At 36.5% G+C, this 72,089-nt stretch overlaps 2 protein-coding genes across 7 annotated transcripts; one reads left to right on the plus strand and one right to left on the minus strand.

The window, feature by feature from the left end:
* Window positions 1–10,723: 10,723 nt before the first annotated feature.
* On the minus strand, window positions 10,724–37,214 carry KBTBD3 (kelch repeat and BTB domain containing 3). 6 transcript variants are annotated; one of them, XM_055272963.1, is made up of 5 exons: window positions 36,963–37,214; window positions 36,191–36,391; window positions 31,445–31,528; window positions 18,507–18,751; window positions 10,724–14,105 (listed from the first exon to the last, which is right to left on the minus strand). In XM_055272963.1, the coding sequence occupies exons 4-5, from the start codon at window positions 18,737–18,739 to the stop codon at window positions 12,500–12,502; spliced, it is 1,839 nt and encodes a 612-aa protein (XP_055128938.1). In that variant the 5' UTR covers window positions 18,740–18,751; window positions 31,445–31,528; window positions 36,191–36,391; window positions 36,963–37,214; the 3' UTR covers window positions 10,724–12,499. The 6 variants fall into 6 exon arrangements, with proteins under 6 accessions (XP_055128938.1, XP_063491208.1, XP_055128939.1 ...); XM_063635138.1 differs by having other exon boundaries at window positions 36,188–36,391; XM_055272964.1 differs by lacking the exon at window positions 31,445–31,528.
* Window positions 37,140–59,624, plus strand: AASDHPPT (aminoadipate-semialdehyde dehydrogenase-phosphopantetheinyl transferase). Its single transcript, XM_055272967.2, has 6 exons — window positions 37,140–37,544; window positions 39,108–39,333; window positions 51,145–51,266; window positions 51,906–52,067; window positions 55,519–55,590; window positions 57,677–59,624. Exons 1-6 carry the CDS (start codon window positions 37,362–37,364, stop codon window positions 57,839–57,841), a joined length of 930 nt encoding a protein of 309 aa, XP_055128942.1. The 5' UTR covers window positions 37,140–37,361; the 3' UTR covers window positions 57,842–59,624.
* The last annotated feature ends 12,465 nt before the right edge of the window (window positions 59,625–72,089 follow it).

The raw sequence follows: 72,089 nt of genomic DNA on the forward strand, positions 1-72,089 counted from the left end.
TGGTACATATACACCATGGAATACTATAAAACCATAAAAAAGAACGAGATCATGTCCTCTGCAGGGACATGGATGGAGCCGGAGGCTATTATCCTTAGCAAACTGAATCAGGAACAGAAAACAAAATACAGCATGTTCTCACTTATAAGTGGGAGCTAAATGATAAGAACACGTGGACACATAGAAGGGAACAACACACACTGGGGCCTATCAGAGGGTGTAGGAGGAGGGAGAGGATCAGAAAAAATAACTAATGGGTACTAGGCTTAATACCTGGGTGATAAAATAATCTGTATCACAAACCCCCATGACACACATTTACCTATGTAACAAATCAGCACATCTTACACATGTACCTCTGAACTTAAAAATTTAAAAAAAGAACTATGCAAAGAGAAAAAACAATGTTATATGAGTCTATCAATTCCATAAGAAATGTATAAAACCAATGAAGTTCAAATTTTAAAAATGGCAGCCAGTGAATTGTATCTCTCTTGTTTCTTCACCTTTTACAATGTCTTTACTGTTTGCTATGGAGTTTGTTGAAATCTGTGCTGTTTTGTGAATTGCTTGAACCAATAGAATGCAATTGTAGTGGTATCTGGGACTTCCAGGGCCAGGCCTTGAGACCCTATAGCTCTGTTTTCAGTTAGAGGGAAACCAACCACCATGGAAAGAAGTCCAGGCCATCCTGCTGAGGAGAGGGGCCCTAGAACAGTGCTTTCCAATAGATTTCTGTTATAATGGAAGTACTCTACATTGTCCAATGTGGTAGCCACTAGCCACATGTGGCTATTGAGCACTCCAAACATAACTTATAACTGAGAAACTAAATGTTAAACTTTATTTAATTTTGATTAATGTAATTTTCTATGTAAAAGACATACGTGGCTAGTACTTACCAAATTGGTAAGTGCACCCCAAAGGAAAGAGGTCACATGAGGAAAGAGGCCACATGAAGAACTAATGTGTCCAAAATGACTGCCAGCAACAAGGCACTAGATGTGAGAGGCCTTCAACCCTAGTTAAATCTCCTAGCTGACACCAAATGGAACAAAGACAAGCTGTTGCTGCTGAGCCCTGCCCAAATCCCTAACCTAGAGAATCATGAGCAATAAGATTGTTTTCAGCCATTGAATTTGAGGTATTTTGTAATTCAGCAATAGGTGACTGATGTAGACATGGTGACTGCAACAAGGTCCTGCCATCCTAATGAGGACCTGTCTGGTGGAGCCTACTGCCCTTTTCCAGGTGATATCTTATGTGTCCATTCAAAATATGATGCTGTTATTCCACAGAAATGTTGACTGCATGTAGGCCCCAGCTTAAGAAATTAAGGAGCTTGAAATAAAAGATGCAAGAAATCAAACCCATTTCCTCTTATTAAGCATCAGGACCTTCATATGCAGTTTCAAAGAGAGGTCATTATCATGGGAATGGAAATTTATAACAACAAAGTCTGGACTCCAGCCACTGGATTTGAGTGTTTCTTCTTTGTTCTCAACAGAACCTGTAAGTCTGGATCCCTCCTACTCTCCATAAGATAGCCTTCCACCTTTTTCTTCTCAAAGACACAGATTGTCATAACTCTGGGCATATGTAAGTGTAGCATATGTAAGGCCAGAGATGTTAGCTGAGCAGACCAGGGCTGAGGAGTGACAGTTTACAGAAACTATTGATATGACTCCTCTTGTAGAATCACTAATTTCTCTCCTTCAGCTGTCACCTTTTTTAATGAATTCCTGACTCTGCATTGTATAAATGTCCTCAATATTCCTGGTCACATGGCATTTTTACTACTTGACTCCTTGCCTCTGCTTTCTTTTACTCGCCTGGTGATACATTAATTACATTTTCAGGATCAAGGAGAAATATTGAATAATTAATGAGAGGGATCTTTGTATACAACTGGACTTTTTAATGATTGACTATCCTTGTTTTATAAATATTAATAAGCTGACCTCTGCACATTTTCAAGTCTGATATTATTTTGGTGAGGATATATGATGGTGAAACAAATGAGAAACAGTATTCTCATTTAGCTTATCAGGTGAAAAAATATTAAAGTAATACCCTGTATGATATATGACTGCTTGCCAACATAAAACATTATGTATGGCTGGATGCATGTACCAGGGTAGGAGATTATTGAGAAAAAAACTTTTGGATTTTGTTCATTCAAAAATGTATACATCTTCTGCATTGCACTTTGTGAAAATAAGTTATTTAATATATTAAAAATTCCTTGTAGGCTGCTAAGATCTCTCACCCATTTAATGACCACTCTAGGCTCTGTAAACTGATTTTCTAATTCCCCTACTCATGGGTGAGAAGGAGAGCTGAGCTTCATGCTTTGGCTGTTGTCAGTCACAGGAGCCCCTGTTGATCTTGAGAGCTGTGGGTCAAGGAGCAAAGGGGAATGTTCATCTGGGCAGAGCAGACGTGGAAGCTAAGGACCTTTTGAAGTTTTAAGGTCCTGGGAGAGCATGGAGAACAAAAATGTGGCCAAATTGAAAGTGTTAGCAATAGAAGCCAGTCAAAATCAAGAGATTCACAGAAACAGCAGGATGCTCAGTGAGTCAAAAATAGGAAACATGCTGGTTTTCTTGCCATAATAATCCCAAGCCTAGTATAGTGACAAATACAGTAAAAGGTCAGGAAATGGTTGTTGAATGAATTAATTAATAAGCGAGAAACTCATGGTTGAGACTAAGAGGGAATGTTTAGAACCAAGTCAAAACTAAACTGTGCATTAGGCAACGTTTTACTTTGTCACACCAATTTCTTTACCAAGGCAGACTTGAGTGATTTTCAGATTTAAAATTTCATCCCTAATTGAAGAATGAAAGACTGTAGTAGCATTTGGGACAGTTAGGGGAAGATGGCTTCTGTTGAAATCAAGGAAAAAGAGACGAGGGAGACAAAATATTTATTGAACACTTTCCATTTGCTAAGCATGTCACATGCATTATTTTATTTAATTCTCACAACACCATTTTGTGGGTGCTTCAATTCTCTTACCCAGTTTTATTGATAAAGAAACTAGGGCACAGGATGTTTAAGTAACTTGCTCAAACTGAATCTATGGTGGAACTGAGATTCACATCCAGGCTTGTCTGATTCAGAGCTAGTTTCTCAACCATTAGCCCAGTGTGTTGCCCAACTTGCCCACCAAAAAGAATTATTTGCAGTGCTTATTAAAAATTTGGATTCCCAGGACCTAAATCTAGAACTTACTAAATCAAAATATCCAAGAGTGAGGCTCTGCATTTGGTACTTTTAGCAGGCACACCCCAAATGATTGATTGATTGATTGACTTAAAATTTTTGTAGAGAAAGGGTCTCACTGTGATGCCCAGGCTGATCTCAAATTCTTGGGCTCAAGCTATACTCCCACCTCAGCCTCCAAAGTGCTGAGATTACAGGTGTGAGCCACCCACTGCACTGGGTCATTATTTTTATTTTAATTTTGAGACCTGGTCTCACTGTGTCACCCAGGCTGGTGTGCAGTGGCACAATCATAGCTCTCTATAACGTTGAACCCCTGCCTCCTGAGTAGCTAGTACTACAGGTGTCAACCACGATGCCCAGCTAATTTTTTTTAAACATTTTGTTTCTGTAGAAATGGGGTCTTGCTATGTTGCCCAGGCTAGTCTCGAATGCCTGGCCTCAAGCAATCATCCCACGTTGGCCTCTCAAAGAATTGAGATTACAGATGTGAGTCACCAGGCCTGTCCTAGATGATTTATTTTTGAAGCAAGTCTGAGGAGCATTGCCTAACACTGCATGCATGGTAGACATTCACAAAAGTATTGGTTGGAGCTTCAATATTTCATTTATCAATGAAAGAAATGTAGATGCTTTATTTTAAACTATTGAATAGTTTTCTTTGTAAAAATTCTTAGAAACGGGTGCATATTAATTTGTTCTTGTAAAAGAAACTGAATGGAAGAATACTGTGGTAATATTTTACTCCTTCAGGAATACTGAATTCAAAAGGTGAATATTGTTTGTAAAAGAAACACAAAATTTACTGATTTGTTAAAACGTTGTTTTAAAAGGAGCTATAAATAGTTTGAATTCCAATTAATGTTTCATAACATAAAAGGGTGGTTAATCTCTAAAAGGAAAAACATTAAAGGCTAATTGGATTTTTAAATCTGAAAAGCCCACAGGGAAAGGCTTTTCTTGATTAAAAAATTTAAACTCATTTTACAGCACATATTTTGGTCAGGGTTAGGAAAGGGTAATTAACTTCCCATGGAAGATTCACTAATTACCATCAGAGCAAAATCAAGTTAAACAAGCCCTAAACTTAGAAGAAATGCAAAAATATTTATTATCAGGTGCAGCAAAATCTAACACTGTAAATACTAGGATAATGTATTTAATATTTATGCCTCAATTATATTTTAAGATAGCTCCCACAAATTTCTTAAGTTTTTCATGAATATTATTAAGTTGGCTATCTTAGGTTTAGGCTCATTAAGCTTTATAAAAGTCTTTAAAATTATAAAATTTAATAAGCACAAAATCACTATAGCACAGGTTTTATAAAAAGCTGTAATAAAATATTCAGTTTTAAATAATTCATGTTCATTATGTAGACTGGTCTAGTTCCACATTGCCTCAAAATTCAATATTCTGAATTAGTTTCAAAAATCTCGGCTGGGCGTGGTGGCTCACGCCTGTAATCCCAGCATTTTGGGAGGCTGAGGCAGGTGGATCACGAGGTCAGGAAATCGAGACCATCCTGGCTAGCACGGTGAAACCCCGTCTCTACTAAAAATACAAAAAATTAGCCGGGCGTGGTGGCGGGCACCTGTAGTCCCAGCCACTCGGGAGGCTGAGGCAGCAGAATGGCGTGAACCAGGGAGGCAGAGCTTGCAGTGAGCGGAGATCGTGCCACTGCATTCCAGCCTGGGTGACAGAGCGAGATTCTGTCTCAAAAAAAAAAAAAAAAAAAAAAAAAAAAAAAATCTCAAAACACTTTATAAACATTTTGAAACTTTTTACATCCATAATGGAAAGAATATTACATTTTTAGAGTTATTTTCACTGGAAAATATACATAGAAATCAATTAAAATCTGTATATTAGCTAAATAATTACAAATAGTTTTCAACAAAACATATTTTGTTACTTACATTCTAAATAGATAAGAGCCTGTATAGCCCAATATTACCTAACTCTTGTTGATTGGAAAGGGGACAAACTGCTCTTTTAAATGCTTTTCACAATTTTTTGTAAGAATGGAGACTGAGATTTGTCATTGAGGGGCTTCTGTCCTTTTTTCTGCCGAGTGGGAGGAAAGGGACTAATTCAGATGGGTTCAGATTTTCGGGAAAGTACTTCAAATGCCAATGCATCAGACTGCAATGATTAATCATAATGTTTAATGACTTAAAAGGAAAGCTTCAGTCACGGCCTGTGAGTATTAAAATGTTAACTGAGAGAGGAGACCTTGATTTGAGAACATCTCCAGCAAACTGGCAGGCCAATTCCCTATGATATTCTTAAGCTTTAAAATAAACTCTGTTAAAGGCTTCTGTCTGGGGGATTGAAAAGAAGGAATGGGTCTATGTTTGAAAGCAAAGTGACCTGCAGAAAGTTGGAGGCACATTGAAGATTCGAGGTATTAAGGAAAGAAGTCTGGAGTGATACAATTGGAACAATAACTAACAAGTAAGCACCAGACCTCTTCGGAAATTTGGAGAAGGCAAGTGGCCTTATGCAGTTATGTGAGATGGGGACAGAGTTCACTTTTCAAGGGTTGAGTTCCCAAGGGGGAAATCTGTTGCAACCTGGGCCCTAGTCTGTAGGAAGGACTTGGGAGCCAATATCACTTAGAAATCATAGCTCTTCGCGGAGGAAAACCAAACACATGATAGAAAATGGCCCTGTCCAGAAATAAGAAAAAATTACAGGAACTGGAATTAAGAGAGCATCTGTCCAATGCAAATGCATTAAAAGCCTTTTTGAGGTACTACTTAGTCTCTCAGACTTTGGCTCCTACCCTAGCTCCTCCCATGAACATCTGGGTATATGAAGTAGATCAGTTCATACCCTGGCAGCTGACTGGTCCTGTTATGCCTAGTGTCCAGTGAGGCAGGGTTGGGAATTTCCTGGCCCTGCAGATTTGGCTAACTACTGCTACTGTCGTTTGCAGCCCATGGACATTTGGTCTGTTCTTCTTAGCTCAGTCAGGACCTGGAGATCTCTTTCCACCTGTGACTCACCTGAAGACTGGTTGTCACTATATTCATTTCAGATCTAGTTTTCCACCTTGAAATCTATGTTGCTGGACATACCCCAGCTACAGAAGCCCGTTTTGATAATCCTCCACCTTCACCACCACACTTTTAGTACTCCTGAGACCATTAAAGCCACTCAGAAACCCAGAACACCTGGGAAAGGAGAGGCAAGAAAATGAGAATCCTGGCCTTCACCTTTCTCCACTTCTTTTATTTGTAATAACAATAAATACAGACAATATATATTTTTTCTGAGGTACATTTTAATAAATTAATTATTTTATAGAATTGAAATGTTTTACTACATGTTAATATGGTTAACATGGACCTCAAAATGCTAATTTTAGTTCTCATAGCATATGCAAAACCCCACATTCCACTAACAGAGAAATGAAGTAAGTTGCGTGTGCAATGTAGATAGCTTTGGGCATTATTCCCCTGCCTGAGTAGGAAAAAGGTCATTGACACTATTATGCTCTTGTAGGAGAAATGGGAAATTTGCAGTCATTGTTTTATCCATTATTGCCTTTGAAAAGAAACAGAAAATTAAATATTATAATGAAAATTCACTGAAAACAAATACTCCCAAGTATTAAAAAATTAAGTGGATAAATGATTTTGAATCTATAATCTCACTTTCAAGACCCAACAATACATACATAACTATACAGTCAACTATAATATATACATGCTCTCCATAGATAGGCAATGCACTTGCATAGTGCAATTTCACTCTAAAAAATGCCTTTGATTAACTTTTCCATTTATTGTACTACGAAAACTAAAGTTGCATAAACTACCTAAATCAATTTTCTCAGAGACTTTGAACATAAGCAAGATTAATATTACAAAAAAGTTAACATGTACATTAATAAAGTACAATGTGGTAGCATTCTAAAATGTAAAATTCTAACATAAAATAATTTTCTTTTCATATGAAAATAAGTAAAAAAATACAGATATACCAAACTGATTCAGAAACAACTAAAATATATCTTGCTTCACATATTGGCTCAATATAATATCAGTTTATTGGGTGCTTTATTATATGACAGGCACTCTGTCAACTGCTGGGCCCAGAAATGCTGAAGATGTGTCCCTATCCCTAAGAGTTTCCAGTTAAATGAGGAAGACAGACATATAAAGAAATATTTATACCACGATATGATACTCATTAACAGAAGACTGTACTCTGAGTTATTTCAGCAATCTTGTTACTCTGGACACCATCAGCACAACTTGTTGAGCTAGTTAGACTTTTGTGGTTGGGAATGTCAAAGTTAGTGAAATGAACAAAACTATCTGACTCATAGATTTATTTAATTATGGCCTTGTTTTATGAAAATATCATGCTCTATCCAAATGGACTAGCTGCACAAATAATCTCCAAATTTAGATTGTTATTATCATAAGGCTGGTCAGTATTGATTTGTGAGCCTATTGTCCTCTCATTCACCATCAAGGGTGTGACTGCTTTGGTTTCTATTTTTTGTATAGTTTCTGGAGTTTTCTTTAGTGTTTTTAAAAGTCTTCAAACCATATCTAATGACAAATTGACTTATTAAAATTTGGCTTCATAATTCCTCTCCCAGAAAATATGGTTGTGATTATGTTGACGGGCATGAGTAGGAAAAGGGAGACACAGCAGGACTCTAGTCCAAATGGGATATATAAGATTTAAAGAGCTAAATGAGGGAATGACATGTCTGAATTATCAAGCACAGAGAATAGACAGGGAGGCAAGGTCCATACAAGAAACAGATTCTGCAACACTGGTAAGCCTCAATCCACCATAAAAGCTATAGAGCTAGTAGGACAGATTGTCTGAGATAACTGTACAAGGGGATACATAAGACCAGCTATTGTGGGAGATGTTAAAGTGCCAAGCATTTGAACAAGAATAAAGATGAGGCCTTGATTTTGGAGGAATGGAAGACATGGTACTGGTTCAAACACTTAAATGCCTGGCATGTGAAGATAGCAACCTAGGACCAAGTCCTGGAAGTTATTACAGGGAGGCAGACTTGTTTTCAGTGTTAGGAAGAATTTTCTATTAGAACCATTCAAACGTGGAGATAGTGATTCTTCACCACTGAAAACACCAATTTAGAAATTGAAAAAAAATTGCATGTCAGGATGTTTTAGAATTTAAAGGAAATTTCTATAGCAGGTTTGGAAGCTGCATTAGCTTCCAAGGTTATTTTCAAATTTGAATGAGTCTATGATTTAGAAGAGCTATCTTTTGGTAAATGTATAATAGTATTTCCCTGTGATTGAATTCCCCATTTTGATATTAAATTTGATCAAGCATCAGTCATTGAATATATTTTATAAACACATCTAGATGTGTAAGACATATTCTTTCAAATTATATATTTAACTAAAATTACTACCTTTGCCAATATAAATACTATGCAGAAAAATAATAATTAGGAGAAAATTGTAGGTACTGATCTTTCAGTTTCTACTCATTATAAAATGAACATACCTCTATGGCAAATCAAAGGAAAAATCCCAACTAGCAGCTCACTTTAAATGTCAGCACCATTTACAAACTTTTCCTAATTAAAAAATATTATCTTGAATAAATATATAGTTTCAAAAATGGTGTAGTTTTAAGACTCAATTTCTATTGAAAAATCTTGAGTATCAAGAACCACTGAATCAAGTTATTCACAATGCCTAAAATGCTAAATAAGTTGGAGGAGAAAACATATATCAGAAATGATGGAGATTGAGATGTGTAAATAGAATGTAGAAATCTTTGGTCATGCTCTTTCATATAGGAAATTATTGAGCTAATTATCTTCCATATGCCACACTTTTGGGTAACTGGTCTCCTTCTAAAGTATGACTTTATAAAGTTGTTTCTTACACTGGACAGAAATATGCTTCCTATAATTTTCAGCCTTTGTGTTTAGGTTGCCATTCAGAGCTGCCCCCTCAGAGAACATTTTTGAGATTTATACTTTCAATTCTAAATAAGAGTTTCCACAACACTAGATCCAATTAAACTGAGCATGATGATCTTAAAGTAACATTATATATTCAACTACTTAATCATTACATTATATTTATTGCATTCAAGTCTCAAAATGTAAATAGATGTATCCCTCTGTGCTTAATTCTGATTTTCAAATGGTATACCTTGAGCTAATAAGCACACTGAACATATATTCAATTGCTCTTCTTGGTATCTGAGAAATACAAAATCATATTGCAGCATGTGATCGCTCTTGAATATTAATCTAGCTTTCAAGGGTAGCACGTAATGAATATTGCTGTGATAATGACCTCCTTCACTCCTCAGACCAGAGCTGATTATGGGAAAGTAGTTAGCTTTGATTATGCAAATATTCCTCATACTACTTAGTTTCAAAGGATGTAGATGAACAAAAGTTGCTCCACATTTTAGGAACGTCCATTAACTTTGAATTGATCTCATGTGTTAAATATACTCTTTCATATTTAATAATGCCATATACCTACTTTCAATTTTAGAAGACATTACAATGTTAAAATATTTTTGGCATGCATAATGCAAATGTAGTGGAGCAAGACAAACGATAATGGATTTAGAAATGTTAAATAGAATTTTTCCACAGGAATGATAGCAATCTGAATAATGAGCATAATTATTTTGTCTGTTGCACTGTAGCATTGGCTGAAGGATATAATGAAAGGAAAACAGACTTTTAAAGAGACTAAGGGAAGAGCCCATAAAAGGATGTTATTTTCTCTTACCTAACCTCACAGACAGAAAAAACAGCTCCTTCTGGAGGTACTGAGAATAGACTTGAGGGATCGCTGAGATTTGCAGATCAGAAATCCAGAAAGGAGGGTGAGGCCAGAATAATACATATGGTTCTTAGACAGTGAAACCAGTCATTAACAAGACCAGAGGATATAATCAGAGTTTAGTCATTGCTCCTGTGTGGTTGAGTTCCTTGAGGCCTTTGAAGACACAAAACCATTTTCCAATAAGGCAGATGGATCAAATGAAAGTGCTATCTTTATAAGGAGAGGCAAAATATGAAAGGAGAGGAGTTAGTGGAGCAGAGTCTAGCATAGATTGCTATGGTGATCAGGAAAAAAAAACAGTAAATAAAGAGTTGGTGGTTCTTGATTAGACAGAGTATTTTCCTTGCAGTGATAATTGGTAGAGAGAACAAAAGTACAGATGTAAAGGGATGGCAATCAGTGAAAATGATTAAAAAGTAACCCACAGTAATTATTAAAAAAAAAAAACTAGGGCAGAAAACCTTCTGCATTAGAAAATGTATTAAATCAAATGCAGAGGGAGCCACCTAGGCTTTGATAACAAGAATGTTTCTGGAAACATTAGCATAAAGCAAAGGCCAATCAGAACAGTAATGGAAATCAAGAAGATGATACAACAATGAGGTAATATCAAAAAGGGATTTGATTTTGGGTTTCTCCTTTCTGAAATAGATGAACAATTCCTAAAGTCAGTGGTGAAAACAATATTTATTTTAAACATACTCTATTAATATATATCCTTAAATTAACAGTTCAGTAAAATCCACATATAGGCTACTCACTGTGTTATGGTCTTTCTCAAATAATTAGTTTTCAAAGCCACACACACACAAACAAAAGCCTCCACTGAATTTTCCTTTTTTAAATACACAAAGTGCAGAGCCAACTACTCATGTGCTTAGATAAGAAGGCCACCAATTTTACAGAATACTCTTTATAAATATGTCATCTAATCAGGAACAGTCCTTGATTTTTAAACTTCATGAAAATGTACTCTGATATTCCATTCCATTTTGAAAAATACATTTGGAACTTATGGTTGCATGAATTTATATGATAAAATAAGAGAATCTTCATTTAGGTATATTTCTACTTAGGAACACACTTTTAAAGAATGTGCACATCTGAGAAATATTAACATTTACAACTGGGTGTAGAAAACTACATTTGGTTCCAGAGAAATACAATCTACACATTACCTGAGATGTAAAGCAGGGGTCTTAAAACCCAAAATGCCTTTATCTTTTAAACTGATTAAAGAAACATATACTCTTGGAAGGCAGAATCACCTACCTGAGAAAAAGGACCACAGTACTCTTACACTGTGTGGGTTAAAGATCAAACATCTTAACAGATGCAGGTTGTGAATACTATTATCAATACCAAAAGCCAAGTCATTTTTTTAATTTAGAAAATAATTCACTAAGAATAATTTACTGAAGTAGTAAACCAATATAGTGCTTTATAGTTGGTATACATCATCACAGAAAATTGATATGGTACTAATTTAAATCCTGAAATGTTTTATGTAGCTCAAATTTGGACAAAGCTTAAGAAATGCCATAATAATGATCCACTTAATTAGAGGTCAATTTTCTATGTCCTCAATTAGGCTGGAACCTAGCAATGATACATAAAAATACATAAAAAGTATTTTAGTACTACCATCCCAGAATCCAAAAATTTCCAATTGAGGGTTACATGTTAACATAAACTCAGGCCAGGTGTAACTTAGAACTACTAATTAAATCCAGAATGTTAATTTACTAAGATTGAACCAGAAAATGAGGGGGAGGGGGAGAGAGAGAGAGAGCTAGAAATTGAAACCAACTGACATTGAAAACTAATAGAATCAGCAATTTTTAAAGCATTTAAGTAATTGCTAATGGCATTATAACATGGTACATTATGCTGTTAATGAAAAAATGAGTCATTAAAAAAAGTTAAACTATGTTTAGTGTACTATTTATAAAGCTGGGAGAATTATTTCTGAACTAACTAAAAAAGGGTAAAAAGGGTACTTAAGTTAACCAGTCACAAATGATAGGAATTCAACAACTCATACCCACAGTAACAATATTCTCACCTCTGATTTATTTTTTACTTCATATAAGATACAGTGTAATTCATTTTTACTTTCTCAAGAGATTTCTCCCATCTAAATAGTACAAATCTTTTATGGACAGAGTACTTTAAAAATCAAAGTGTCAGAGTATATGATTTGTAGTTTCATGTGAAAATACTAAGTACTCTGGATACCCCAAGGTTAAATTATATTCAGTATAATTTTTGGTAAAATATATTGTGTATTTTAAGTTTTTGGAAACTGTTTATTCATATATGGTGTACATACATAACTAAAAGCAGGAACGTTTTATTTCATTAAGATGTATAGATCTTTTTACCTATCATTTTGGTTAACAAATTTACTTTAGGTTACTAGAACTGGACTCGTTTTAGAATGTTCAAGCACATAGATCAGAAAACCATGGGTCTCTGTATTTATTAAACTGAATCACCTGGCAGTAAAATTCTGTTAAGGCTCTAGGCATTGGTGAAACTTCTTCCCATTCAGACCTGTTGCTGTGGTAGACCTGCACTTCATCTGTGATTTCATCTGGTGCATAATCACCACCTAATATATAAATTTTATCTTCAATTCCAATTGCACCTGCATTAAAGCCTGCACACTCAAAAGATCCTTCGCCTTTCCAAACACAAGTGTCTGGACAAAAACTATAAACCTTATAGGTGGAAAGGTCACATATATACAGTGTACAGTTTACTGGTACAGCTTTAATTAATGTTGCATGAAAAAATTGCCCAAACTCTGCTACTAGTTCAGACCACTGATCAGTTGTAGCATTGTATTTAAAAAAGCAATCAAGTGATGGGTTAAAAGCATCTGTAATCTCTACCTCTGATCCAAGAACATAAATTACATTTTGGCATGTGCTTGCTTCTGGATAGTATATGCCTCTGGGTAATGGGCTAACAGATATCCATTCTTTGGAAAGAGGATTGTAAGATTCAACATCTAAGAGACTTTTAATGTCCCGGGATCCTCTAGTTTTTCCACCTATGACAAATAATCTATCGAGAGCCATAACTGATGTATGCATGGTTCTTGGTGTTTTCATAGTTGATACCAAGAAGAAATCATTTTTGACTGGACAGTAGCACCAGGTTTGATCAGTGGCATCATGATATGACTCAGCAATATGCAGTCGAACCGTTCGACAACATTTCCCTTTGCAACCACCTGTCAAGAATATTTTCTCTCCGTAACTCGAAAGACTAGATCCTGGCAAATCAATCAGGTGTGATTGCGGCAGTATTTTCCATGAATCAGTTTTAATGTTATAGCAAAATGTATATTGATTTTCTCCATTTTCCTCAGTTTTGTGAATGAATATGTATTTCTCAGTTGTGGATGGTCGAGCATCAGGGAAGAGTCCACCAGAACCTTGCACACACTTAATTGCATCCATGATTATGTCAAAACAGTTTGTGCTTTTGAGTAAACTCTCTTCATTGAACAGACAGTCCTGAAGTGTCTCCTCAGATAACTGATGTAATCTCACTTTTTCAATCAAATGAGGCAGATACTTTTGCCTTGATTCTAAGTTATGTTTAGTCCAACTAAGGACAACTTTCAGTACCATTTCTTCTTCAGGAACATTTAATTCATCTGATTCCAGACATTTTTGTAGTACTCCAAAATTCATCTCTAAGAAATCACTGGATTTAAATAATAAAGAAAAGTGATGTTGTACAAAGTGTAATGCATGATCAAACAAACTGGTGGAGCCATAGCTATCTGATATAGATAATAACTGTAAACAATTGACAAGATTAATACTTTTTATTAAAAAGTCACTGCAAGCTTTGGATAGGAAGGAAACTTGAAGAAATGATGACAACTGGAAGAACATTTCCACATTATCATCTGTTATTTTTGTTTTTCCAGTATAGGCATAATCGAGAAATGCTTTTACTGCTTTGGAGGACAAATTAGTAATGGTAACACTTCCATCATCTCTTTCTTTCATGTTTACTTCAAACATAGCCCTGCAAAAATAAAGAACACAGAAAAACAGCAGGAATATTTTATTCCATAATTATTTTCAATATTACCTTAAAGAGGATTCCTTACTCTTGACTTAAAATATATTTATAAAAGCATATTTTAATTGCCTCCTAATTAATATCTAGAATTATATAACATTATTTATCTGCCAACAAACATATTACAAAATGCCTATATTACAAAATATGTACACTACAGCTGAGCTATAGCAACTAATAAAAAAAGACTAAAAAGATTCAAATTTTGTATACTTATTTATTATTAACGCTATTGGGGCAAAACCTTGCTGATGGCCAAATTTCTTTATTTATGGATTAATTAGTAACAACTGTGCTGGTGATAACTAAAATTACTTAAAATATAATTATTTAGGGCTTAGGATTTAAAAGTCTCTTTCAAATTCATCTTTGATTTCACATTAATGAAACAGAAAAGAGTACAGTGAGATACCTGATGTCTCCAATGACTCTATTGTGTGGGGAAAATTCACCAAATAAGATACATGTCTAAAAAGATATTTTATATAGTTCTTTAGGAGAGGGGGAATGTGATTTCCTAAAACTAAACAATAACAGTGTACCACATCAAGCAAAAAGGTGAAAAAAAAAAGGAGTTTGGTAATAGGCACTGAGAGATGGAGATAGGTCCCCAAATTTGAATAATTAGACCAGCTTGAAAGTTCTTCATAATAAGTTTTGTTTTATTGCTACATGGTAAAGCTGACAGAATCTAAGGAACTGGGAATTTCTTTGGCTTAGTTTAGGTAAAAACATAAATTATTTGGAAATGTATGGGCATGGAACAAAATGTATTTTACTATAGGTTCTGGTTTAATAATGATTTGTATTTGTGCCAGTATTGTCTAGGATGTCTTTCTGAGCAGTGTTCCTAGTTGCCCAAAGTATTCTAGGGGAAAACCAATTTACTTATCAGAGTCTACTCCAGAAGGTAATGAAATCTATTTAAAAAGTACAACATCCAACTGAAAAATATGAGTGGACTTGCAAAATGTTACACATTATGCAGGGTTTTTAAATAATGTATATCAATAGAAATATTAACCTGTGATAAAAATTATATAGATTATTAAGACATCTACAGCAGTTTAGGATAATATTGAGAGTCCATATAGCCCAGCTGGCTATATGGTCCATAGGGCCCAGCTGCCAGCGTATGTAGCCACTGCCACTTATTAGCTGTGTGGCCTTGGGGAGGTGACTTCTTTATTGTGCTTTGAATTCTTCATCTGAAAATGCAGGTACTGGTAGTATCTATGTCATTGGGTGCTGAGAAGAATAAATGGGTTAATTGATGCAAAGTATTAGCTTTTATTGCTATTATTATTTTAAAAAATGTTTTCTATCAGATTTGATGTATTTATAATTTACTATCGGCTTCCACATTTTCTTTGAGAAGACACATGTAAGATTATATTTCTGTACTTCATCCTATTCATCTTAAAGTATCCAGTTAACATCTATCTCCAATTTACCATCTTATCATGAAGTATGTATAAAACGTGTGTGATTCCTTTTCAGTTTCTTGTCTCCAATGACATGCCATCTCAATAATAATTTTTGTTTTCCAAAAACACTGTAAGAGGGATATTTTCATGCACTGTGCACTTTTCTGACATTTTTATTTTACATTTTCAGTATCCCATTAAGTGAGTTTGATCATATTATGAATTAGCAGCATTATAGGAGAGTGTAAATTGTCAAATGTCTATTACATATGTACATATTTTAATGTGAATTATGTACTCATTTCATAAAGTACTATATGTAATAAAGAATCTGATATTTTTGTTATTTAAACCAGGTAGAAAACTTTAAAAATACATTGTTCTAACAGTAATTTTAAAAACTAAAAGCAGGCCTATAAAAAACTAGCAGTAAGCTGAACAAAGAAATATGTGCAAAAATTATGTGTAAATTGAATAAAAAATAGCATCAAGAAGAGTGCAGGTCTATAAATTGAAATGCCTACATAAGAGTATTTTATTAGCATGAAAACATCACAGGGAAATCAAGCTGTGTGTTCATACCAGATTATTTACATTTTTGCTAGGTTTAGAAATAATAATCATAGCAGCTAATATTAACTGAATGAAGTAGGTACAGTGCTAATTATTACTTACATGTTATTTCATTTAAGCAATATAATAATTCTATGAGTTAAGTCCTATTTTTATAATCCTACTTTTTTACAAATGAGGAAACTGAGGCCTGAAGGGGTTAAGTGACTTGCCTAATAAAACATGTCTAGTAAATGGTAGAGCTTGGACTTAGACTTAGGGCATATGTATTAAGAGGCCAACTACTTAACCATTGTACCACACAGCTTCCTGTGATGAAGAGGGGACCTGAAGGATAGGGGGGCAGAAAAGAGTTACATGGAAGAAAAGTTAGGTTATAAGAGAGGAGGGAAGACACTGGTGGAAATAAGAATGGCACAGTATAAGACAGTAAGGGCCCCAGTGAAGTTCAAAGAACAACTTTGATTACCTGAGAGAAGAAATAAAAAGAATAGATGAAGACATATAGTCAAATTAGGCAAACAGCTAGTTCAAGACCGTTGTAGCCTCCATGGCCCCAGTAAACTGTGCTGCAGTACTAAGCCATTGCTCCCAATTACAAAGCAAGAGCCCCTACAGGAACAGGTGTTTAGCAGGAAGTATGTATCAGTATATGTTTGTTGAATGAAATCTAGCTTGTAAGGTTTACTCTAAAGGCAATAAGGATGAGATCTAATTAGATGGCGGTAAAAAAATTGGGGTTAAATTGAGGATTCAAAACAGTATAAATTAACTTGCATATAAAATATGCATCTTAGTATTTCTACATCTTAAACCTTATTTTTTAATCAAGTTTATTAGAGATTTAAACCCTGCTTAATTCAAATTAAAATTGCTTCCACAAATGAACATAATGCAAAATATTACAATTAGGATTTAAGTTTATTGTGGTATAACTAGGAAGGCTGAAGATCAGGGTTTCACCAAAAGGGGCTTGTCTATTGACCAAGAAGCCTCACAGGATAGTACTACCTTGATACAATTAACACAGTAATTGCAAGGTCATGTGTCTGACCCTTAACCTCGCAGAATTGGAAACCTGCTGTCATCATAGTGATTACTGCAGTGTTATGAATAGGATATTCTCTTTAGGGTGATCTACATGGGAAACCAAATTCTATTCAGAAGGTTGCTTAGAATTAGAACAAGCTGAGTGCTTTCAAGAAATGCCTTATAGCTAAGAAGTACTTTTCCCTAATATAAGAAGAGGATGAATTTGCTAAGGAGAGGATACATTTTTAAATCGGTTAGAGCCTCCTCTCCCCATAATACATGAATACAACATAGGACGGAAATTTACTTTTCTCTCAGAGTTATTTTCTTCAAATTTTGCTTCCATTTTTGTTCAACCTGTCGTCTTCTTTTTCTAAAATAATACAACACAGGGATCCCCCAAATAAAGCTGACACCATCAAAAAAATTTCTTCTGTCCCAGAGCATTTCAAGGGATTAATGTTCCAGAGAACTTTGGGAAATGCTGACCTGGGAAGTCCTATATTTTAAAAAAAAAGGTAGTCTTAAATTCTCTCCTACTAAAAAATCATGGCCTGGAGCAGTGGCTCACGCCTGTAATCCTAGCACTTTGAGAGGCCAAGGCGGGCTGATCACGAGGTCAGGAAATCGAGACCATCCTGGCTAACACGGTGAAACCCTGTCTCTACTAAAAATACAAAACATTAGCCGGGTGTGGTGGCGGGCGCCTGTAGTCCCAGCTACTCAGGAGGCTGAGGCAGGAGAACGGCTTGAAGCTGGGAGGCGGAGCTTGCAGTGAGCCGAGATCACACCACTGCACTCCAGCCTGGGCGACAGAGCAAGACTCCATCTAAAAAAAAAAAATCATTAGTTAATCTTGGTTCTAATTAGGTTTTTTGTTTTTGTTTTTTTGAAATGGAGTCTCGCTCCGTTGCCCAGGCTGGAGTGCAGTGGTGTGTGGTGTGATCTCAGCTCACCCAACCTCAGCCTCCTGGGTTCAAGGGATTCTTGTGCCTCAGCCTCCTGTATAGCTGGGATTACAGGCGCACGCCATTGCGCCTGGCTAATTTTTGTATTTTTAGTAGAGACGGAGTTTCACCATGTTGGCCAGGCTGGTCTTGAAGTCCTGACCTCAGGTGATCTGCCTGCCTTGGCCTCTCAGGGTGCTGGGATTACAGGTGTGAGCCACCGTGCCCAGCCTAATTAGGTTTTTTTTTTTTTAAGAATTAAAAATTACTGTTGCATGTTCTTGTGGGGGAAAACTTGAGTGCAGTATAAAATAGAACTTAATTATCCAAATCATAAAATCTGAGGCATAGACAATGTAAAGTACCTGAAAAAGTCACTGCATGCTGCTAACACACAACGATGACACGGGATTATTTCATCTTTCATAATTATTTTGAAATCATAAAAGACATTTTGTTCTCTAAAATTCTGTAGTACACTTAAGATTTTTTGTCCATGATCTTCTGATACAAGGAAGTTGTTTTTCTTCTCAGATGGAATTCCATTACAGGTGCTTCGTTGATTGAAAGCATATGAATTATCCATAGCCAATTCCATATGTCCTTAGAACTAGAATAAACAAAAAAAAGTCACTGATGTAGTAGAGACCTAATGCAAGTTTCAGACTCCAAAATTTGCCCTCTTGATGGCAAATACACAAAAATAACCACTAAGAAAAATAATAAGACAGTAAAACTTGTTTTAAACATTTGTTTTCCTGACATTTAATATTAAATTCCTTTTGAATTTTCATAAATGTTGAGCTCATTGGAATAAAAGTATATTTTTCATAAGGGCTAACATTCAAGGCTATATAATTATGTTAAATAGCAAAATGTACAAGTTGTATAAATAGCTTATATAGGATTTCACTACATGATTAATATTATTACTATACATAAGAGGTGTTATTTCTAACATAGTTATTGAGTATATGCCCAACGCAATCCCCCTCCTTGCCAATCCTTTCTCTTCTGATAACAAAGTAGCTGTTAAAATGCTGATCTTGGACCATAAACTATATGCCTTCTGAGATTAGACTTTTACAAGATAATTGGTTGAAAAAGATCAGTATTAGATTGCATTAATTAGTTATGGCTTTAGTAAAAAAGAAAAAGGCAAGAACTTTTCCAAGTTGGGCTATTTAAAAGTAGAAAGGAAAACCGCATATATCTTAATTAAGAAAGATTTTTTAAACATGAGGTCAGAAAACCAAGATAGGTAAAGATCAGATAATTGTGAATATCATGAATTGCAAATTCAGCTCTAAACATAAAAGTTGCATCATCAAAAGCAAGTGGGAAACAGAAAGGAAAAGAGGATTGGGAACTTGGAAAACCAGACAAATAGAAAACCTTGATTCTACATTTCTGTTCCAGTTATCACCCTAAAACTTAGTGGCTTAAGACAACAATTTATAATCTCTAATGGTCCTGTGAGTTTAGGTGATGATTCTTGCTTGGGAGCTTTCATACAACTACAGGCAAATGGCAGCTGTGGCTGAAGCCATCTGAAGGTCTGACTGGGTTACATGTCCAGTATGGTTTCCTCATTCACATTTCTTATGATTCAGCTGGGATGGCTAGAAGAGATAGGGATCTTTCTTCTTTTTCTTATTTTTTTTTCTGAGAACAATTAGATATTTATTGATTCATTTAAAAATAACAAAAAATTTTATATAACTATATTCGATATATCTATTTAATATACATATTCATATATATCCATTTTATATACATACCTATGTATATAACTATATATAACTACAAAAATATATAAATGGATAACTGTAAAATAACTATTTTCCAAAACAAAAAAAAAAGTTTCTTGAGAAGGGTTACATTGTTTTATATTTTTGCAAATCTCTTTAACATCTGGCTTAATGGAAGACAACTAGATTCTCATATCTGCTTCTTTATTCAATCTTTTGTGAAATCGTATACCATGTAGGCACACATCCACAACCATCTGATCTTCAACAAACCTGACAAAAACAAGCAATGGGGAAAGGATTCCCTATTTAATAAATGGTCCTGGGAAAACTGGCTAGCCATATGCAGAAAACTGAAACTGGACCCCTTCCTTACACCTTATACAAAAATTAACTCAAAATGGATTAGAGACTTAAGTGTAAAACCCAAAACCATAAAAACCCTAGAAGAAAACCTAGGCAATACCATTCAGGACATAGGCATGGGCAAAGACTCCATGACTAAAACACCAAAAGCAATTGCAACAAAAGCCAAAATTGACAAATGGGATCTAATTAAACTAAAGAGCTTCTGCATAGCAAAAGAAACTAGTATCAGAGTGAACAGGCAACCTACAGAACGGGAGAAAATTTTTGCAATCTACCCATCTGAAAAAGGTCTAATATCCAGAATCTACAAGGAACTTAAACAAATTTGCAAGAAAAAAATAACCCCATCAAAAAGTGGGCAAAGGATATGACACCTCTCAAAAGGATATGACACTTCTCAAAAGAAGACAGTTACGCGGCCAATAAACATATGAAAAAAGGCTCATCCTCACTGATCATTAGGGTTTTCTCTTTCTTAACACACCCTCTCCAAGTAGCTAGCTGGTGCTTCTTCACAGCATGACAGTCTCAGAGTGGCTGGGCTTCTTGCATGAAGCTTGGTTCTCCCAGAGCTGGTGTTCCAAGAGGCCTAGATGGAAGCTAGATACTGGAGAAGTAGTCCAAATTGTCCTACAGCATCAATTAAAGCTCCATTCCAGGACCAAGACAATCTACTGCTGTGCTATGCAAGACAGTAACCATGAGCCATGTGTAGCTATTTAAATTACTTGTAAGTAAATACAACTAAAAATCCAGGTCCCTCATTGCTCTAGCCACATTTAAGTGGTCAGTCATATGTGGCGTGATGAGTGACAATTTGTTTAGGACACAGAGTGTCCACATTTTTGGTTAAACATTACTTCTGGGTATGTCTGTGAGGGTGTTCCAGATGAGATTAACATTTGAACTGGTACACTGAGTAAAGCAGATTGTCCTCCCCACTGTAGATGTGCCTCATCCTGTCTGTTGAAGGTCTGAATAGAACAAAAGGCTGAATAAGAAAGAACTCTTTCTTTCTGCCTGACTTCAAGCTGGAACTCAAACTGGAACTATACCATCAGCTCTCCTAAGTCTCCCGCTTGGTGACTACAAATCTTGGGTCTTCTCAGCCTCCATAATCACATGAGCTAATTCCTTATAGTTTTTCTGTCTGTCTGCCTCCATATATATACATTACAAACACATATACATATATATAGTAAAAATACCTATACATATGTACAGTAGAAATACAAATACGTGTGTGTGTGTGTGTGTGTATGTATATATATCCCTTTGGTTCTGTTTTTCTGAATAAGTCAGACTAATACATCTGCCTAGTGACTACTATATTATACAAAGCAAATATAAAACATTCTCATCATCACAGAAATTTCCACTGGATAGCCATTATACTGTGTGGAAAAATAGTGTGCCTGTGTGAATGTGTGTGGCTGTGGAGGTGTGTATGTGCCTGTGTGTGCAGGAGACAGTAATAGGTTGTAATTGGCAGTACTGCTGGAAATCTAAGTGACTTGTAGAAATCATTCTGTGTGTAGTGTTCTGAGTAACTATGAATAGGGAGACATATTAAAAATGAGAGTGGGTATCATGGAGGAAGAGAGATAATGAAAGGCTTGGAGGCTATTTCTGAGGAAAAGGAACGAGAGAACGAAACCAATATGATGGATGAAGATGAGGGCAGAGAGAGAGAGCAAGAGAGAGAGACAGTACAAAATTGATTTATTATAAGCTCACGTGATAATAGAGGCTAAGAAGTCCCAAGATCTACAACTAGTTAGCTGGATACCCAGGAGAGCTGACAGTACAGTTTCAGTACAAGTCCAAAGGCCTGAGAACCACAACAGCCAATGGTGTAAGTTTCAGTCCAAAAGCTGGCAAGCTTAAGACCCAAGAGGAGTCAATTTTTCAATTTGAGTCCAGTGGCAGGAAAAGACTGATATATGTCCCAACTCAAATAGGCAGGATAAATCTCCTATTACTCAGTCTTTTATTCTATTCAATTCTTCATTTGATTGGATAAGGCCCACCACACAGGAAAATCTGCTTTACTTGGTCCCCTCATTCACATGTTAATCTCATCCAGAAATATCCTTACAGACACATTCAGAATGTCTGACCAAATATCTGGGCACCAGATGGCCCAGGCAAGTTTATAAATGAAATTAACTGTCACGACACTTCAAATCTTGACTTAACAATGTTGATAACACATGACCTAGGATAGAAAAAGAGTATTTCAAATTAGAGTGAGGCATAAAGACAATTATATATGGCTAATGTCCCAGGACTAATTCTTTACCTCACAAGGCATCTTCATAAGTCACTTGTAAGACTGTTTTTAAAATTATGCATGTTTCCTCTTCTTTTCTAATATTTATAAAATACACAGATGTGAAATATTAGCTTGTGTAAAAATCATATATCTTCCCAAGAGTATGATATAATGTTGTTAAATAAGATGGCTACTAGCCTGAGGTTACGCTCTGTAACCAGCCCTCTTATGTTAAGAGAACTGAAACTTAACTTGGAAACATTTATTGTAACTGACTTAAAAACCAAAAACCAAAAACAAGCCTTAGCCAATCACAAACAGCCAACCAACCTACTGGTGACAAACAGGGAACTTCCATCAGACAATATCCAAATAAGGCAAATGCCTAGCTGTAGTCAATCAGGTAATTTCTCTACTTTGTTTCCATGTTCAACCTATAAAAGCTTGCTGGTCACACTGCTGGAGTGGAGCTCTCTGAACCTCTTTCAGTTTTGAATGCTACCTGATTCATGAATTGTTCTTTGCTCAAACTCTGTTAAATTTTATTTGCCTAAAGCTTTTCTTTTAACAATGCGAAATGAAAGAAAAAGTAGGGCATTAGAATCAGGCTGGAGTTCCAATGCTGGTTCAGCATTTACTTGTGATATATTTGAGGTAAATAACTTCTAATTTTTTATTATTATTTTCATCATCTGTAAAATGCAGATAAACTATATCTATCTAGTTGTGTTGTTGAGAATATTTAAAAAAAATACATAATTGGCTGGGCGCAGTGGCTCATGCCTGTAATCCCAGCACTTTGAGAGGCCGAGGTGGGCGGATCACATGGTCAAGAGTTTGACACTATCCTGGCCAACATGGTGAAACCCTGTCTCTAATAAAAATGTAAAATTTAGATGGGCGTGGTGGCTCATGCCTGTAGTCCCAGCTACTCAGGAGGCTAAGGCAGGAGAATCACTTGAACCCAGGAGGTGGAGGTTGCAGTGAGCTGAGATCCCAACACTGCACTCCAGCCTGGTGACAGAGAGAGACTCTGTCTCAAAAAGAAACGTAATTTAGCATATAATGTGTGTAAAATAAGTAGAAGTTAAGGCTTATTTTCTAAGAAATTTAACAGAAATGACGAGCAAATCATTTAATTGACATTAATCAATAAGTTTATACTTATAAAATCGTGGAGGAAGGGACAAGAGAAGCAGCTCTCTAATAATTCCTAGGGCATAAGAGTGAAGTTGAACACAAGAGCTCTCATTGCAAAGTTGTCTAATCTGGAGTGTCAGAATCAAAGGAAATAATAGAGAATTGGCAGGAGATTTGTGCAAGCCTCCCTAACTCCAAGATGATGAAAACAAATGTTTAAAAGAAATAGCCAGGGACTGGGAGTGGTGGCTTACCCTTGTAATCCCAGCACTTTAGGAGGTGGAGGCGGGGGGATCACCTGAGGTCAGGAGTTCAAGACTAGCCTGGCCAAAATGGTGAAACCCTGTCTCTATGAAAATACAAAAATTAGCCAGGCATGATGGCAGGTGCCTGTAATCCCAGCTACTTGAGAGGCTCACCGAGAGAATCGCTGGAGCCCGGGAGGCAGAGGTTGCAGTGGGCCGAGATTGCACCATTGTACTCCAGCCTGGGTGACAGAGTGAGGCTCTGTTTCTAAATAACTAACTAACTAACTAAATAAATAAATACAAATAAAAGGAATAGCCAGGAAGTATTTATACTATGCAAAAGGGCACCCAAAGCAGATACACAGACAATATGATTGAAAACAGTCTATACTAGTTTGACAGATATGTGTTGAAGCTGTGCAAAGGATCAAGGTGTCTTCTCAGTGTCACAATGTAGCCAAGATGTTACTCCTGGTCTCATTCTCCAGTCTAGTGATGAGCTGGGGCATCAATAACCTATAACAGCAATGTAGGGCATCTCTATGGCCTGTCTAAAATAACTACAGAATCGGGTGACTCAGTCCAGATTGCCTGGATGCCCCTTGGAATCGCTCTATGTTTTCATCCACTAAAAGATATGTATTTTAATCCCTCTGTGTGTTAGAGGAAGTTGACACTGAGGATCAAAAGACACATTATCTCCTACAACCTTAGATTCCACTGGATTTCTAAAAGATCTCTTGAAGATTAGAATAATAGATGTTAGCAAGGATATTTGATCAACATGGAACATTCTAAAGCAGTAATTACTACCCCATCCTCCAGGCTATCCAGTAGAGGAGACGTGGGGAAAAGGATGTGGGTAGATACTGAATATTAGTTTCACGATGTTTTTGTTCAAAAATACACAATAATTTTTATATTTTTAGTAGAGACGGGGTTTCACCATGTTGGCCAGAATGGTCTCAATCTCTTGACCTTGTGATCTGCCCACCTTGGCCTCCCAAAGTGCTGGGATTACAGGCATGAGCCACCACGCCCGGTCTGTTTTTGTTCTATATGCGATCGATATGTATACATGTTATCTGTGGAGCACTTGCTACATACCCGGTGCTGGTCTAGATGGATTGAAAATATAGTGGAAAATAGAATTTGTGAATGACACAAGTGAGCAAGGTATATGGCTGAGGAAGAATTCACAAAGAACAGTGAGAGAAATGGAGGAAAACCAGGAGAGGCAGTAGAAATTAAGGGAAGATAATTTCAAGTATGAAGTTGTCACCTATATCATCAAAAGGTGACGGGAAAATGTCACTGATGATTTGGGGTAAAATAGGGAGAGAACAGATAACAGTGGAGTTAAGTGGAAATAATGGGCACAATTTATATACATTATTCTTTTAAAAAGTTCATCAAGGCTGGGTGCGGTGGCTCATGCCTGTAATCCCAGCACTTTGGGGGGCCAAGGCAGGTGGATCACCTGAGGTCAGGAGTTCGAGACCAGCCTGGTCAACATGGTGAAATCTCGTCTCTACTAAAAATACAAAAATTAGCCAGCTGTGGTGATGGGCACCTGTAATCCCAGCTACTCAGGAGGCTGAGGCAGGAGAATTGCTTGAACCCAGGAGGCAGGGGTTGCAGTAAGCCGAGATCACACCACTGCACTCCAGCCTGGATGACAGAGCAAGACTGTCTCAAAAACAAAAACAAACAAGCAAAAAAAATTCATCAAAGTGGGGCCTAGAGGAGCATGTAGATACCAGGAAATTTTGTTTTGTTTTACTTTGGTATAGATGGGAGAAACTTGTGCATGTTAATACACTGAAAACAAAGGGCATGTTTGGAGGGAAATTTTGACAATGATCACAACAACCTAAATTCAATATCTACATCCACATCATACAGCAAAATGTTTTGGACCTTTAAACCAATAAATTGGAGAACAATACTATACAGCAAAACTTCTATTTCTGTTGACAGGTAAACATTGATAGGCAAATAAATGGTTCCGTTTCTAGCCATTTATTTGCTGTTTAGTTGTTTAGTGATATAATAAGAATGAAGGTACAGGGATTTATCATAAATAATTTATACAGTTATTTCATCCAACACTTATAATAATCCTTTAAGACTGGTATTAATAATTACTTCTTCAAACAGCAAATTGAGGCTCGGAGATTAAATAACATGCCTAAAAACATAAAACTAGTAGAAACATGCTTGTTCCACTAAATGTCTATGTTATTTCCAAAATGAATCATTCTGACCCTGGATTTTAATATCAAATGAAAGCTCAGAAAGCAATTTTAGTGCTCTTTAGATCCAACTATAAATATACTTGTCAAAAGTTACCACAGCAATTTAAGATCATTCTTAATAAGGATGACATACATGATAATACTAGCTAATATTTGCTGAGCCAGTAAGCTGTGCCAGGCACTGGCCTACAGAGTTCACATAGTATTTGATTTGATTCTTATAAATATAGTCCCTATTAAAAAAAACAAAAAGACTGCTTCCAGTAAGGTTTAGATGTACCTTTCCCTATTTCTCCTGCTAAGTACAAAAAAACAAAAAAAAACCAACAACAAAAACAAAAAACCCTGGAGATACATATAAATATAAATAAACATATATATAATACATACATATGAAGACAAATAAATGAAGACGATGAAAAGTGGAAAGCTGAAATCAGACTGACTAGTGACCTGAGGAACAACACACTGGTGAGTTCCCTGGGTTTTCCTTTTGCCTAGTATGTTCTAGGTCCTACAAAAGCTGCAACCCTGATACACCAGTGGGCACACACATAAACAGCCCCCGAACTGCCCTCTTTAGTCACAGAACCAGAAAAGGAGCAACCTAACAAGACAGAAATTTTTAAGGAAATAACCACTCCACCACAGCAGAAGACCACACAAAAAAATTCTGGCTCTATACCCACCCAAGCCTGCAAAGGTGCAATGGAGAGCCTAGAATTTCACTAATGACAGGCTATAATGAGGTGCTTCTATCATTCTCCTCCTATCCCCCCAACTAGAATGATATCAGAGAAGGCTAAATAATCACTAAAACATCTATGCAGGCCAGGCATGGTGGCTCACACCTGTAATCCCAACACTTGGGGAGGCCGAGGCGGGCAGATTACCTGAGGTCAGGAGTTCAAGACCAGCCTGGTCAACATAGTGAAACACCTCTCTACTAAAAATACAAAAATTAGCCGGGTGTGGTGGCGGGCACCTGGAGTGGTGGGCTCCCAGCTACTCAGGAGGCTGAGGCAGGAGAATTGCTTGAACCCGGGAGGCAGAAGTTGCAGTGAGCTGAGATCGTGCCACTGCACTACAGCCCAGGTGACAAGAGCAAAACTCCATCAAAAAAAAAAAAAAAAAAGTCTATTCAAAGAGATAACATTCATAAGTCACTATAGCTAAATCAAAATTAAATTCTAAATAAAGTTCAAGTAAGCCACAGGAGACAGAAAGAAAAAACAGAAATAAAAATAGAATAAACAGAAAACCGAAAATAAATTACAGACTTCAATACTGATGTTGCAATAATTGCACTAAATGTAAGTGGTCTACATACACCAATTAAAAGATAGATTACCAGAGAAGATTAAAAAGTGACCCAACTTTATGCTTCCCACAAGTAAATTCACTTCAAATATAATAAGTAGGTTGAAAGTAAAAGGATAGGAAAAGATACACTATACAAGCATTAATTAAAATAAAGCAGGCATGGCAATATAATTACAAGATAAAGTAGACCTGAGCAAGGGAAAGGAATATTATGTAATGTCCATCCACCACCAAGAAGACTAGCAATCAAAAACATATATGCACCAAATGATAGAGCTGTAAAATATGTGAAGCAAAAACTGATAAAACTGAAAAAAAAAACAGATAAATCCACTATTATAGCTAGAGACTTCAACACTCTTCTCTCTCAAATTAATAGAACTAGACAAGAAGTCAGTAAGCATATAGAGCTCAACAACACCGTCAATCAACAGAATCTAATCAACATTTATAGAAAACTCCACCTAACAACAGCAGACTACATATTCTTTCACCACAATAAAATCAAACTAAAAATCAATAACAAAAAGATAACATAAACATCTCCACGCACTTGGAAACATAATAACACACTTCTAAATAATCCATGGATCAAAGAGAAAGTTTCAAGTGTAATTTAAAACATACATTGAACTGAGTAAAAACTAAAATACAATATATCAAAATGTGTATGATGCAGCTAAAATAGTGCTGAGAGGAAAATTTTTAGCATTAGGTGCTTACATTACTACAATTCACCCAATATGAAATATATAATTTGAACAGCCCTGTAACCATTTAGGAAATTAAATTTACCAAAAGTTTAAAGAAGAATTCATACCAGTTCTACACAACTTCTTCAAGAAAACAGAAGCAGAGGGAAGATTCCCAACTAATTTTATGAAGTGAGTATTACTGTGGTACTCCAGACAAAGACAGTACCCAAAACAAACAAAGACCAAAACCCCACACTATGGACCAATATACTTCATAAATATAGATGCAAAAATTGTTTTAAAAATATTAGCAAAAAATCAGCAATATATAAAAGGAATTATACACTATGGCTAAGTAAGTTTATCCAAGGATGTAAGGCTGTTTCAATATTTGAATATCGATTAGTGTAATTTATCCTATTAGGCAGCTAAAGAAGAAAAACCACAAGACCATATCAATTGATGCATAAAAAGCATTTGAAAATATACAACACCCAGTTATGGGAAAAACTCTTAGCAAAAGAGGAAGAGAGGGGAAAAGTTCCCCCTTCTCAACTTGGTAGAGAAAAATCTACAAAAAACCTATAGAAAACATTATGCTAAATTATGGAATGCCTTCCCCCTAAGATGAGGAAAACAGCAAGGATGTCCACCCTTACCACTGCTATTCATCATAGTTCACACTTATTTAGAAGTACATTATTCAGTTTCCAAGGCATGTAAGCTCTAGCAAGCACACTAAAACAAGAAAATTCAATAAAAGGCATATACATTGGAAAGGAAGAAACAAAACTGCAACAAAACTTGCAAATTCCAAGATAGTCTACATAGAAAATCCAAAGGAATCTACCAGAAAAAAACCTCATAGAACTAATTAGCAAGTTCAGCAATGCCACAGGACACAAGAGCATCACACGAAAATCAATCATATTTCTATATACCAGCAATAAACACATAGAAACAAAATTTAAAACAAAAGCAAAAATTAAAAGCATAATAGTTCAAAAAAAAAGAAGTGAAAGAAATACGTATAAATCTAACAAAACATGCATAGGTCTTGTATGCTGAATAATATAAAATGCTAAAAAAATAAATCAAAGAAGACTAAAATGGAAAGACATGCCATGTCTGCAAATTGGAAAAGTCAACTTAATAAAGATGTCCCCTTAATTTCCTCCAAACTGATATAAAGGTTTAACACATTTTTTATCAAAATCCTGGCACAATTTTTTGTATATACAGATAAGATTACTGTAAAATTTATATGTAATGATAAAGAAAATAGAATATCTAACACAACCAAAAAGAATAATAATGAGGGAAGTATCAGTCTACCTGATTTCAAGACTTACTATAGCTATGGTAATCAATACTGTGTAATATTAGTGAAAGGAGAGACACATAGATCAGTGGAATACAATACACAATTGAGAAGTAGCCCCACACAGTATAGCCAAGTGACTTTTGACAAAGGTACAAATGCAATTCAATGGAAGAAAAAGAACCTTTTTTAACAAAAAATGCTGAAGAAAATGGATATCCACAGGCAAAAAAAAAAAATGAACCTTGACCTATACCTCATACTTTATGTAAAAATTAACTCAAAACGGGTCATAGATTTAAATGTAAAATATAAAACTTTTAGACACAAATACAGAAGAAAATCCTTGTAACCAGGGTCTCATTAATGAGCTCTGAGACATCAAAAGCACAACACATAAATGAAAAAAATTAATAGATTGGATTTTATATCAAAATTATATTTTTCCTCTGTGAAAGTCCCTTTATTTAAGAGGATGAAAAGACAAGCTATGAGCCAGGAAAAAAAAATTGCAAACTGAATCTAATAAAGAAATAATCTATAAAGAAATCTGAAAACTTACCAGTAAAAACAGACAATTCAATTTAAAAAACGCGCAAAAGGCACAAAGAGATATTTCACCAAAGAGAATATACAGATGGCAAATAAGCGCATGAAAAAATGTTCAACATCATTAGTCATTATGGAAATGGAAATTAAGACTGCAATAAATGTCCCTACCCATCTATCAAAATAGCTAAAATAAAATATAATGACAACACCAAACGCTTGAGGGCTTGCAGAGACACTGGATCACCCATACATTGTTGGTGGAAATAGTTTGGCAGTTTCTTAAAAAAACTAAACATACACCTACCATATTACCTAAGAATCATGCTGCTGAGCATTAGAAATAAAAGCTTATGTGTGCACAATAGCCTCTATATGTTTCATAATGCTTCATTTGTATAGACAAAAGCTGAGGGCAACCAAAATGTTGCACAATAGGTGAAAGAGTAAACAAATCATGGCACATCCATACAGTGGAATACTACTCACCATTAAAAATGGACGAAGTGTTGATACACATAATTTAAATAGGTTACAGGAATCTACGCATGTGAGAAAATTACAAGAAACTACACACACACATTGTACCAATGTCAAATTCCTGGTTTTGATCCTTTACTAGAATTATGTATGCACCCATTTGGGGAAACTGGGTGAAGGGTACATGGAAACTCTATCTTTACAACCTCTTGTGTAATTATTTTAAGAAATTAAAAGATAACAAAAGATCAATCAATTCAGAAACTATTTTGATGTTCCAGCTTTCTTCTTGCTCAAAACATAGAAAATGCAAATAAAACATAATTATTTAATTGGTATAAAATCATTCCTCTGTATTTTAAAATAAGTAGGAAATAAAACAGTAAAAAGGTGACTAAAGGAGATACTTCCAAAAGAACAAAAACTGTATCTCTGCATAGTGGCAAAGGTCCTGCGAATATCAATTTTTAAAACTCTAACCACAAACACTTTTTAATTAACTTTATTGTCATGCAAATCATGTATGTAATTTAGATCTTGTGTTGGATTAAGTCAATTATTGAGCCTCATGGTTCATGAATAAGTGGACCACATGATGTAAACACAAAGTTATTTTTATTTCTATAAATAGTAACAAAAACAAGTTTTACTTGAAAATTTCAAGTATCCTAAAATAATATAAAGAATCACAGATAGCTATTCACTTTTATAACACTGTTTTTAAAAAAAGTCTGCCATGTATATTCTATACAGAATGACAAATCCAAGGAGCTGAAAATTTCCATTTCTTAAATTTCATTTGAGTATATCCTACTTGTATAAGTGTATTTTGCAAATAACAAAGAATATGGCATTTGGAACTAGAGAAATAGTCCTAAATGGTTCATCACTTACTAGTGACTCCTACTTAGGCTCTCGGAGGCTTTGGCTTCCTCATCTGCAAAGTGGACACACCTATGACACTGGACTGTTGTGAGACTTAAATGATACAATGAATATTAATATTGTCAAATTATATGTAAATATTAATGATTAAAATCAATAACATTATTAACTGTTAAACAATTCTCAATTCTTGGTAAAAGATTTATAAGGCAATTTATTTTCTTCAAATAGTCTTCAAATTCAATTATGTTATTTCGTTGATTTTAAGACACAAATTTTTTCACACTTATCTGAAACTGACAGCCATCTTATAATCACTCTGGTTGGGTAGTAGTCATGACATATTTGTCATTACATGTGTATTAAACTTGAAGAATGGATATCAGTATGTTGGAAGAAAACCTTGGAGATAATAATGGACATTGGTTTAAGAAATGATACATCATTAATGCTCTAAACAGAGAATGATATTATAAAAATAAAACATGGACACAGAGACTCTGAGTTGAAAACCAGTGAAAAGACAGTTTGAATGTTAAGAAGTTTTAGGAATGCCTCAGCCAATTAATTTTGCTTATATTGTTCTTTGTATATAGGTGCAAGGGTATTATATGATTTTTTTAAAAGGGGGCTCTTTGCATGAGTAGAAAAAATTCTTAGTGATAAAGAGTTGTGCCATAGTTGGCATTTTTTTCTTAGTAGTATATAAAATAGTGTACTTTTAAGATTGCACCCCAGCTTCAATGAAACACCTTCCTGCCCAAAACACTGACTCAATTTTTAAAATGATTCTGTTATTGTTTTTTTTAAAAAGCCTTCCATTAAAATTTGATTTAAATAATTGAATAAATAAAGGTAGAAGAGTCAAGCCTAAGAACCAAGCCTTTGATAAAAAGTAATGACAAAAATCATATGCCACTTGACAAAAGTAGAACATTAAACTAAAGCTGTGCTCTGCCTGATCTGGGCTTTGATTTCACTGGGTCCTACAGTGATCTTAGTTTGGTCACTGATGTTTCAATATACAGCATGATTTCTGGCCTATTTTAGTAAATATTTATTATAGATGCTAACTATATGACAAGCACCGAATTAGGCACTAGAGATATAAAGAGAATAAAAGACAGACATGGTCCCTGCTTTTTTGTTTTCCAGTATCTGGTGAGGACGACATAATAAATAAAGTAGGCAAATAAATAATTATAAATTTTTATAAGTACTGTGAAGACAAAAGTAGGAAGTGGAAATAAAAATGAACAATGGGGGCATTCAATTTCAGACAATAACAAAAGGGGTAACAGGGAACACTTATATAGTGCTTATTATGTGCCATGCTTTGTACTATGTTTTTTGTTTGTTTTTTTGAGACACGGTTTTGCTGTGTCACCCAGGATGGAGTGCAGGGGCAGGAACACAGCTCACTGAAGCCTCAACCTCCTAGGCTCAAGCAGTCCTCCCACTTCATACTCCTGAGTAGCTGGGATTACAGGCGTGCATTAGCACACTCAGCTTTTTTTTTTTTTTTTTTTTTTTTGGGATCTCACTATGTTACCCAGGTTGGTCTCAAACTCCTGGCCTTAAGTGATCCTCATGCCTCAGCCTCCCAAAGTGCTGTTGACTACAGGCATGAGCCACCATGCCTGGCCCCATGCTATATGTTTTACGCATACTCTTTTAATCTTCAAAAAAAACTGGATAAAGTAGATACTTATCTTCACTTTACAAACAGAGAAAACGGGCTTTGATAATTTAAGTAATTTGGCTAAGATCATATAGCAAGTAAGCAGGGAGTTGGTATGTGAATTCAGTTTGGCTCGAGAGCCCTTGCTTTCAGCCACTACAATATTAGGGAAAGCCTTTCTGAAGTGTCATTTGAGAACTGAATGATAAGAAGGTAAGGGGTTAGTGGGAGAAATCACATATAAAGCCCTACAGGGGGAAAGGAGTCCTTCAGTTTTAGGAAATTAAAGGTGGCCAGTGTGGCTGGAGTAGTTAATGAAAGCAAGAGGGTCAGGAGATAGGGCTGCAGAAGGCAGTTGCTACCTCAGTCGGGATCCTATGGGTCACAGGAGCTGGGATTTTATTCTAAGTGAAATAGGAATGACTGATCACTTTCAACTGGACAGTGACATGACATCATTTTTAAAAAAAATATTTTTCTAGCTAATATGTCAAGAATGAATTGACAGGAGGTAAGAGAAGTAGGGTCCAAGTCATTCATTTATTCAACAAATATTAGACAGTTTATGGAGTAACAAATATTGTGGCAGGTACTATTCTAGATACTAGAAATACAGCTAAAAACAACACAGACAAGGTCCTCTACCCTGGAGTCTACTTTAGAATGCTGAACACCCCCTACACGCACATACCCCTTCCTTCTCATACATTAAGTTTCTCCCACCCTACTAGACATTTTCCATTAGCATGTAAATTCTAGCATCTTCCATCTTTAAACAAACATCCAACAAAAATCTGTCCTTTGACCTTTTATTCCCTCTAGCTACCATTCCATTTTTCTACTTCCTAAATCCAGAAAAACTTCTTTAAAGGACACTCTGTGGTAGTGTCACCTCCAGTTATTGTCTCAACCCACTACAATAAAATTCCTTTCTTTTACTCCATTAAAACTGCCGTTGTCAATGTCACCACACTACCATCTTGAAGCTAAATTCTCATTTCTCTCTCCTCATCTTATTTCACCTCTTAGGAATATTCACACTGTTAACTAGTCCTTGAAACACTCGTCTTTTAGTTTCTGTGCCACAACATTCTTCAGGTTTCCTACCTTGCTGGCCTCTCCTTCTCAGTCTAATTAGAGGGCAATATAACATAAGAATTAAGGGCATAGATTTCTAGATTTAGTTCTGAAGGCAAGTTGTGCTTATGGCATAGAAGACATTGGAAGAGAGTGCTCTCCTTTCTCAGGAAGGCTAGAAAACTGATTAGTATTTCAGATGAAAAATAATGGTGGGTTATACTAGATTGTTAACAGTGGGAATAAAGAGAAATAAATGGATTTAGCTGTATTTTAGAAGCACAGCCAAAAACACTTGGAGATGGATTGGATATAGGGAGTCAAAGAAAAGCAGCATCATGGTTTCTTCCTGGAGACACTGGTAGAATTATGGAGTTATTCAAATAAGTCTTGGGAGAAAAAAGAAGGCTTTGAGGTAGAACAAAGTTTGTGACCCAATAAAAAGTTAGTGAATATGTCTAAAAAACACCTAGACTTAGAGATGATCTCATCCGATGCCTTTCCATTGAAATTAATACCTGGAAGAGGTTATGTCATGCATACGATCCTGTGTGACCAATGTCACACAGACAATTGGTGGTAGAGCTGGAAATAGAATACGGGTCCCTCAGAATCCTGCTAAGAAGCCACAGATCAGCACCAAGCAAGATGATCATTACAGACTGAGTGAGCCCCTATTACTTTAGTCCTCTTCTTCCCCTGACCAATGCAATAAAAAATATTTTAATAAAATTGTTGGGTTCATTTAATATAGTTAAGCAAGTTATAAACTGCATATTTATATTTCCTTAATAAAAGTGAGGGAAGGCAGATCGAATATAAAAAGCAGTGTTACCCCTGACAGTAATAAATCTATTGTGGAGTCATTAATAACATTTACTCACGTATACTATTTGTAAAAGGTATACATGACATTCCTTCTCAAGTACTGTACATTCTATTTTGCAAGATAACACACATGCAAATAATTCAGGACAATAGGAGAGACGTCATAAGGCAATACTAGAATAATTGCCAAATGAATTATATAAACAATACTGTTTTGGAGAAAGGTACTCTGAAGTAGGTCCTCTAAGAGAAGGTTTAAGCTAAGCTCTGGAGAATTTTTAAAAGCACACAGGGAACGGGATTAAACAAACCTATAAAATATGTTCACGAGGGTAATAGGTTTGGGGCTGAGGTTTGGAAATGGGGAGAGTGAGCTGTTTTAGATTGGGTGAACAGCGACATTCTGTTTGGTATGACATTTGGGCCTGAATGACACAGAGGAAACAAGGAATGTGATAATGGGAGAAGGGGAGAATATTCTAGATTCTGGACCAGGTACAAATAATCCCTACATTACTCTCTGTGTATTAGCCTCCATAGATCTAATACACAGAGATCTTGTTCGATGGTAAAATAATGGGATATTAATTCCTAAATTTAAACAAATTCTCTTTCTGAGCTCATTGTCTCCATCAGTAATAACTAGTGCACAGAACATATGCAATAACGTACACAGAAGTGTTTTGGAAACAGAAACGTAATGTACCAAAGTTATAAAAATGAGTTTAAAACGACAAGAAGGAAAGGTTATATGATTCTTAGTTAAAAATGGAGAAGTGAGTTATGATCATTGCTGATATGGGTATCAGTATTACCCACATATCTTTATACTGTCTCTTATTGTACTTTTTATGCGTATGACTTACTTGCCTTACCAGATTGTAAGCTCCCTGCAGCTGGTAAGCAGATTTTCAATATGGCAGCTGACACAGGCTTTTGGTTAGTTAAGATGATATATTAAGCCAGTAATTCATTTTACTGTCCTTTGGGGATCTGAATTTGGGTGTGTGTGTGTGTGTGTGTGTGCTCAGAATCCCACCTACTTTCGAGGGATTTGGGGGGCTTATGATATCACGAAAAGTTCATGAAGACAAGTATAGATAAAAACATAATAGAACCCATCTTAAATAGGACAGAAATCATAGGCAGGTAATTGTGTTAATTACTACCGCTGGCCTTTGGCTGATATTTCCGGGCAGTCAGAGGAAGAAGAAAATCGGCTGAATCCCGCAGTACCGCACTTTAATCGACCTCCAGGTAGTCATTTACAGTCATCTGCAGAGACCAACTTTTCCCTAGACCAAAACCTGCAGGGCACTTGGATCGCGTAGGCTTTCACACGAGAGTCAACAACAGCCTACATGGAACAACTAAGGAAACAGACATACATCAATGAAAATAACTGAGCAAAGTTATTTACTTGGTTCTGCTGCTGTTAGAGCAAGGACCTCTGTCATGATGGAAACACTGATGCCTCAACAATGGAATCCTGTTTTCTCGCTAGGGCTCTAGCCCAGGCTTGGCAATAGCAAAACAGCACCTGGGTCGCTTCATCGCCCCCAAATAAACAGCCAGCATTAGCCCAGCTGCTGGATTTAGGCGGGGTCGGTGTTCCGCAGTGGGGATAGTGCCTCTGTTCGGCCTTCGGAGGGAGGGTTTCAGGTAGGCTGCTGCTAAGGGTCGGGAGCGTACTGTGTGAGGGTGGGTCTTAGGCTGATGGGAATGGGGGCAGGGAAAGAAGCAACACAGGGCTGCCGCGTGGCACAACTGCAGGGGGCACCACTGCAGACCCCCTCGTAGAGATGGAAACCTCTCGTGCCCCGTACACGAAGCAGCTGAAGCCAAGGACATTCTATTCTCTCTGGGTCACAGGCGCCAACCCAGACCCCGAGAATAAGGGCCACCATCCCACTCCTCCCTCAGACCCCGGAGCTCACCCACCTGCAACTGCAGTCTCCGAAGTCTCCACCCCAGTCTCCCTGCCTCCAGAGGACTGGTTGCGATTGGCCTGCACTGCTGTCCCGTTAACTCTTCCGCAAGTGTGAGTGGCGTAACTGTCGGGCTCTTGGCCTTGGTCCCGCCCTTCGCTCGCCTCCGAAGCCACGCCTACGTGACGTCATACAATGCCGCAAAGCGCAAGGCTGATCTCCGTCTCTGCCCCCAGCCCCTTTCTCCTAGAGGAGGTGGCTGAGTTGGGGGCGGGCTGGGAGGGCTGTCGGTGGGCCCGTCTGCGTAGCGACGTCCCGCCCCCTGCGCACGGACGCCGGGAAGAAGGGGGTGGGGACACGTTTGCGTCCGCGCCATCGGGCCCGAGATAGCGGCGAGGTCCGCTTTCAGTGGATGGTTTTCCCTGCCAAACGGTTCTGCTTGGTGCCATCCATGGAGGGCGTGCGCTGGGCCTTTTCCTGCGGCACTTGGCTGCCGAGCCGAGCCGAATGGCTGCTGGCAGTGCGATCGATTCAGCCCGAGGAGAAGGAGCGCATTGGCCAGTTCGTCTTTGCCCGGGACGCTAAGGCAGCCATGGTACTACAGGTCTTTTTTGGTATTTAAAGCCTAGGAAGCAGATGTTGGGGGAGGCGGGCCGGGCTGTGGAGACCCGACACTCCCGCGCTGGCGGCGGCCCTGTCGCTGTGGAGCCTGTGGCCGGCCCGGGCGACAGCAGCCGGCGCTGCGGAGTTGCGGGCGACGCACAGCCTGGTTTCCACGGCCTTTGTAACCGCCTTGGAGGCCGCGATGGCTGTAAACATTCTCTCTTTCCCCTTGTTATTTCAAATGGAGACCCTCCTAAACCATGAAATAAGTGTAGGAAAGGCCGACAAAATTGTGTTTTTCTGTAATTAATGTTTTTATGTCTTTATCTTTAAATGTTATTTTTCTTGTTTGCGTGGGTTCATAGCCCATGCTTATTCTGCTTGTTAAATATCCCACCATTCTCCAAGGACTCCTTGCACGTGGTAGGCCCTAGAAATTATTGACAGTGTGATTTAGTTTGTAGCCCTGCGCTCCCCGGAATTGAAGCCAATGAAACTGAGGCCGGAGAGGGTACCTTCCTCACTAGATGCCATGGGAAACAGTATTTTACGTAGATTTATTTATTTTAGCTATGTATTTTGAAGCGACAAATGGAAAACTGGATTTCAAAACAAGTAATCTTTACAATATGGTGCAATTTGAAACAACCGTGAATTACCATCATTTAAAAGACAGTCCTTTCTTAAAAATGTCCCATATTGAAACACCTTTCTGTTTGAAATGTAGACTAGTTGATAATTTTCAAGGCATATTGGTGAAAATTTTTTACACTTATAATTTGTAAGGAATTATGAAATAAGCTACTTTTAAAAGCCTGCAGTTTTTAAAAGTCAGTGTTAGAATTGAAGAAGAAAAAAACCTGAAAGATATTTTTAAAAATATATACTTTGTCATCTTATATTCTTGTTTTTGTGTGTGTGTGTGTTTTTAGTAATTATTTTTAAAATAATAATTGGAGAGAGCAGAACAAGATAGGCCATGCCTTGCTAATCGTTGAAGCTGGGTGATCAATATATGGGATCTAGAAATACATATGCACAGATGTAGGTACAGTAGGGCTGCTCACTGCAGAGTTGTTTATGACAGCAAGTCTAGAGCCAGCCTAGAATGTCCAATAACGGGGAAATAATATTATGAAATATGCTACAGTTAAAACTGCATGGACCAGAAGGATGTGTACAGACATGAAATAATTCCCAATACTTAAAAATTTAAAGCTTATATGTGGTAGAGTACTACATAAGTATAATCTCATGTTTGTGTTTATATGTAGAGTTATCAAAAACATGTAAATGCACATATATTTAAATACAGAAAAGACTGACAGGATGCCACCTGTTAACTTTGGTCACTAGCAAAGGAGAGGGAATTGCTAAGGTGGACTTTAATTTTTTATCTACTTAAGCATTGCTTAAGTCTTAACGTGTGTTTAATACTTAAGTATTTTGAAAAGTTTTAAAAATGAAAATTTTAGAAACCAAAATACTCTTACACACAGTGTGCTTGTATCTTTAGTAGACATCAATACATACAAATGTTTTATGTACTTAACAGGCTGGTCGTCTGATGATAAGGAAATTAGTTGCAGAGAAATTGAATATCCCTTGGAATCATATTCGTTTGCAAAGAACTGCAAAAGGAAAACCAGTTCTTGCAAAGGACTCATCGAATCCTTACCCAAATTTCAACTTTAACATCTCTCATCAAGGAGACTATGCAGTGCTTGCTGCTGAACCTGAGCTGCAAGTTGGAATTGATATAATGAAGACTAGTTTTCCAGGTAACATTGCATTTTTCTAGTATGGCTGTTAAGTGTCTCGATGCCTCAGCTCTATTACTATTGAGTAATCTGAGGCCAGGAGATGTATTAGACATATTTAAGTTTAGGGAAAATGTGCTCAGTACACAAAGGTAATGGAGAGCATAAATCTGAAAAGGGTATATTTCCATGAATATTTACAGACTTTCACGTAAATAATAGATTATCAATTACTGGGGATCCATAACTTTGCCTAGAGGTAAAGTGAAATATTAAGTGAAATTCTTTTTGAATTATACTTCAACTTACTTGACTTAAACATTAACCACAATTTTTCAGTTAATTGTTAGTTTGTTTTTAAAAAAAGAATCTCAATAGTAAAGAACATTGTAGTCCTTTTGTAGAGATAACATACACAATTGACCCATGAACAACACAAGTTTGAACTGCATGGGTCTACTCGTGAATTTTTTTCAATAGTTGGCCCTCTGTCCCCATAGATTCTGCATCCACAATCAAACGCTATCATGATTCAGTATTTGCAGGATATGAAACCTGAGGATATGGAGGGCTGACTTCATGTATGCAGGTTCCACAGGGCCGCATGCACAGATTTTGGTATCTGAGGAGGGTCCTGGAACCAGTCCCCAGTGGATACCAATGGGCGACTCTTTTTTCTGTATCTAAATACAGCTCTTTTTAGCCCATTTATGTAAGTAAAAATGAGGAGCAAGCATTATTAAAATATTTAAGTTGCTTATATATTGCTTTAGAAATTTGTTACTGGTGGCTTTAAGGACCACTAACATTTGTGGTGAAGTTGAATGTGTACCCAGGCAATTTAATTTAATACATACTAAATACAGGTTCTCTCAACTACTTTTTATTTGTCATCATCACTAACATTTAGTGAACACTTAACCATGTGCCATGGCATTTTACATAGTGCTTTAGACATATTCTGTGATTTAATTCTCTCAACTACCCTATGATGCATGTACTGCTATTTTTACAGAAGATAAGTAACAGGCTAAGAAGAAAGCTATTAATAAAAACCCACATCTTCCTAATTTCATAGTAAAACTGTCTGATCTCCATACTGCCTGCACCATATGTGGTTTGAATATGTGGCTCTCTCAGTCTGTAAGGCTTGTATTAATTTTATCTCTCACTCCCATTTCTGCATAAAGAACTCCTATTTACTTGTTAGATTTCACCTTAACCTTACTTTAGGGAAGCTTTGTGAGCCTTCTATCTAAGCTAGGTTCTTTTGTTGTAGGCTCTCATAAAATATATTTTCCTTATTCCAGTAATGTATCTCAATTGATTATTCATCAGAATGATTATCTTTTCCTGATACTCAAAAGCTGTGTGAGAGCAAGAAACATGTTAGCTACATCAGAGTTTGATCACTATCACACCTCTTAGTACCTTGCCTAGTATATAATAGTAAAATATTTGTCAAATGAATGAATAAACACTGTGCTGTTAGAGTATAGGCTTCAGTGTGGCTGTGAATCTCTTCTCCCTTTCCCTTTTTGTCCTTACCTTGCATTTTCCTACTAGCTACTCTTTCTCTTACCTGCTCATAAACCTTTCCAGTACAACTCTATTCTTAGGTTTGCTCAGAACAAGGCCCTACTAGTGATTTTGGAAACCTTATAACAGATTGTTGATCTGATTCCCTGGATAAGGTTCAAGGAATTTTGTTTAACCTCCTGAAATTGCATGCTACATTTTGTATGATGTGCACATGTGCATTTTTCTTAGGAAAGGATCTGGTATTCAACAGGGACATAGGTGGCTTACTCTAGAAAAATTGCTGCTATAGAGGATTCTTAGCATGGGAATTAGCCCATATATTCTTATAGCTTTCTGCTGTCATTACAGGAACTTTTTCTAAAATCAGAAATGGAAAGGCCATTGTTTTTTAGATTGCAGTCAGCACAACCACCTGGCAATAATTGGCCCAGTGGGTTGGTATCTGCTTGGAAATGATACCTCTGAGAAACAAATTTTATTACCAGTTAACTTGATAGGCAGTGTTGGCTATGGTCAATGCTGGATAAACAAGTATTTAATAACTGAAGCTTTTAATAAATGATGGAAAGACAATTGAGCAAAAATTTAAGATTTAGTTTTCCTGTTAATTATGTTATTAGACCTCCCCCCACCAGCTTTTTTTTAGTTAATCTTATTTGACTAATCACAATGTCTAGGCCTTTTCTTTATTTTGTTGTGAAAAAGCTATTGCTATGTCCAGTAACACAGAAAGGAAGAGAGATTTTCCAGTTGTCCCTAGTGTTGTTACCATGCCACTGATTTCTGAAGCGTGAATGGACACAGCATGATTTCTTAATGAGGATGGGAAGTAGACACTGATTTGCTTCATTGGAGATTCTTTGAATTGCTCTACTTATTGTAGTAAGTGAGGAGATTGAGCAAGGGATTTTTCCTAAGAGTCTTGCTAAATGATGCTAGGCAAAACTTAGCATAGCAGCAAGAAAAGTACTGTGTTTTGTACTAGGCATCGTTACTAGATTGTCAACTCTAAAGACGGAGTTGGCTTTTGGAGGTTATCATTAGTGCATTGAAAGAGTCAATTCCATTACTCTGTCTTGTTCTATAGGTAAGAATCCTGTAGGAACTTAGAGAGTCTTTTTCTTTCATGGTGCTTTAACCATTTCTACTGAGTGCAGCTCATTTCCCTCCCTCTACCTATTCTCCCAACTGTTGCTGTGGCCGCGCAGGAGAGAATGTACCTGGTATATAGCCTCTATATGCCAGGACAGTACATTCTTACTCTTAGGAAGAATGGTGTTTTCCTGGTCTTCATCTTAATTTACTACCCTCATTTGGAAAATTTTGGTTGGTTTTCCCTTTGTTTTCTGATTTTTTTCTACCATTAAAGGTGTTTGAAGTGATAAGCATAAAGCGTAACTTTTGAATTGTTTAGTTTTGTGACCATATTTACAAAGTAAGGCAGAATAAAATAGACAAAATACATAAAAATTATGATTGAAATTTGGGAAAGGACCAGAATTTTCCCCCTATGGTTTTACATGTTCGTCTTTACATTTTTAAAATAAACTTTGCTGGATTTTTTTTTTTTTTTTTTTAAATGCACTTGGGATTTAAAACCTGTAAGTTTTAGAAAGTCACACATCACTTTGTACTCTGAATTCCTTACTGGAAAACCAAGTCTCCACCCTCAAGGAGTTTTCCCCCTTTCCAGTTACAGGTCAGTCTTTTTCCTTTGTCAGTAGGATTTGATTGTGTAACTAGTATTTATTGAGCAATTCCTACAAGTGTGTGACACTATGTTAGATGCCTAACAGATATTATTTCATCTTCGTAAGACTAGTGCGTAAGTACTACTGTTATTTTATATAAAAGGTTAAGACATTTGTCCAAGTTGACTTAGCTAAAAAGTAAAAGTTAATATATTTAACCACTGCTGTCTACAGTATATGGCCTCTCAGTATGAGATTTTATTGCTTCCTATTAAAAGAATTTGCAGATACCAAAATATGAAAAATTATGTGAAACTGGGTTACATATATTTAACGTTGTTATGGAAGAACTAATGACTAGGAATATGAAAAATATAATAAGGGTCTTGCCTTACCAGTTTCAAAAACTTGTGTTAGGCATTGTAAACTAAAAAGAGTATAGTACTAGTGAAAGAATAGACAACTGGAAGAGTTAATCTCAGAGCCCAGGATATATACATATTTCAATTCAGTGGATAAAAGATTATTTATTAAATGGTGCTGGTAGAATTGGTCAGGTGGATGTAAAACATACTATATACACCAATTTGGAGGAATTAGAAGTTTAAAAGTAAAAAAAATTAAAATTTTAGGACAAAATGTAGTTGACTATGATGTCGAGTTGCAGTAAATCTTTTTATGAATTCTTTTCAAATGAGACAGAGTTCAGAATTTATCAAAGTATAGATATTTAAATTTTTAAAAAATTATATTCCAAAAATATAACCAAATACAGAAGATAAGTAATAGAATAAGGAAAATTCTTATAACAAATTGTTAAAGTGTCAATATCCATAATATATAAAGAGCTTCTATGAAATGATTAGAAAATATTAATAGTCACCTTACAGAAGAACAAATTCAAGTAGTCAGTAAGCTGTTACCTTAATGATTAGAGTAGTGGAAATTAAAGTAACAATGAGATGCCCATCAGATTTGCAGAAAATTGGAAAAAAACACTTGGAGCTTGTGAAAATGTCGGGAAAGAACAATCATACAGATGGAAGCACTAGAAATTGCTACAGGCTTTTTGGAAAATAATGTTAAAATTGAAAATACACATAGTCTTTGATTTAGCGATCTTGTTTATAGTACTCTATCCAAAATATTTATGAATAACAACAAAACCTGAATGCTACTAATAGAAATTGGTTAAATAAATTAATGGTGGATGCATTCTACAGATAATTATTAGCTGTAATAAAAAAATTAGTTAGGTCTATATGAACCTGAAGGGACTTAGAATATATATATATATATATATATATATAGTTAATATTATAATAGATATAGGGTTTCTCCATGTTGCCTAGGCTGGTCTTGAACTCCTGGGCTCAAGTGATCTGCCTGTCTCAGCCTCCCAAGTGCTAGGATTACAGGCGTGAGCCGCTGTGCCCGGCCAATATCACATCATAGAAAAATATATGTAGCAGAATCTTTTTTTTTTTTTTTTTTTGAGACGGAGTCTGGCTCTGTCGCCCAGGCTGGAGTACAGTGGTGCTTGGATCACTGCAAGCTCCGCCTCCCGGGTTCATGCCATTCTCCTGCCTCAGCCTCCTGAGCAGCTGGGACTACAGGTTCCCGCCACCACACCCAGCTAATTTTTTGTATTTTTAGTAGAGATGGAGTTTCACCATGTTAGCCAGGATGGTCTCGATCTCCTGACCTCGTGGTCTGCCCGCCTCAGCCTCCCGAAGTGCTGGGATTAAAGGCGTGAGCCACCGCACACCCTGCCAGAATCTTATTTTTTTTTTTTAAAACAAATGCTTCTTAATCCCTTTAAAAACAAGCCAATTATGTAAAATAATTTTTTAAAACTTAATAAAGTTATGAGAAAATTTCAAAAGCTAAAGGACTTAGAAGAAATGTTTTTCTCTGAGATAAAAATTCTCCATGAACTTTTTAAATTTTAATTTTAAGAGAAAATTGTCCTTATTACTAAATTCAAGTTAAAAGCATACAACTGTGTCCCCTGCAAAATCCTTAATCCTCCTTTCCCTCAAACGTCAGTAATGAAAGAATCCGTATAGAAACCTGTAAATACCCTAGCTTTTACAGAAAATTGAATTGATGATATATAGGATAAATCTGAGAAACACTTCCACAATGAAAGGGAATGAATAAGGAGATAAAGAGGACTGAACATAGAGATTTGGTTTATGAAAATGTATATTATTGAAGAAGATGCAGATTAAATGGATAAGAAACAAGATTTGGGATTAGACAGATTTAGTTCCAGTTTAAAAGAGAATAAAAAATTCTGGAGACTTGTAGTGGTGATGATTGTACAACAATATGAGTATACTGTATACCACTGAACTGTATACTTAAAAATGGGTGAAATTATATATAGTACTACAATAGAAAGAAGAAATCATATATAGAATATCAGAATTAAATTTTGTGGAAAATGGAATAGTCCTGCTAGTATCCAAATAATAAAATAATTTATCTTAAAAGAAACTAGAGTCCGTTTAGTCCTAGATTTCTTTTCTATAATAGTAATAGGACCATAGAATGGTATTTTTAAATTTTGGTCAGGGTATCAAAATCAGCTAGGGTGTTCATTAAAAATACAGATCCCTTGAAACCACTGCAGACCTATGAGAGCCAGAATTTCTGGGAGTACAACAGGGTTTCTTTTTTTGTTTTTGTTTTTGAGACAGAGCTTCACTCCTTGTTGCCCAGGCTGGAGTGCAGTGGCGCGATCTCAACCCACTGCAACCTCTGCCTCCTGGGTTCAAGCGATTCTTTTGCCTTAGCCTCCAGAGTAGCTGGGATTCCAGGCACCCACCACCTGGTATTTTTAGTAGAGACGGGGTTTCACCACGTTGGCCAGGCTGGTCTCGAACTCCTGACCTCAGGTGAGCTGCCCGCCTTGGCCTCCCAAAGTGCTGGGATTACAGGCGTGAGCCATCGCACCTGGCCGGGTTTCTATATTTAAACAATATTCCCAGCTGATTGTTAGGCATATTAATGTTTGGGAAACTCTGTATTGGATGTAATTTACAGAACTAACAAAAAGAAAAATTGTAGCCCATTTACAATTTTTTATGAGTGATATCAGAAAATCATTGCCTCACACTATAACAAAATTAAAGTTTTATTAACACTTTTGGTTTTTTTTTGTTGTTATTGTTGAGATGGAGTCTTGCTCTGTTGCCCAGGCTGGAGTGCACTGGCGTGATCTTGGCTCACTGCAAGCTCTGCCTCCCGGGTTCACGCCATTCTCCTGCCTCAGCCTCCAGAGTAACTGGGACTACAGGCGCCCGCCACGATGCCCAGCTAATTTTTTGTATTTTTAGTAGAGACGGGGTTTCACCATGTTAGCCAGGGTGATCTCAATCTCCTGACCTCGTGATCCACCCTCCTCGGCCTCCCAAAGTGCTGGGATTACAGGTGTGAGCCACCGTGCCTGGCCAGTTTTATTAACACTTACTAGAACACAATGTAATTGTATATTTCAGCAAACTTCTGAAAGATGGCTTTTGAAGCTTAAAATGATAAAAAGAAACCACAAAGTCAACAGATATGATTTCATATTAAATCATCTTTCACAAACCAGAGAATATATTAGTGGCAGATTTGACAGACAAAGGTTAATGTTCAGATATGAAATGCCCCTCTAAATATCGATGGGAAAACCACTTAAGCCTTACTTGATGAATATAGGAAGGACTTTATAAAAACACTTGACAAAAGAAGATACACATTTAACAATGACTTTCACAACAACCTCAGAGCTAATATTTATTAAGTACTTGATAGTTCCAGGCATTTTACATGTTTATTCTTAATCGGCCCAATTCCTTGTCCCTATTTTACAGTTTGAGAAACAGCCATAGAGATGTTAAGTAAATGTTAAGTAAATAACCTACAGATTGAGTATCCCTAGTGGGAAATCCACAGTGCTACACTGAGTTTTTCCTTTGAGTATAATTTTGATGCTCAAGAAGCTTTGAGTTTTGTAGCATTTTGGATTTTAAATTTTCAGATTAGGGATACTCAATCTGTAGCTAAGAAGTGATGGACAAGCATTTGAACATTTGACTCCAGGGACATGAAATTAAAGCTCCTAAGTGTACACATATGTGTGCTTATGTATAATTTAAATTGTATCCATGTGTATATTAGTTTCTTCAGGCTGCCTAACAAAGTATCTCAAACATGGTGTCTTAAAGTGACAGCTCTTCTATAAGTTCTGGAAGGCTGGAAGTTAAGGGGTCAGCAGGGCCATGGTCTCTCTGAAGGTTCCAAGAAAGAATCCTTCCTTGCTTCTTCCTAGTTTCTGCTCATTCCTAGCAGTCCTTGGCTTGCATTTGCATCACTCCAATTTTTTTGCCTTCACCTTCAAATGACCTTTTCTGTCTCCTCTCTGTGTGTCTGTCTCTCCTTGTAAGGAAACCAGGCATTGGATTCAGGGCTCACTTTAATTAGGTATGACCTGATGTTAACTTGATTACATCTATAAAGACTCTATTTCCAAATAAGGTCACATTCTAAGGTTCTGGGTGGACATGAATTTCAGGAGACTCCCTTCAACCCAGTAGAGTCCATTCTCTGGCCCCCTGCAAAATTTATATCCATCTAACATACAAAGTAAATTCACCCCATCCCAGCATCAGTAATTCTCAGCCCATTCCAGCATTAACTCTAAATCTCATGTAAGTGTTAATATCATCAACCCAAAAAGTGGCAAATCTCATCTCAATCATCTAAATCAGCTACGTGTGAAACTGGAGTATGATCCTTCTTGGGGCAAAATTCCTCTCCATCTGTGGACTTGTGAAAGCAGAAAACAAGTCTTCTAAAATTCAATGGTAGGAGAGGCATAAGATAGACATTCCCATTCCAAAAAGAAGTTTGAAGTAAAAAGGGGTCATGGTTCTCAAACAGTAGAGTAAATTGGTTAGGTTTCAAAGCCTGAAAATAAAAGGCTTCATGCTCTGTCCTCTTGGTCCTCTACTTCATTCTCTGGAGTTCTTCCTGAAAGGATAACATTCACAGCCCAGTGGTTCTAGCTCTATCAGCCTGTTTCTTGCCTCTGTGTGTTAATACCTATATGTGTTGGTAAACAATGTAAGAGCAACTGAAGTTTAGGACTGCCTAAATGGTGAGTCTCAAACCTAGGTTGACATTATTTCAATCTAGTGCTTTTTCTGCTGTACTCCACAAATTGAGGGCTTAAATACATCCTTTGATAGTAACATGCAAGAGGCTTTGTGCAGGTAGTTTGTGAAACCTATATTGGCAGCTCAGATATTTTTGTGTTATTTTAGGTTTATGTCTGGATAAGTTCCTGGACAAATGAGCTGATAAGTCAAGCATTACGGTGTACATACTAACTCATATCTTAGGACTGTCGTTTCTCATGGAAGCAAAATTATATATAATTCTGTTATATACAGTTCAGTACTTAGAAAGTGAAACTATTAGAATTTCTAATATGATTTATTATTTAAGGTTAAATGTTGGTACTTTGAAGCAAGCACATGGATGGGCATTGCTTAACTCCCTTGCATTTCCCTCAAAAATGACCAGCCCATTTTCCTAAAGGCTGAGGTACTGTTATATATATATATATTTGTATATACATATTGGTGACCTTGTTTTGGAGAGGGATTAATGTAGGTAGGCCCTGAGGTTCTGGATTTTTTTTCATAGGCCTGAAATAGTTGCTCAAGGCATTGGATCTAAATGATTTTGTTGTATGTTACTACTGTGTTTAAAATAAAACATTAGTTGCTGTGTGGTCTTGATTAGTTAATCATTGCAGAATACAGTATCTAGCACTGCTCTCCCTGATGATCAAGCTATAAGATGGAAGATCAGGTTTTTCTAAATTTGACTGATGATTCTCTGTGTATGTAATGGTATTATTAGAACTTGCCAACATGTATGTCCAGTAATTATGCTGTCTTCAAATAGTTTAAGGGACAAATTCACTGTTCTTCCTACCGATTTTTCTTTATTCCACTTTCTTAGGTAAACTAATACTTAACAGAATATTTGCCCACTGTATATCCACCATAATGCCACAGTGTGGCGCTGCTGTGCTTTGGCCAAATAGTTACAAAGTCACCTTTTCCTATTGCTGTCAAATTTTTTATTTTGTGGACTAAATAAGATGCTCTAAAGTATATGAAAATGCACTCGTATCAGATATTTTTTGGCTGTACATAATGAGTTATGTGATTGCTTTCTAGTGATTGTGCCAGATTGATTGCCTTTTATGTTAATCAGTTTTTTAATAGCATGCTTATTTAAATTTTTTTCCTTGATTGCCCCATCTTATTTAGTTAAAAATGAGAAGGCTTCTTGGAGGTTATAAAAATAAAATTTGAAGAAAGCAGCAAGCAAAATGACACTATAGATGACAAAATGCATATCTTTTTAAATGCAGATTTTTTGGACATTAATCTGTTAAAACTACAGTTTCACTCAAAATGTATAATGCAGGCTTCCAAACCAAAGATAGTTTATTCCTCCCATTGTTACATATGCTGTTTGGGCCAAAATCCATTCAACAAGAAACAGTTTATGATTTTTGTAGATACAGTGTTCCCAATGTTTAAAATTTCCAGATTTACTTTAGTTACTTCAGAAGCTTTCTGTCTTTACTTTCTTTAAGGTGTTCTTTAAGATTTTAGTTATCAAGCCAGTATGTACTATTAATGCATTAAACAAAACAGTTTTTACTGAGGGGCTTCCATTAATGTTAGTCTCAGGAAGGTGTTGAGGAGTAAACACCAGACAACAAAGGGATCCATGGCCCCAAAAGGGGTAAGAATTTCTTGCCATTGAACTCTTAAGATCACAATTTAATATTTCAGTGCCTGAAAATGAATGAGGATCCTTATTTTGATCCATAGTACCACATATCAGCAACAGGATTGGCAGAAATACTTCCTGATGAACTAAGAGGAGACTGTTCTGACTCTTGAAGCGGGGTACTGGGAGAATCATAAATATTTCATGACAGAACCGATTTTTAATATATTCTACCCTTGAGATGAATGTGGGGAAGGTATTTGGTTACTGCAGGAGAAACTGTAAACTCTCTATGAAGATAAGGACCATGTCTGTTTTGCTCATCATGCGGTTCATGGTACCTAGCACTTGTATGCTTTTAGTGAGTGATCATAATGGAGTTCTAACTGTGGAATTCTCATAGAGAGAATCAGTGATTAAATGCCAGTGAAGTATTAAGAAGGGGACGTTCAACATCTTCAACATCTTTTTTCTCCACATATTTATTTACATAAGAAATGCCCATAGAGAGTGTGGTATCAGCTATCAGAAGAATTGTGTTAATCCTTCGAGAATGTCAAATTTTGGAGTTGGTTATTTTAGAAGTGGGAATTGGAGTAAGCCCATATTAACAGAATCCACAAAGGGATTACCTTCAAAAGATTTTCTGGAAAATAATGTAGTAATGAACTAAGGATACAGGGCAGAAGAATATTTAGGAAGTAATTTACCATATAATAGTTAACATTCATGTATACACTTAGTAAATGTTTGTGGTTCACTTACCTTGGAACAGGCTCTCTGATAGGCCCATTAGGCTGTAAGTATAAAAGGCAAGAACAGTGATCAATTTATTTTTAATATTAGTTGAATACATATTTGTGTAAATATTTATACATATTTATATAAAATGAATGATGGTAGAAAGTTCGTACTTGGTAGTAAAGACACACAAACACGTAATTTTAATGTTTTGGAAAATTCAGTACCAGAGGCCTACCATGAATTTTAACATGTATCTTATCCCTTGGTTCTGGGAATCAGATCCTTTGAGTTGTATCTTTTGTCATTTATTTTTAGAATGCTATGTAATATTTTGTTATCTATGAAATAGTGGCACCAAAGATATGTTTCAAGTTTTTTAAAATGAGCTTATTTTGCAACTGCAACCACGAAAGAGTAATGAAAATCTTTTTATTTGAAGAAGTCATATTAGAAAACAAGTTGGAAAACATTTTGAAGAAGGTAAGTATTAATATTTTAGCCATGGCAATAATGTAGAATAAAAGAACAGTTTTCATCTTTCTGCTAATTTTCCAAAAATTGTAATAAAAGAATTATTCCCTTTTTTTCTGTTACATAACAAAATAAAACTTTAGAATAATAGGCTCTACTTTAGGAGTATTTTAATTGCGCTTCTGATAAGTATCCTTTTATATAAGAAATTTCCTGCTACTTAAAATTTATAACAGCTTTGGCTGCTAAATTTTATCAAAACTTTTTGGGGCATATATTGATACAACCATATGGTTTTCCTGCTTAATTAATAATTTACAGAATATCGCCAATTCCTGTTAAACTACTCTTATATTTCTGGGCTAACCACTGCTTGTCATAGTGTGTTTACTCTTTTAATTTTCAACTTGCTTTGACTTGCTGAGATTTTGTTTAGGATTATTTTAAATGTATTCAAAAGTATGGTTGCCCTTTAGATCTTTGGGGGGTGCTGTCTTGAACAGTTTTAGTAATAGAGCAACTTTTTATTTTTTAATAGAACTGCTGTTTAATTTTTTATTTCCTTAATTGGCAGGTCGTGGTTCAATTCCAGAATTCTTTCATATTATGAAAAGAAAGTTCACCAACAAAGAATGGGAAACAATCAGAAGCTTTAAGGATGAATGGACTCAGCTGGATATGTTTTATAGGAACTGGGTATAATTCTTTCTAATTTTGAAAGCAAAATTCTGCAGTGATTCCATTATCTTCGCTTAAAATCAGAGTCCTTGGTTACCCAGTAGTGTCCAAACAGTGCTTGAAGTAAATGGGTGATTGCTTGAGAATTTTATGGTTTCTAGGCATACAGTATTACATTATAATGACGTTTCATTTTAAGAAAATTTAACCTATATATAATGCTCAGTTAGAAAGTACTTACTTAAAGCTAAAACGAAGCATTACCATTTATAAATAATGTTTTCTGTCGTAAAGGAACTAATACACATGAGATCTTATATAACAAACACTGATAATATATACTACATGCCAGAAGACATTACTTCAAGCTCTAAGTTAGTTAATTTAATGTACATAACATCCCTGTGAGGAAGGTATTGTTATCATCATCGCAGGTTACATACGAGGGGATACAGAGGCACAGAGAGCTTAAATGATTTGCCTTAAGATCATATGGATGGTTTGTTTTCATGCTGTAAGGGTTTTTTTTAAAAAAGCTTATAGCTGTATAGCCGTAATGTAGTGTAGCATTGAAACTCCTTATCTTTTGGGCCTGTAGATTCTATGAAGAATTTTTGTCCACTGAATTCTAAGAGAAAATGTCTTTCTGTATCTTAGGCACTTAAAGAAAGCTTCATAAAAGCCATTGGTGTTGGACTGGGATTTGAATTGCAGCGGCTTGAATTTGATCTGTCTCCATTAAACTTGGATATAGGCCAAGTTTATAAAGAAACACGTTTATTCCTGGATGGAGAGGAAGAAAAAGAATGGGCATTTGAGGTAAGAAATTTATTAGAATTGTTAAAACTAAGAATTTATATTTTTTATGCATGTATGTGTGATTAATTTGGGTGGGCTAGTCACTGAATTTGGACGCAACTGAATCCAGTCCTGCTGCTCTGAAAGTGAAATCAGGGCTACTATGAGAGCATGTAACATTTATACTAATACTTGAAAGATATTGAAAGATGAGTCATTGTGAGTTCAGAATGGGAAAGGAAACGAGGCTCTGACAAGGAGCTTTACATGTATGAACAGCCAAACGCAGCCACTTTGGCTGGGCTGTAATGATGGTATTTAAGACAGATTCCAGATCAGGCTGGTAGATCCTGCAAGATATTGATCAAGTTAAATATTTTGGTCTCTTACTGTATTTTGTTTCTGTCACTGGCAGTTCCTGGTTGCTAGTGAGAGAAGCCAACACACACTAAGCCAAAAAACCCCCCAAAACAGTATTATAGGTTACTAGAGTGATTCAGTAACTATCCCCATTATTAGCTAGAATTAGGTGATGAAATATTCAGAGCTCTTTTTGTCTCCTACTTTTGCCTTTCTCTACATTTTGGCTTCAGTTTTCTCCCACCCGTGTTTCTCATTCTGTACACCAGCTTTCTCAGTGTCTCTGGTCTGCATGACAGAAAACATGGCTCTTGCAGGCCGGGCGCTGTGGCTCACGCCTGTAATCCCAGCACTTTGGGAGGCCGAGGCGGGCGGATCACGAGGTCAGGAGATCGAGACCATCCTGGCTAACATGGTGAAACCCCGTCTCTACTAAAAATACAAAAAATTAGCCGGGCGAGGTGGCGGGCGCCTGTAGTCCCAGCTACTCGGGAGTCTGAGGCAGGAGAATGGCGTGAATCCGGGAGGTGGAGCTTGCAGTGAGCCGAGATCGTGCCACTGCACTCCAGCCTGGGCGACAGAGCCAGACTCCGTCTCAAAAAAAAAAAAAAAAAAAAAAAAAAAAGAAAACATGGCTCTTGCATGTAATATACTGTTGCATGTAACAGTTTACAAACAATTTACAGTTTAAAAACCTAAACAAACTGGTAAACTCACTTTCTGTTCCAAGCCCAAAAATCCTAGAGAAGGGACTCCCTGGCCTAGCTTGGGGCTAGTTGTTTATCTCCAGACCAGTCATTATACTGTGATTGGTCCTGCTTGTGTCCAGCAAATGGGCTGTAGAGTAGTTCTCTGACTTACAAGATCATCTGTTGAGATACTGAATACTAGAAAATAAATGAGATGTTAAGTTTGAGATACCAAACATCTAAGTGAAGATGTCAGATAGGTGAATGGAATGGAGGGCTGGGCTAGAGGAAAAAAATTATAATCATAATGATTATAAGTATAACCATTATGTCAATGGTAGTTGAAACGATGGATTTGAAGTTGGAACTGTGAGATTACCTAAGGAGCAGCTATATATTGAATCTATGAAGAGAGAAGTGGAAATTGAAACTGCAAGAAGTTAGAAGTAAGGCCTAGAATAGAGCCCTGAGAATATATATGGTCTCCAATTTATGATGGTTCAACTTTTTTTGACTTTATGACAGTATGAAAGTGATAATGCATTCAGTAGAATTCATATTTGCAGAACCCATGGAACCATTCCTTTTTTCATTTTCAGTACAGTATTTAATAAATTACATGAGCTATTCAGCATTTTATTATAAATGAGGCTTTGTGTTAGATGATTTCGCCCACTGTAGGCTGATGTTAGTATTCTGAGCACATTTAAGGTAGGCTATGCTATGCTGTGGTGTTTGGTAGGTTAGATGTATTAAGTGCATTTTCCATGTAACTATATTTTCTTACAGTGGGTTTATTGGGATATAACATCATCGTGAGTTGAGGAGCATCTATACTAATATTCAAAGGTGAATTTGTGGAGGAGACTGATAAAGAATGACAAAAATGGTATAAGAGAGTAGCATTGGTATCCAAGGACAGAAAGCATTTTGAAAAAGAGAGCTGGGTCAATAACTGCTAAGGACTAGATAGGGTGGCTCATGCTTGTCATCCCAACACTTTGGGAGGCCGAGACACTGCCTCTACAAAAAAATTAAAAAATGAAAGATTCAAAACAGTATATCCATTAGTTAACATTCTTTAGTGTCCAACTATCAATTGTTAGTGTACATACACCTCTCATTATACATTAAGCATGATTCTTATTTACTGAAATATTCAATACATATAAGAACTATATCTTATATGCTAAATTTCTGAAAAATTATTTTAGATATTTTTAAATTTGTACATTCCAGTTACTTTTTTCTTGTTTGTTTAAAGAGAAGACAGAACAGGGCTACATAGGAGACTTACTTTGTGATAACTTTGACATAGTAAATCTTCTGATACTTAGTCTTATATTTTTCCTCTTTAAACGTATCTTAAATTTATCCTTACTGAATTTCACTTTTTGCTAACTTGGGTACCTGAAGGTATGAAGATAGGAAGAAGAAGATAAAAAATGAAAGCTCCCTAAGTATTATTTCTAATTGTAGTTTCTTCTGACGTTTTGTGGAAGAATGCTTTAGTAAAGTGGTTTTTCAGTGAAAAGTTTGTTCAGCTTTTAAGTGTTTATAAATTTTTCTGGTAACTGCTTCAGTATATATTACATTTTAAAGCCCCCTTCCCCTTTGTCTCATATATAGGGGAAAATAGAAAATTGCGTATTGGTTATGTTTTACCTATAAATTTCCACCATGATTTTTCATACGTGATAGTATATAGTTAACTAAATGCTTACATACCAATGTTGCAACTTGATTTTTTTTTTTTTTTTACCTTGTACTTTATTATACATACTAACATCATCATTGAAGGACAGATAGCTGTCAAGTACCTCTAGATAGGGCACATCACCTATGTAGTATTCTGGTTGAGAATGCATAACCTAAATCCACTCATTAAGAAATATCAAACAAACCGCAAATGAGCAATATTTTATTAATAAAAAGCAGATTTGGGGGAATCTGTACTTTAAAACGTTAATGTCATAAAAAACAAAAGAAAAGCTAACAAGACATGACAATTGAATGCAATACTTTTCCCTACTTGCCCATTACTGGGCTCCTGTTCTGGAGGAGGGATATGCCACAAAGGATGTTATTGGATTAATTCACAGAATTTGGAATACAGCTAATAAAGTATTGTTTCAATGTTAAACTTACTGATGTTATTAACTGCTGTGATTGTGTAAGAGAATGTGCCTACTAGGAAATACATGTTGAAGTACTTAAGAGTAAAGGGCCAGCACGTATGTAACTTCTAAAGTGGTTTAGCGGAGGTGGGGAAATATATATATGCACACGTGTGAGTGTACATATATGTATATATATATATATAGAGAGAGAGAGAGAGAGAATGAGATTTAGAAAATGTAAACAAAACTACATCTAGGTTTACATATTTTATAATCTGTTTTTATTTACCTTTTATCTTTCAGGAAAGCAAAATAGATGAGCACCATTTTGTTGCAGTTGCTCTTAGGAAACCCGATGGATCTAGACATCAGGATGTGAGATTTTAGGATTTCTCTTTTTTCTAAATTGCATGAATCAATGTTAAGTTTGCTCTTTATTGATGGAAATAGTCATTTGCCGTATATCAGTTTAGAGAGTTTTTTTTAAGATTATAGATATAGTAGTACTCTTATTAGTAAATATAAAGATCACTAGGGATTTTGTAGAAACATTTTTAAAAAGCAGCCGGGCATGGTGGCTCACACCTGTAATCCCAGCACCTTGGGAGGCCGAGGCAGGCGGATCACCTGAGGTCAGGAGCTCCAGACCAGCCTGACCAACATGGAGAAACCCCATCTCTACCAAAAATACAAAATTAGCCAGGTGTGGTGGTGGGCGCCTGTAATCTCAGCTACTCAGGAGGCTGAGACAGGAGAATCGCTTGAACCTGGGAGGTGGAGGTTGCAGTGCACCAAGATCGCGCCATTGCACTCCAGCCTGGGAAACAAGCGAAACTCTGTCTCAAAAAAAAAAAAAATGTTACCCGCTTCTTCACCTTCGTATATGCTGAAGTATTACAACAACAAAAAATATGGTAGTACTATCATACTACTCATATTTCCAATAGACATTCAAGGTTATCTTAGTCATCTTAACAGTAGTTTATTTCTTGGTGAATTGGGGTTGTGTTGAATGTAAGAGTACCACGTTGAAGGTTGATGAGTAATGGAATTACCTTGCAAACTGAATCCACTCCTCCTTTTAAAGTAATATCCTGAATTATTCCCAAAGTTACAGTGTCAAACATGTAAGAGACCTTGTGTCATATTGTGGCATAACATCAGTTTCAATTCTTCAGCCACAATATTTTTATACTTTCTTATCCTATTACCTGGTAAGCAAGTAGGGAAAGAACTTAGGGTCAGAGACTCTTAGTTTTCATATAATTGTGATTCTGCAGGAGTATTTATTTAAGGAAAACATGTTTTAATGAAAACTACATGCATTCCATTTTTTTAGTAAATCAACATGAAAGAATGTAGCATGATTAACATATATGCATCGTTACTTCCACAAAAGTAGCTCAGGCAACACACCATACCTTTGATAGATTAATCAAAGGATTACGAGTTCTCCATAGATTATCTTCCTTAAAAAGGGATGGCATGTTAAAATTGACACCTGTTATCTGAAGATGTTCTGACCCAAGTTACTGGTCCTTCTGTTTTTAAATCTCAGCTTCACACTCCCTGCAAAAATATTCATAGAGCTTTATAATTGTCGAAACATGTGCATATTCAGTACTTACTTTTTATTTCCCTGGATAGAGCCTGTTTAGGCAACAGTGGCATGTTGGGAAGACTAGAGTACAATTTACAAAATTGGGTTCCAGGCCCACATCTACCATTTAACCATGTTTTGAGCTTGGACAAATTGTTTGAATTGTTTGCTCTTCCTGAGCCTCAGATTCCCCATCCATAAAATTGAGATAACTGTATCACAACATAGCTATGAGACCAGTCATATAAAATAAGTACTGGACCTTGACTTGTTAAAGCGCTGTACAAAACCCAAGTACTATTTATACTAGTTGTGTAGAATATTAAAGAGGGTCTGCACTGGGTTCGATTGTGAACAAGGGCTCTATCTCAGAGAGTAAGATACAGTTTAAATTTAATATTGAATAAATAATTTCCTAAAGAAGTATACATCTCTGTAAAGTTATGGCAGTTTTATCAGACCCACCTTTTAGAGTAGTATTTCACAAAAGTTTACTTTCTCACTCACCTCTATCAAAATAACCTGACTGCTCATTAAAATTACAGATTTTGGTATCCCTTCTAAATTATATGTAGTAAATCACACTTTTTGGATGTGGGGCCCAGTAAATCTACATGTTAAATACCACAGGTTTTTGTTATATAAAAAAGTTCAAGAATCAGGTTTTCTATTTCATTTTTTTTGATTTGTTGTATTGGCAACACTAATATAAGAAATAAAAACAATGTTCTAGGAATCCTACTATGTTGTCATTTAATACTACTGAAATGTAAGTTGGTCTTACTTATTTTCATGATTATGAAATTGATCATAAGATTAACATGCAATATAACAATAAGGTAATCTGCTTTTCTCTTTTAGGTTCCATCTCAGGATGATTCCAAACCAACCCAGAGGCAATTTACTATTCTCAACTTTAATGATTTAATATCGTCTGCTGTTCCCATGACACCTGAAGATCCTTCATTTTGGGACTGTTTTTGCTTCACAGAAGAAATTCCAATACGAAATGGTACAAAGTCATGATGATTCCCTGAGTAACAAAGGAAATGAAAACTGTTTGTAATCTTCCGTATTCACTGAAAAATAAATGCTTGTTTAGTATCAAATTTTATTTCACGAAAGTTTTTTTGAAGAACAGAAACTTTTCCAATTAAAAAAAAAAAAAAAGCAGACTTCTGGTTCAAGATAGCTCACTGGAATACATGTTTACCTCTTTCTTTCCTAAATTGCATTGAATTGATAGGAAGGATGGCGGGATCTTAAAGTGACACATGCTAACTGTAGAAAAAAATAGAAAATGCACATAAGCAAAAAGAAACGTTTAAATGCTATCTTTCAAAGATAACTACTCTTAAAACCTTCAGTATCTTTTCAGACCTTTTTCTTGGCAAATGAATCCATATTGACATACTTGATTTTTTTAAAAACATGGAAATGTACTGTTCTGTAAATTTTTTTTAACTGCACATCTACTGTTCATAAATATACCTCTGTAACATAACTTTTTGTGGTTCTAACGTACTCTGTTGTATAGCTAATACAAGTTAAGATGCTTTTGGCCAGAGGTAACAGTGTCCAAATATAATTGGCCTAAGTAACCTAGGAAATTGTTTGACATAACACAGGGTTCAGGGGTGTCCTTAAAGACACACTTTTTTTGCCTTGACCTCAGTTGGTTTGTTTTGCCTTAGGCTATTCCACCTCTCGATCACAAGAGCTGCTGCTATAACTTCCAGTTTTACATCTTTGTAAAATTGTATCTCAAAGGCAGAAAAGGCCATTTCGTCTCTCATTTGTTTTATTCCATGAGGAAGACTTTTAACAAAAGCCTCCAGAAGATTTCCCCACAGTTTCCATTGACTTAGATCAGGTTACAGAAAAAGGCAATGTCTGACATTTTTAGTTTCTGGTAGAAGTAGACTCTGTTGAAAAGAAAGAAGCTAAGCTAGGTGTGAAGAATGGAATTGGAAGCCCACTGCCTTCCCGTAAGAAAGGTTTGCCATAATTTACTCACTTTTTTCTGTGTTAGACATTTTGATGATCTGCAGTTTATTACTACAAGCAGTGGCAGAGTGAATGTCCTTGTACATTTTGAGTTACATTCTTAATTATGTCCTTGAGAAAGTTTCTAAAAGTGGAATGATTGGTTTGACTGGTTCATAGGGCTTTAATTGTACAATTTACCCCTCTAATTAGTACTATATATATGTGACTTCCCTCCTTCCACCAGAATACTCCTTGGTCAATTGTAGGTATACTTTTTGATTTAATTTTTGCCAATATAATTAAAAAATGGTATGTCACTTTTAAAATTTGTATTTCATTACAAATAAGGTTGATATGTCAGTGTTGTTACTGGCTTTTCGTATTCCTCTTAACGTGAACCGTCTGTTCATTGTCTTTACCTGTTTTCGTTTTAGTAAGTAGTACTTAATTTAAAGTGTGAACATAATATATAAGATGCCAGGACCATCATATTGATGACAAAAATCTATTACATGGTTGTAGTGCATGTCTTGGAGTTAAACTCTTAAGTATCAAGAAGTAAAATAATTTCATCGTTTCTGTTACATTAAAAGTGTGCAAATTGTATAAAATTAGGTACTTTGATTAGTAAAAGAAAAAAAATTGAATGTTTTATATTTTATTTTATTAAGCATGCCCAGTTATGCCAAGCATAGTAAATAAAGGTCAAGTAGCATTTATAGTAGAGGAAGTATTGTTATCCCTAGCATGAGTGTAATGGTGATATGAAAAACTTTGTCTTGTCATTATAATAATAAAAAAATGAACATTTATTATGGAATTTCTATGAGCCTGACACTGTGTTGGATTTGTGTTTTTTAGTTTTTAGTTTTTCTGTTACTTTTAATCAAAGTTTCATGTGTACACAGCTTTAAAAAATTGAATAGATCTGTAAGATTTTTTTTCCTAAGGAAAAAGGCCACTACTCTGACTTCTTCCATTTCCTGTCTCCAGGGCAAGCCCTTTCAACTCTTTTAGATGTTTTTTTTTTTGTTATTTATTACCATGTCTCCAAATGACATGCTTATATTGCTTTTACTTGATTTTTAAATTTTAGGCATTGTTTCTTTGATTCTCAAAATAAAGCTTTCCTCTTCTGCTTCCCAGCATTACACATTCCCTTTTTATCCCCTTTTCTCCTCCCAACATAATAATTCAATGTTTACATTGTTGACTGTGATTACACTAAGGATATGTGTACATTATTGAGATTATGTAACTGCTGTGTACAGCTGAGTGATGTATTATCCTTACCATATACTAATTTTTTATTTCCTATAGTTAATTGACTGCATAGATTTCTACCATATGTATGAATATCTTCTCTGTATGTTCAAACATAACAATTATTCCATCAGTTTCTTTCATCTTTTAAAAAATCACTCCTAGAGCAATCTGCTTTGTCCAAGTTGGACTTTGTGCCTTCTATGGGTGGTGTACAGCTGTAATCCTGGGATCTCCTTTACCATGATCCTGGGGATTGTCTCCCCTGTGTTGGATTCCCTGTTTCCCCATTTGCTATCTCTCACATCTTAGATTTACTCCATTCATGTGGAATAGCTTTTTGAGAACAAAGTGGGCATAGGAGTTACATTTTTTGCGACTTGTAAGAGGAAGGGACAGTCCTCCTATGCAGAGTGGTATAGGGATCTAGTTGTTTCTTAAACCCATTATCCTATCCCCCTCCACGTGAAGCTGTTTGTTAACGCTGTATTCATATCCACTTTTTCCAAGTATTTGATGCTGCATTTTGCTGAGTTTCTTGCTGGGCTGGCACATGCTGCTTCATACCCAAGTCTGCTGGGTCCAATTACAACATACTGACCAATGCATGGCTTTATTGGACTCTGTTAATGTGTTTCCTGCATAGGAAGTCATAAATTGATTTTTAAAATGAATCTGTATATTTGTGTCTCTTCCATTTCAGACTCAGCAATGGAAAAGATTTGGATAAATTTTCAATTAAATTTTTCACTATCAAAGTTAGAATTGTTAACTATTCAGTATCTGAAACTCAAAAACCAGTTAGGTTTGAGTAACTCAACAGCTCCTCACTAGTGGAACTATTACCATCTGAACTTGAGGACCAGATAGATTTATAAATACACACATGCAAATATATCTTTGGTCAAAAATATTCCTGAAAACAACTCCAAGTATCAGGTACTTTTAAAGAGGATATGAGGAGAGCTAATGAATGATGGATTTCATTTTTTGGGGGAAATAAATATACCTTCATAGTATTTGTGAATTTGGGATTGGCAAAGGTCTTTGGATATATTTCCAGTTTATCAGTTAATGTCAGGTAACTGCTGTATATGTCATGGTATTTATATTAGAAGCTGTTTTGCATCTTAAGCACTCACGTATCAGGCTATTTAATTCTTATAACTGTGGAGTTGTACTGATGGGGGAAGTAAGTTACTGAGTTCTTGAACAACTTACTAAAGGTTATATATTCATTGAATACTGAAGCTTGTTATTTGATCAGAGTTAGGCTCAGATCTTTAGATCCAGAACCTCAGTCAACCACTATACTTAGTGGTGTGCTGTTAAATATTTAACAACCAGCAATCCTGGGGCAGGGAAGAAGAGGGCTTTATATGTAGCTTTTGCTTATTCCATGAAATAATGACGTGTAACCAACACCTAGGTTTAGCACATGTTGGCATTTTGCCATATTCACTTCAGATCTTTTTTCCTCTCATTTCAGGAATAAAACAAATGCAGCTAAAGACTTCCTACCCCCCAGTTACCACCCCTTCATCTTTCCCTTTCCAGGGGTAACCTCTAATATTTGTAATTTTAAGCTCTTATGCACTTACTATTTGAATGTATAGTGTTTTGTGATTAAATCTTACATTTCCCTATTAGGATTGAAACATTAGGATGGAATCTCTTTGTGTGCTACTTAGAAGTAGCAACAGTGTCAGAATAATTGAGCTCACTTAAGCCCACATATACATACTTAGGAGTAGGCACTGGTGTGTTGGTAGTAACTCATCAAAAGATAGCAATTGGTCATCTAGAGGCATTCATTCTATCTGAAATTTTGGAAAGAATCTTTTCATAATAAAAGTATTACAGACATTGTAAGTAGCATGCAAATTTGCCTGTATTTTAAGAGGAATTTTCCTACCCACGAGTACATAGTTGCTGTTCTTTACTTTTAGGGTCATTTTTGAATGAAAAAAATTGGAAGGGAGCCAGCATTAGAAGGGGAAAAAAGTAACATTTGTTGAGTACTTAAGCAGTAAAGCCCAAATCTTGATGTGGTATACCCCTCTGCAGGTCACCTTTAGGGGACTGACCATGTTGCAGGTGTAAGACCACTTTTTTACTATCCTAGAAGCCTTCAGCAATAGGCAAGTGAAATCCCACAAATTTGATGGTCCTGATAGTTCCATGAGTGTTTTCGGTTGTTACTTAGCATCCTTTAAAGCTCTTTATGCTTTTTCCATTGTTGCGTGAGCAAGAAGCCTGCTAAACTAGTTGTTCTTTTCCCCTCTAAATCCACTATCTTTCACCCTTCAGTACCCCAGGAAACTGACTTCTATGTACCTTATTGGCCAGGCTGTCTTTTTCTTGATCAGGTTTTGCAAATAGAGGTGGGGGAGGGTATTAGCAGAAGACTAGGTAGAAAGGGAAATAGGATGATTATCCACTTGCCTTCCTGCCCTGCAGTGGCTTGGAAATAGCTGTGTTCCTCAGCATCACAGCTTCTGACATAGCCTTCTCCATATATAGATCTCACGGGTTTAGGAACCACTTTTCCCTGCCTTTTCATTTTAGGAGTAGAAAGATCTTGCTCTTGTTTAGCCTAAGCTGCTGCACCATCTCTGATAGATTTCTGTTATTCTTGCCTACACCCTCTTTGATCATTACTTTTGGTTGTGCCATCTGTTTCCTGCTACAACCCTGAATAATACAGTAATTTGTACCATGAGTAGTCCTGAGAAAGTTGAATTCTGGAATTGGATTGCTCACATATTTGATGTCTAGACAAATAACTTCCTTGTCAGGGAAAATGGATGCTTATCATTGGTGGCAAGTGGTGATATCACAATTGCTCACATCATCACTAGTAATGGCATGGAGTCATGGAATACAAGTGGAGTACAGTGTTGGAAGATCAACTGGCTGTGGCACATAGTCACTATGGTCATGGTAGGGATTACAGAAATCGTTAGGAGGACTGGCTCTTTTGAATGTCTAGAGCATATACACAGGGAAAAGGACAAATTGAAAGCAAAGGGAAAAATTGGGAAAAAAAGCATCACAAAATCTATGGCAACTCTAGGGGAATATCTTGTATTTTGTAGATACAGCTAAGAATCAAACCTAGAGCTTTTATTGTAAGGGCTGCTGAGTTGTAATACCAATTACTGGCCAGTACTGGGTCTCACATGCTAAGGTAAGGGCATTCGTATGGAAGAAGTGGGGCCTTCAGAAATGAAATGGGAACATTTAGGTCACCACAGGAAAGGCTGAGAACCTTGAGCCTTTTACATTTCCCTGAAACTTCTCTACTGGCAGAGGCAGCCCCATTTGTCTGAGGGGGAAGTCTTACCTCCTGATATAGTTTGAGATGTCATGTTGAATTCTAATCCCCAGTGTTGGAAGTGGGGCCTGGTGGGAGGTGCGTGGCTCATGGGGGCAGGTTTCTAATGGATGGTTTGTCACCATCATCTTGGTGCTGTCCTTTTGATAGTGAGTTCTCATGAGACCTGGTTGTTGTAAAGCAGGTGGCACCTCCCCCTCACTCTCTCACTTGCTTCTGCTTTCTGCCTACTCCCCCTTCACTTTCCTCCATGAGTGTAAGCTTCCTGAGGCTTCCCTAGAAGCTAGGTAGATGCCAGCATCATGCTCCCTGTAAAGCCTGCAGAACCATAAGCCAATTAAACTTTTTTCTTTATAAATTGCTCAGTCTCAAGTGTTTCTTTATAACACAAGAATAGCCCAGTACACATCTCCACTTGCCTTGCAAAGGAAAAACAGTGTATCAATGAATTCACCTGAGATGGTTCTCTCATAAGCAGGTATCAGTTACCCTCAGGATTTACATCCACTATCCATCTTTACTTTTTGGAAAATAACCAATACCCTAAATGAAGAAGTATAAGATCAGGTCCAGGAGGAAGGGCCTATTCAGAAGAGTTGCAGAATATTGCCACTTTGTATTGTAGGGATTTGAAGGACAGAATGGGAGTGGATTCTAAGAGCATTTGACCAAAAAGGGTTACATCAGATAAGGCAGGGATACTCACAGAAAATGTGAGTTAATGTGTTGGCCTGAGAATCTGGGAATGGTGATAAGTCTGTCACATTGGTTAACTAAAACCTAAACTCAGTGGTGGCCTACAGTCAACTATGTTGAAATGTTAGAACTTTCCTAACGGAAAGAGTCCAGAGTCTTAGGAAGATAGGAATGGGGATCTGTTCTTTGCTAATCTGCTCATTCATCCTCTGAGGGATGGGCTTAGAAGACAGTTACTTCACCAAGGATGTTTTTTTTAAATCCATTAGTAAAGGAGTACCTTGAAAAGACTTATGGTATCATCTCTGTAGATCAAAGATGCTGCAGTGAATTTAGGTTACTTGTTTTCAATGGGAATAATACGATTCCAGAATTGTTGAGATCATGAGATGGTACTTGAGAGTAGTAATCAAAGGTTCTCATGCCACAGGGGTTTCTGGTGATGGTTCATTGATCACAGGATCTCTAGGAGTAGATTAAATGGGCAGCCTGCAAGGATCTGTTTGACACATTAACAGAAAACTTCTAGGTCTGGTGGACAGATACTTGACTGAAATCACTGTGAGGATGATCCACTGCTTTATTAATTTTTTTAAAGAACTTAGCCATTTTATAGACTTAGGATCTCTTAATGAAGGGGGTAGCTAGATCCCTTTGACAAAGAATCCTGCAATGCAGTCACAAGTATACAAGAGAAATCTTCTCCCAATCTTTTCTAGGGACACCTGTGTCCATTTAACATGGTGATTTTTCACCGGGGAAAGAAATACTGAGAACTTCTGGGGCCTGTTAGATACTGGTTCTGAATTGATAATAGTGAGCCCAAACTGCGCCTGTGTTGCCTTGTCAAAGTGGAAGCTATAGACATCAGGGAAAATGCAGTCTTGGCCTGAGTCCATCTCATAATGTGGTTATTTCCCCAGTTTCAGTTGGATAGTGGAATAAATACACGGTTGTCTCTCAGTATCTGTGGGGGTTGGTTGCAGGACCCCCCTCAGATAACAAAATCCATTAATGCTTAAGACCCTTAATGGCTTAGTATTTTCACATCCTAAGCCCATCCTCTCACCTACTTGAAATCCTCTCTAGATCACTTACATACGTAATTATTGTTGTACTCTATTGTTTTCCTAATTTATATTATTTTTATTGTTGTATTGTGTTTTAAATTTTGAACAGTTGTTGGCTGAATCCACAGTTACGACCTCTACAGATAGAGAGGGCCAACTATACTTACTAATTTGCAGGTGCCCCACATTGGTTCCTTTCCCTGCGAGGTGAAAGTTCTGGTAGCAAGGACCAAGTGGAAGCCCCTAGAACCGCTCATCCCTGCCTCCAGCTAAGGCAGTAAACCAAGTAATACTACATCCCTAAAGGAACTGCAGAGATTAGTGCCACAATCAGAGACTTGAAAGATGTAGAGGGGTAATGTGGCTGTTTTCACTCCAAACTTCCTAATTTTCCCTGGCCTGGGGGTGGCATGAATGCTGTTCTAGTTCCCTAGGTACACTGTCAGACACTTCTCCTTCCTTCCTCACATCATCAATCTATGCCACCTACCTTCTCTTAGTGCAGTCATCTCCTCATCCAGTGGTACTTGCCCACATCCCCACTGAGCTTACCTGTTTGGCTAAGGCGAAATATTAGTCTTGGAAAATGACTGTAGGTTATTGAAATTTAATCAGATAGTGATGTCAATTTTGGGTGTTGTTACTGGAACAAGTCAACACAACCCATAGGACCTCAAATGAAATTGTTCACTTAGCAAATGCTTTCTTTTGAATTCCTGTCAGCAAAGAAACTCAGAAGCAGTATATCTTCATATGGTAGAGACAACAGTCACTGTTTTATAGCTCTCGAGTTCTCTATCACAATGTAGTCAAGAGGGGTCTTGATCCATTACACTGATGGCATTCTGTTTTCTGGTGACCTTGGTGTTAAGACACATGCATGCCAGAAGATAGGAGATAAATGCTGTAAAAGTTCAGAGGCTTGACATAGGGAATAAAGGAGTATTCCCTCTAAAATGAAAGAAGGGTTGCATCTTTTTCACCAAACACAATAAATAGAGCAGCATAATGCTTGATGAGCTTCTATGAATTTTTGTAGGCAAAATAACTATGTCTGATCTGTTGCTATAATCCACTTACCAGGTAGCTCCTAAGGCTGCCTGTTTGGAGGGGAGCCATGTATCTGTGAAAATTCTGTCAGGAAGATGGAGGCACTACAAGTGTAACAGGTAATTTTACCTCTGACCACTGCTTACCTTTATGTTAGTTCTTCCTCATCCTCTCAAATTATTGAGCATCCCAAATCTTGGTCCTCATAGCTCATCACTTTTCTATTAATACTTATTCCCTTGGTGATCTCATTCATTCTCAAGCTTCAAATGCTGTCCATATGCTGATGCCTCCCAAATATTTAATGTCTGTCCACACCTCTCAAGACCTCTCGCCCGTCTCCAGACTCAGATTTCCAGATGCCTACACATGTCCACTTGATATCCACTCATAACTTGCACATAATATGTTTGAAACTAAGTTCTTAATAGGCATTCCCCACCCCTTCTTACCCAAACCTCTACCATCCCTGGGATCATTTGTCCCTCTGTCCTTCTGTCTTTCTCCATCTCAGTATATGGGATCTTCATCCTTCCAACCACTTGGACTTAAGTCCATGGAATCATCCTCTTTTCCTCCTACTCTACACATACGCTTCTTTCTTATACACAGTACTTGAGTACTTTTTTCAACACACAGTACTTGAGAAAAACTATCAGTTCAACCTTCAAACCACACCCAGAGTTGGACCACTCTTCACCATCTCCGCTGCTCCTCACCTGGTCCAGGCCACCACTGCCTCACTTGGGTGATTGCCACGGTCTCCCCAACGGACTCCCTACTTCCAGTCTTTCCCCCTTCAGTCTATTCTCCGCATTGCAGCCATCTCCCTTGCAGTAAAAGCCAGAGTCTTTCTAACAAGCATAGTAGCCTACATGGTCTGGCCTCTGTTGCTCCCTACTGTTCTATTCTCTTTCTCATTCTCATTTCCTATTCATATTCTCACTTCCTATTAGGTCGGTGCAAAAGCAATTGCAGTTTCAGACCATGAATTTTAAATCATTATAACTAAGCTCAGACACATCTTTATTAATCAAAGTAGGAACCATTACAATCAACACAGTTTTGCCAATGAGAAATAAGTTTATTCCCGTAGCATAAAAATCCATGCTTCAGGATTTGACGAACTCTTGGAAAGAATTTTCTGCATCCTGCTGGTTGTGGGAGCGTTTTCCCTGGAAAAAGTGGTGGTTGGTTGGCCAGAGCTCAGGTGAATATGGCAGATGAGGCAAAATTTCGTAGCCCAACTTGTTCAACTTTCGAAGTGTTGGTTGTGCGATGTGCAGTCGGGTGTTGTTGTGAAGAAGAATTGAGCCTTTTCTGTGGACCGATGCTGGCTGGCAGGCGTTGCAGTTTTCGATGCATCTCATCGATTTGCTGGGCATAATTCTCAGATGTAATGGTTTTGCAGGATTCAGAAAGCTGTAGTGGATCAGACTGGCAACAGACCATGAAACAGTGACCAGGACCTTTTTGTTTTGCAAGTTTGGCTTTGGGAAGTGCTTTGGAGCTCCTTGTTGGTCCAACCACTGAGCTGGTCGTCACCAGTTAACATATAAAATCCACTTTTCGTCTCACATCACAATCCGATCAAGAAACGGTTTGTTGTTGTTGCGTAAAATAAGAGAAGACACTTTTTTTTTTTATTTTCAGTTAGCTCATGAGGCACCCACTTACTGAGCTTTTTCACCTTTCCAATTTCCTTCAAATGCTGAATGACTGTAGCATGGTCGACCTTGAGTTCTTTGGCAACTTCTTGTGGAGTTTAAGAGGGTTCAGTGGTTGCTCTCAATTGGTCATTGTCAACTTCCAATGGCTGGCCGGCACACTCCTCATCTTCAAGGCTCTCTTCTCCTTTGCAAAACTTCTTGAACCAACAGTGCACTGTACATTCATTAGCAGTTCCTGGGCCATATGTGTTGCTGATGTTGCGAGTTGTCTCTGCTGCTTTACAACCCATTTTGAACTCGAATAAGAAAATGCTCGAATTTGCTCTTTGTCCTACATCATTTCCACAGTCTAAAATAAACATAAACAGCAAGTAATAAGTCATTAGCAAAAAAAAGCAAGAAATGCCCGTTAAAATGATATATAACATAACTACATTTATTTAAGAATGTATTCCCATATCAACAGTGCAAAAACCACAATTACTTTTGCACTCAACTAATACTATTCTCCCTATGTTCACTTTACTGCAACCACACTGGAATCTTCCCTGTTCCTTGAATATACCAGGCACAGTCCTGCTTCAGGCCTTTACATTTGCTGTCCCTTTGTCTGGAATGTTCTTCTCCCAGATACTCGCATGGTTCACCCCTTACTTCCATCAGATCTTTACTTGACAGTCATCTCCTTAGTGACTTCCCCTGGACACTCTAAAATTGTACATCATTCTGTTTCCCATCCCCAACACTCCAGATCTCGGTTCTCTGCTTTATTTTCCCTGTGGGGCTTAACCACCATCAAACGCACCATACATTTTAGTGTCTTCATTTTTGTATGTCTTGGCTCCAGTGCTTGCCAGACTGTAAGATCCAAGGAGGACAGGGATTTAAACTAGTTTTGTTTACTCCTATTTCCCCATGGTCTTATAACAGTGCCTAGCTCATATAAAGGCTCAACAACTGTTTGTTGAATGAATGAATGCTGTGGTTTTGTTTTAGTTGTCTAGGGATACCATAACAAAATACCAGAGACTATGTGGCTTAAACAGAAATTTATCTCCTCACAGTCCTGAAGGGCTAGAAGTCTGAGATGAGGGTGTCAGTAGGGTCAGTTTCTTCTGAGGCCTCTCTCCTTGGTTTGTAGATGACCCTCCTCTCCCTGTGTTTCTGCATGGTCTTTATGTTTATCTGTGTCTCATCTCTTCTTATGAAGACACCAGTCATATTAGATTAGTGCCCACCCTAATGACATCATTTAACCCTAATTACCCCTTAATTATCTTATGTCCAAATACTGGCACATTCTGAGATACTAGGGGTTAGGACTTCAACATATGAATTTGGGGTGAAAAAATTCATCCCACTACATGTCTGTACCCCTATGACATAGTTATTCACTTTCTCAGATGGAGGAGAAAGTGAATTTATCATTTATTTCCCCATTCTCTCTATTTGCTCACATAATGCTAATCTCTTTCCTTCTTTGCCAATATTCCAATTTTCAACTACAGTCATGCGTTGCTTAATGACAGGGATATATTATGAGAAATGTGTCCATTAGGTGATTTCATTATTGTGTGAACATTATAGAATATACTTACACAAACCCAGATGGTACAGCCTACTACACACCTAGGCTATATGGTAGAGGCTATTGCTCCCAGGCTACAAACCTGTACAACATGTTACTGTACTGAATACTGTAGGCAGTTATAACATAGTGGTAAGTATTTATGTATCTAAACATATCTACACATAGAAAAAGTACAGTTTAAATTTGGCATAAAAGACTAAAAGTGGTATGCTATTTTTAATGGTGCACATTGTATAGGGCAATCACCATGAATAGAGACTACAGGGCTGGAAGTTGCCCTGGGTGCATCAGTGAGAGAGTAGTGAGTCAATGCGGAGCCCTAGGACCTTACTGTCCACTACTGCAGATGTTATCAACACTCTACACTACACCTCGGCTACACCAACATTATAAGAAATATTTTTCCTTCTTCAATAATAAATTAACTTTAGCTTAGTATAGCTTTTAAACTTTATAGACCTTTTTATGTTTTAAACATTTTTACTCTTTTGTAACAAAACTTAAAACACACACATTGAATGCTGTACAAAAATATTTTCTCTTTATATCCTTATTCTATAAGCTTTTCTCTATTTCTGAAATTTTGACTTTTTTTTACTTTCTAAACTTTTTTGTTAAAATCTAAGTCACAATACACACACATTAGCTTGGGCCTGTACAGATTCAGGACCATCAGTATCACTGTCTTCCACCTCCACATCTTGTCCCACTGGAAGGTCTTCAGGGGCAATACATACAGGGATCTGTCATCTCCTGATAACAATGCCTTCTGGAATATCTCCTAAAGGGCTTGCCTGAGGCTGTTTTACAGAAGTAGAAGGAGTAAATTTTAAAATAACAAGTATATACTGTAGTAAATACACAACCCAATAACAGTCATTTATTATCATTATCAAGTATTCTGTACTGAACATACTTGTATGCACTAGACTTTTATACAACCGGCAGTGTTGTAGGTTCGTTTACACCAGCATCACCACAAACACGCGAATAATGCATGGTGCTGTGAAGTTACAATAGCTATTATGCCACTAGGCACTAGGAATGTTTCAGCCCCATTATAATCTTATGAGGCCATTATTGTATATGTGGTCTATCATTGACCAAAATGTCATAATCTGCCACATTACTGTATACATTTCTATATTTATTTGTATAAAATCTCTGTCTTCCTTCCACCTTTGGACTCTTAAGTTTCAGGCATTCTGTTAACACTTGACTAATATTCTTAATTTAAACATCATAGCCACACTACAAAGTAAGCACGGTTACTCGTATTTCAAGAACATAAAATCTGAGGCCCAAGGAAATTAGACAATTTTTCAGAGGCCATATTAACTCATAAATGATGTCATTCTGATTTTAGTTTAGTTTCCACAGACTCAAAAGCACATTCTTTTATTTCTATATCACATTGTCATCAAGATGAATGGTGGAAAATCATACTTCTGCCTTATATGTTGTGAGTGAAGCTGCCCTCGAAGGAAGTCTCCCATTTCAGGAAATGAGATTAAGTTTAGATTCTGAATAATTATCCCATAAGTTGAATTTGGATGTTATATTTATACTTTTTACTACTGCAGTTTGTATTGTCCTTGATGATCGTTTAAATTTATTCTGCACAATTTAACAATTAAAAAATATTAAAAGTTGTTTCCTTATGAAAGTGTCAGAATTACACAATGAATTAATAATGTTGAAGCAATGGCTATAATTTTATCCTAAAATGTAAAGGAAAAAGTCATTGCTTTTGTTTTTGTTTTTTTGTTTTTTGTTTGTTTGTTTTTTTCATTGCTTTTGTTAAAACAGTGTAACATATGTTCTTGATAAAAATGCCAGGGCTTTATTGGTGAAAACCATAGTAGGCTTTGAAAGCCAGTTACTTATAATTAAGTGAATATCATTATCTCTTTGGATGTAGATGATTGTTTAAAATAGAAATTTTTTTATTGATTTCATATTTTAGAAAGAGCTTTGCTTTAAAATATATATCATGTTGGCATTGAAAAACTTAATTCCAGTGGATACCAGTTGTGAAATCATTAAGTTGATAAAAAATAGCTGTCCATAATTTTGATATATAAATAGAAATACTATAGGTCACAGTGCAACTACTTATAACTGTTGAACTCTGATTTTTATTTTGCATTTCCAAACAAACTGTTGCCCTGAGTTTGTGGATGATGATCTAGTGGCCATTTAATGGTAGTTTTTAAATTGGTGTCAAGAGGTGGAAGGGCAGAGATGGTGCTTTCATTGACTCTTAGGCTGTGCATAAGGAAAATGTTCACTGGTTTTTTATTTCTGTGTATATGAAGCTCCTAAAAATAAAAGGTTAGAGCATTTTATCCAAATAAATATCTTTTCAGAGCATATGAACACTCTGAAGAAGCTAAAGACTTAGATAATAGTACCTGTGAAATCTGATATTAATTTAGGGATTTAAAATAGACCTGTAGACAGTGAAACATTTGCAGTGAATGGTAATTGAAACAAAGAAATACTCTGAATTTTCAAGTATAAATGCCTGTTGTTTTCCTAGGAACCCCTCATGTATAAATGAGTGCAGTTGGTCATTAAGCTGACTGAAAACATTAATCACTTGGTA

This window comes from Symphalangus syndactylus, chromosome 3 (assembly GCF_028878055.3).
Source record: "Symphalangus syndactylus isolate Jambi chromosome 3, NHGRI_mSymSyn1-v2.1_pri, whole genome shotgun sequence".
NCBI lineage: Eukaryota > Metazoa > Chordata > Mammalia > Primates > Hylobatidae > Symphalangus > Symphalangus syndactylus.

What these genes read in the sequence shown, in the direction of transcription:
- KBTBD3 (XM_055272965.1), bottom strand. Translation starts at nt 18,739, where the DNA reads ATGGAATTGGCTATGGATAATTCATATGCTTTCAATCAACGAAGCACC. An exon ending in GCATGCAGTGACTTTTTCAG is followed by an intron (nt 14,106 to 18,506) that starts GTACTTTACATT and finishes TTATTTTTGCAG; the next exon opens with GGCTATGTTTGAAGTAAACA.
- AASDHPPT (XM_055272967.2), top strand. Translation starts at nt 37,362, where the DNA reads ATGGTTTTCCCTGCCAAACGGTTCTGCTTGGTGCCATCCATGGAGGGC. An exon ending in ATATGTTTTATAGGAACTGG is followed by an intron (nt 51,267 to 51,905) that starts GTATAATTCTTT and finishes TCTGTATCTTAG; the next exon opens with GCACTTAAAGAAAGCTTCAT. An exon ending in ATGGATCTAGACATCAGGAT is followed by an intron (nt 55,591 to 57,676) that starts GTGAGATTTTAG and finishes TTTCTCTTTTAG; the next exon opens with GTTCCATCTCAGGATGATTC.